General features: G+C 40.3%; 3 protein-coding genes across 3 annotated transcripts in view; 2 read left to right on the top strand and 1 right to left on the bottom strand.

The window, feature by feature from the left end:
• The window catches only part of LOC141338010 (uncharacterized), an 11842-nt gene extending 6936 nt beyond the window's left edge, over window positions 1–4906 (top strand). Inside the window, exons 5-6 of the mRNA XM_073843583.1 lie at window positions 3645–3764; window positions 4464–4906. Of these exons, the coding sequence (XP_073699684.1) occupies window positions 3645–3764; window positions 4464–4906 (563 nt within the window). The remainder of the gene's footprint in view (window positions 1–3644; window positions 3765–4463) is intronic.
• Window positions 4907–10950: 6044 nt separating this feature from the next.
• Window positions 10951–13646, top strand: LOC141338009 (uncharacterized). The gene is made up of 5 exons (XM_073843581.1): window positions 10951–10999; window positions 12323–12637; window positions 12952–13251; window positions 13392–13487; window positions 13609–13646. Exons 1-5 carry the CDS (start codon window positions 10951–10953, stop codon window positions 13644–13646), a joined length of 798 nt encoding a protein of 265 aa, XP_073699682.1.
• A 6935-nt stretch (window positions 13647–20581) lies between these two features.
• On the bottom strand, window positions 20582–65878 carry LOC141338008 (uncharacterized). The gene is made up of 33 exons (XM_073843580.1): window positions 65704–65878; window positions 62377–62449; window positions 61891–61995; window positions 61620–61704; window positions 61280–61475; window positions 59030–60860; window positions 57401–57571; window positions 54650–54823; window positions 53799–53969; window positions 52381–52551; window positions 51833–52006; window positions 51215–51388; window positions 50892–51062; window positions 46971–47144; window positions 46609–46779; window positions 46203–46367; window positions 45251–45424; window positions 44527–44700; window positions 44204–44374; window positions 35824–35997; window positions 34769–34942; window positions 34377–34547; window positions 33723–33896; window positions 33235–33408; window positions 32750–32923; window positions 32451–32621; window positions 30062–30232; window positions 28580–28753; window positions 26595–26686; window positions 25357–25450; window positions 22394–22567; window positions 21510–21683; window positions 20582–20747 (listed from the first exon to the last, which is right to left on the bottom strand). The coding sequence occupies exons 1-33, from the start codon at window positions 65876–65878 to the stop codon at window positions 20582–20584; spliced, it is 6957 nt and encodes a 2318-aa protein (XP_073699681.1).
• Between the last annotated feature and the right edge of the window lie 5322 nt (window positions 65879–71200).

Genomic DNA, 71200 nt, shown 5'->3' with positions numbered 1-71200 from the left:
CTCTTCCTCATGTAAACGCAATACTTCTATTATAATGAAGTGAATAACCTCATAATCACAGCAAGCATAATTGTATTAACATAGGTGGCACACGCCGACTTTAATCGAAAATATACCGAATATACCTTAATCGCAGTATTTCCGCTTTGGCCTGAGTGCGCATGTGCTAGTGATTTACACGAATGACGTGCCACTCACTTGCAGACAGGTACTGCTCTACAAAGGGATAAGGTCTATAGCCTCGTTAGAATTTTGAATATCTTAGTTTAGCTCCCCAACCAGCTGAGATTGAGGAGTGCTGCTGTCCCGTTCTGTTTGCACACATCTGTCACATTATTCTGCCACACGTGTCATGTGAGCGCAGTTTCGTGCATTAGGCTTCATTTAATCCATAACATAATCACTAAGATTGAGATGAGGTGTTCATTTAATGTTTAATTTGAGTGTAAAGTATGCACAGTTCTGATTACGGATTCACATGAATTGTGTTAATGTTGAGTGCACAACCCAGTCTCACGGAGAGCATGGTGCTGTCTAGTTTTGAACTTCTGAAAAATGCCAGCGATTACAAAGGGGATTACATTTTATTTTTTTCACACACTCACCCCCACTTTCAGATTAATTCAATATTATGTGGACAACTTATTAATTCTGTCAAGTTGTTTCATACAAACCGAGCTGCTGCAAATTTTTTTTTTTTTTTTTTTTTTACACTGTAATGGATTATAAGATAACTAACAAACTACTACTTCCTTAATTATTTATGTGGTGAAATGTTGTCTAATAAAACTGGTAAGACACACTGTATACATAAAATGTCTAATGAAATTGCCGTTTGCTAGCAACTGATTTCTTCATGGAAGCTTTGCGTTCAAATATTTCACTCAGATCAGTATTTCATGTTACCGCAAAGTAAAGATGTATAATCCCTTACTCAATTCCATGATGAAAGATTTTGAAAGTCATGAGAGTCATCAAGAAGATCCAAGGAATTACAGGAACCGAGGCTTGACAGCAGGGTGTATGGTCGCACAGCAAACACCCCTCACTTATACTGTACCTGTGACACATGCACACCGACACAACCAACACTCGTGAGAGAAACACCAACACCAGGTATTTGCCAGTGCTTTAGGCACTCAGCTATTGTAACAAATAAAAATCCGAGTACATACACGCACACTTGGAAGGACACAATCAGGTGAAACGGACTCAGATCAAATGGCATTAGACAAAAAGACATGAGACTAACTGCACTAACTGATTAACTTGGAACTGTATTTTGTACAGGAAGAATAGAATAATCATTGGGATAAGGTCAAAAGCCCTTAAGGTAACGGCAACAGTTCAAACTAGACATGTAGGTACAGTATAGTCGAACCTTTTGTGCAGCTGGAAACGCCAAATTTCACTTCAGTTAGGCAGACATGTGGGGGAACAAAAAACATTGAACCCAGTGTGCAGCCAGAAGCTCCAAAGAAAAAAAAAAAGTCATCTCAGCCAGGCAGACGCGCAGAAAACGTCAAAACCACATCCACGATATCCTCCATATAATCCTTTGTATCCTTGAACTGCAGGACCACCCAAGCAGATGATTGATAGCTGTCATGCCGTTGTGACATCAATGGAGCTCTCAATATGCATGATCTTTTGATTAGTCTTGGTTGGAATTCAGAGACTGTTTGCGTTGAATATCTCAGTCAGTGATATATCCGTACTTTCTCTTTTCTTTTTCCCAGGGGGACCTTTGCTGGGAGTTGCAAGCAAAGGATCATTATAAACCCTTTCATAATCATGTGTGACAAGTGAGGTATCTGCACATTCGAATTCATCCATATTTTGGCCTAATGATTCGCTCGATAAGTGCCTGTACAAGTTTCACGAATTCTACGCAGATTCCTATTAAAGCGTTTCTTGCCCATTAACTATCTGAAGGGGGTTCCAGCTCGTATTAACATCTGCAATCAAAAGAATATAACTAAAAAGACCACCAAAAGGGCATAACATGACCCGTTAGGTAAATTTTCTTCTTAAGCTGAAGAGGTACGAAAAACACGTCTTCTCAGGGTAAAGTCTAGAAGGGAGACAGCACTGACTACTAGGGATGCACACGTCAATCTAACGTTATTTTTATCACACTGTTTCACACTGTATCCTGTTTATCTATTTTTTTATATAAAGGGCTTGGTTTAGGGTTGGGGTATGTGTAGATGTGACGGACTGGAAATGCAATAGTGAAAGAAAAGACTATTATAATAACAGGCACCTCTGAATATATTAATGTTTTTGGTTGTTTCCTCAACTTCAGTTTTATTCTTTAAGAGACTCTTTGTAAATGTGTTCTAAAGTTTTATGAATCTAAGTGTGTTCTTCAAAATGCCTATAGGTGGCGTATTATGCTAGAGTGATAAGGAAATTACGTTTTGGCAAAAGATCAAGGCCATTAAAGAAAGTGCCAGAATGCTGCAGATTCTAATCTGTGTGTGTCTCATCATATCTTACAGCCGATGTGATTGCATCTTAAGTAAAAAAAAAAAAGAGTTTAGAATTCACGATACTGTTAAAAAAAGTGTATTATAAGTAAGATTTGTGAAACAATCTTAATAAATTCTTTGTGCAATCTTTATAGGTTTTTCCAGGTTAAGCTGGATGATGTGTTATATTGAGTTTACCCATTCCATGTTGTTTATGTGGAAACTTGAAACATAAAATGGTGGTTTTCCCTGTTTGAAACCGGTAACATTTACGTTAAAAAACTTGTCATTGCAACTTGTGACTACTGCTAGTACCACATGACCGCTGTTCCACCTGACCAATGTAGGCTCTGTTCAGGCGTTTATAGTGTTGTCATGGAAAGCATAATTTCTAGTCAGAGGACGTTAACAGATCCAAGTAGAACGTCACGAGATGTCATCTCGAAATTACGGTAATTACGATATGACGTGAACGCAGCATTAGATTACAGTCTGGTTTCTGCGCACTTCAATCTTACGGTTGGAGCACACACTACAACATTAATACTGTTTTTTTTTTTTTTTTTTTTTGTAAGGGCTAAGTTTAGGGTTGGGGTAGGTGTAGACATAAAAAAGTGATTTTTTAAAAAGACAAGTGATTTTTGTAATTTTACTATGTTTGCATTAAAGTAAAAATGGATGATAAATGTGCCTTTCGTATGGAATTAAATAGCAAGCACTTTGAGTGTCTTGTGCATTGTATTTATCTTCATACAAAAGTATCAGAACTGAAATTATATCATGTTTCTCAGAAACACAGCAGGTGAGTGTGAATAACGGAATATCCGCCTTTGATCTCGTAGGTATAGTTCCGCTTCCAGAGCTCAGAACTCTCTGCGTTAACTGCATTTATTTCACTCCTCCCCTCACTGCAGCTGCCTACTTTCGTCTACTTTTCAGGTGAGCGCATCTCAAATGTGCCTTGAGTTACATCCGACTTGCTCTGACATCATGCTGACAATTTTTGGTTCCTAGAACGTTCCCGGAACGTGTCCACGAACGTTACCTATTGGTTAGCCAGGAAAGTTTTCTTTACGTAACTAGACATTCCTTTTAGGTTAGGGTAACATTCTGGGAACCTTCCCGCAATGTTCTAAGAACATTCCACGAAAGTTTTTTGATGGTTACCAGAACGTTCTCCTAACCTCTTCACTCCAGTACCGCTTCTGCACGTCAGCACACCCGTGTCCCGGAGTAAGCGGCATGGAAGGCGGGCGGATGTGGATCTCAATAATCACTGCTACACACCAAGTCTTGTTTTAAACAATTGTTTAATCATTACAGATAATCAAAGCACATTTAACCATCATTACGAGCATTAAATTTGACTGAATTATGTTATACTATGAACCTGAAAAACGGTAGGCCGACGGAGTCTAGGTGAAGGCATTGGCAGAAGGAATGTCGGATTTTTATCCTCAGTAGAGGTTTCCAAGCTGGTGGGCGGAAGAACCATTCATGTGGTCAACGGCAAGCAGACCAGTTAGAGGTCACTGCGAGCGGTTTGGAGAGACTGCTTAAGTCTGTGAAGATCACTTCTTCCAGCACAAGGCATGTGTAAAAATATCCCTGGCCCTCCAAGTTGGAGGTTGGGCGAAGGGCCGATGACCCATCCCCATAAAAAAAAAATACTATTACAGAAACTAATACGAAAGCCCTCAGACACACCGGGCGTTCCTTTTGGAATGGAAGGTGGAAGATTAAACAAATACAATGGAAGGGAGAAGATTCAATTTATGAAGTCCACAACAACTCCGATGTTGCTGAATCGGAGTTCCTTCACAAAGATTGCAACATGGAACGTAAGAACCTTATACCAGACAGGAAAGCTCACCCAAGCACTGAGGGAAATGGATCGATTAAAGCTCGATATACTTGGAGTGAGTGAAACGAGATGGAACGGATCAGGAGAAGTATAAATGCAAAACGGAGAAATCATACTATTCTCAGGAAACTCAGACAAAGATGCCCCTCATGAAAAAGAGGTTGGCCTCATCCTTTCAAAGAAGGCATTTGGAAGCATACTGGAATGGGAACCTGTATCCGAAAGGATACCAGTCGCCTGGTTCCACTCAAGTTGTCAAAACCTTACCTTCATCCAAGTCTTCGCGTCAACTGAACAGGCCAAATTGGAAACCAAGGGAGATTTCAATGAGACATTACATCAAGCTCTGAACAAAACCAGCAGAAGAGACATTATCATGCTAATAGGCGACCTTAACGGCAAAGTGGGCGAAAGGTCAACAGACAGCGATGTGATGGGAAACGAAGGAACTGGAGAACAAAACGAAAATGGAGAAATGTTTGTAGATTTCTGTGCTACCAATGGACTTGTCGTTGGAGTAACTCTTTTCCCACACAGAGACATACACAAAACAACAGGAGATCGCTAGATGGCAAAACGGAGAAACAGATAGACCACGTCGCGATCAGCAAGAGATGGAGAAGGAACCTCCAAGACACCAGAGTCATGAGGAGTGCCGATATAGGATCAGATCACCATCTTTTTCTTTCAAAGGTAAAAATCAAACTAGCAGTACAGAAGAAAACAAAGAAAGAACAAAAAAAATACAACGTTGGCAGGCTAAGAAACGAAGACGCAATGCATCAGTTCCAACTTGTATTGGCAAACAAATATGACATCCTATACAATCGATCAGATACTGAATGAGAAGAAAACGAGAACAGTGTGGACAAATGATGGACAAGAATCAAGGACATGTTCCTGTCAACATGTGATGAAATCCTCGGGAAACCAGAAACGGGGAGGAAACCATGGATGACAGACCATACATGGAGGCTGGTGGAGGAAAGACGATCTATAAAAGACAAAATCGGTACAGCCAGAACAAGAAATCAGAAACTTTTAGAAATGGAAAAGTACAACAAGAAAGACAGAGAGATTAAGAAGAGCTGTAGGAAGGATAAGAGACATCAAATGGAGGAAATGGCAAGCGAGCTAGAAGCAGCAGCGGAAAGAAGAGACCTGGGGAAGCTATATGACATCACTAGATGCCTAAGTGGAAAGAAAAGCTTCCAAAAGAATAAACCCCTCAGAGGAAAGGATGACAAGATCATAAGTAAAACAGAGGGACAGTTAGAGAGATGGAGAGAACACTTTTAAGGAGTTCTCAATAGACCCTTTCCAGAAGACCCCCCAGAACTAACACCAGCAGCAATAGATCTTGAGATAAGTACAGGACCTATCTCAAAGACAGAAATTTGTGATGCATTGAACAAGATCAAAAATGGGAAAGCAGCCGGAGCAGATAATATACCACCTGAAGCACTGAAAGCCAGAGGTGAAGTGACAGTAAATGTCCTTCACTCACTACTACTCAAGATTTGGGTCACAGAATCAATTCCCAAAGAGTGGAATAAAGGACTGCTGGCGAAACTTCCTAAAAAGGGAGATCTCAGCCACTGCAAGAACTGGAGAGGAATCATGCTACTGGTGATTGCAAGCAAAATCATGATACGAGCAATCCTAGAGAGGATGAAACAAACAATATTGTAGACCTACAGCTAAGGGATGAGTAAGCAGGCTTTCGAGCCGAAAGATCATGTTGCGACCAAATAGCAACACTGAGAATAATAATAGAACAATCCCTCGAGTGGAATTCGCGACTCTACATGACCTTTGTGGACTTCGAAAAAACCTTTGACTCAGTGGACCAGGTCACACTTTGGAGCCTCCTAAGGCATAGGGAGTGCCAGACAAAATGGTCAGGATGATCAAAGTGATGTATAATGGTTTTGAAGCCAGCGTCATACATGATGGAACAACAACACTAGGATTTGAGGTCACGACAGGAGTAAAACAAGGCTGCCTGCTAAGCACTATGCTGTTTCTCGTCCTGCTGGACTGGGTCACACGCGAGACAGCTTGAAGAGAAATGCAGAGAGAGTGGGACTTAAAATAAATGTGGACAAAACCAAGGAAATGAGAGTTAAGACGCCTGCAAATACCGATGTGATCAAATGTGGAGAAAAGACCATTGAGAGAGTAGATCAGTTCCGTTACCTTGGTAGCATAGTTTCAAAATCTGGAGGGACAGAAGATGATGTAAAGGCACGGAAGAGAAATGCACAACAAATGTTTTCCACCCGAAATAAAGTCTGGAGATCTAGAGCCATTTCCTTGAAAACAAAGCTAAGGATTTTTAGTTCCAGTGTCAAAACCATCCTTTTGTATGGATGTGAAACATGGAAAATAAACAAGGGTGTTTTGGCCAAACTACAACCATTCATCAACAAGAAGCTAAGACATCTATGTGGCATCTGGTGGCCAGAGACAATTACCAATGAGGAGCTGTGGAGAAAAACAGAAAAGGAAGAACTGGAAACAACCATCAAAAAAAGAAAATGGAAATGGATTGGACCACTGATCTATATAATGACTGGATTGCTCATTGCGTTCTAAACTGCTGTTAGGCAGTGAAGCCACCGGAAGTGTTCGATCCGCCATCTTACTATTCCCTACCTGCAGAGAGTGCCATTGAGTCACATGTAAATTGCTGACCTAAAATCACCCAATTTGAAGCGTATCTTTCACACAGGATTAGTTTTTAGGATATGTGTATGTAAAAGAATTTTTACTTAAGATGTTTTCTGGAATGTTTATGGTCTTTTCGGGCTGGATAAGCGATATATTGAAATCGTTCAGGTGGGTGTGTCAGCTGCACACTTACAGAAACAGGTAACTGATCCAACACTAAATATATTTCTTTATGTACCTAATTATGCAGGAAATAATACACAGTACCATATATATGGTATTAGTATCTGAAATTGATTTGATTATACAGTAAATAATACAAGTCTCTGTTACTATATTGCTCGTTGTATTGAAATTCAAATCTTTGAAATAAAGCTTATGTCCTTAAGTCCGTACCATTTATAGTCAGTGATATATTCTCTAAGTCATGGTGTGTATTTTTAATGTGCCTGATTGAGCAACATCTATTTCAGACTCTTCAGATAAGCAAATTCTGTAATGATTTACTAACATTACCGTTTCCATCTGAGTAAAATGCTGTGTATGTTGAATTAATTATTAATTTAACGAACAAATCATTAACGTTACCTGCTTCGAAATGAATAACGCTACTGTTAAGTATTGTTGAAACATGCAGTTAGTCTACTGTACGAATATAAACAACAAAACGACATAAACCGTGAATAACTGTACTAAGATCGTCCGATGTTTATGTTTATCTCATGTACGTGACTGTAAAGTAGGCTATGAACGTACATTTTTAATAAGCAGAGGGAATTCCCAACAGTAAACAAATAACTGTTTACATGCTTAGGACGTTTGCATTGTGAAAATGTACAGTGAGACTTCAGATATAAAAACGTTGATTTGTTATGCGATGTTTTCTCAAAAAAATATTATAATTTCCTATTTACTCAATAGAATGTATGCGAATACTAGGGAATACTAATATGGCGGCGCGGTGGCTTCACTTTTATGGCGTCATGAGCAATCCAGTTCTCTATTATAGATCAGTGGATTGGACACACACTGAGAAAGCCAGAGTCAAACACCACAAGACACGAACTTGACTGGAACCCCCAAGGTGCAAGACCCAGAGGAAGGCCCAAAGACTCATGGCGAAGAACCACCAGAGACGAACTCCAGAAAATCAACATCACCTGGAATGAAGCCAAGAGGAAAAGCCAAGACCGCGTGGTCTGGAGGCAGAACATAGAAGCCCCATGCTCTGCCCGGAGCGAAGAGGAATAATAATAATAAGAAGAAGAAGAAGAAGAATGCTATACTATGTATGTTAGATTATGTATTAATGTAAGAAGTAGAAATACCATACCATAAAACAACCCAGATTTTGTTTATTAAAGCACCAAATAAGATGACTTCAACAAAATATTCGATTTTAAAAATGTGTGTTTTATTTTTTACAGACATTAAAAACGAATAACATTTATTTGACTTTGACTAGCATTAAATTAGTTTCTTAACGCTAAATTAAGGTGCTTCCCTCTTCTGGTCTCTAAACGGAAAATACATTTCAGCATTAGAAAAATCTCATCTGCAAAGTTTTAATTCGTTTAAATGGTAATGATTACTAAAAAAAAAAAAAAAACCTGCAGGGAACGTTCTGGGAAGGTTCTTTTTAGGTTATAAAATAAAAACTAAAAATAACCTGCATAGAACGTTCTGGGAATGTTCTCTGTATGTTATAAAATTAAAACCTAAAAATATCCTGCAAGGAACATTCTGGGAAGGTTCTTTTTAGGTTATTTAAAGTAAAAATGAAAATAACCTGCAGGGAACGTTCTGGCAAGGTTCTTTTTAGGTTATAAAATAAAAAATAAAAATAACCTGCAGGCAATGTTCTGAGAACGTTCTCTGTAGGTTAAAAAAATATAAAAATAACCTGCAGGGAACATTCTGGGAAGGTTCTTTTTAGTTTATACAATTTAAACAAAAAAATAAAATAATAATAAATAACCTGCGGGGAACGTTCTGAGAAACGTATAGGTTATTAAAAAGAGAACCTACAAGGACATTCACCAGATGGCGCCACTAGATAAAGTGAATGAAAGTGATGACACCAGCAAGGTGTACATTTGAGTCAAAGATATCGGAAAAATCGACTATCTGTCAATCTAAATGAATTAGAATATGCTATGTATTTATCAATACAGCTACAGGTCTGTCTTTAGTTCTAAAGGCAGGATCTTTTTTTTTTTTTTTTTGCTGGTTTATTTACTATTAACGTTATATAATAATTTATTATAATTTATAGTTGATTTACAATAACGTTATACGGTAAGTAGTTGATTCCAAGATTTAGTGTCCGAAAATGATATTTTAAAGGTGAGTAAATATGTATTTCTCAACAGTTTAAAACTAGACTAAACTTATTTCCTTACACGCTGCTGCTCCCTGCTGGTAAGAACAGTGGAAATGCAATGGCAACCCAAGCATGCATAAAAACACTTGCAAATGATTTAATAGTTGTAATATATGCAATGCAGTAAACAAATTTCAGTACCTTATTTTATGGCAACAAAATAATGTAATACATTACATTATTTAATACCATTAAATATGAAGTGTCTTACATGTTATTTTATTACATGACTTGTTTTACTAAGAATTTGGTTAATCAGACCAATACGATATTTTGATTATAAGGAAAAAAATTGTAATGGGAATAATTAAATGTCTAGGAATGTATAAAATTGATCCTAGATCAGGTGAAAACCACATATAGACTGCCTTGGTATTTAGCTACTGCACCCGACTGCTCAATCTGACACAGCAGCCTTGCCGTTGCAACAATTTTTTTGCCACATGAGCAAGTCTAACAAAAATACAGTTTCCTTAACTGTTTTTGGATATCAGACAAAACGCTACTGACCCAAGACTCCACCATGGTTCTTTCATCCTTCGGCTCCAAGGTGGACTTTCAGGCCTTTGGCTTGAGCCCTAAACCTCATTGACTCCAATAGCTGCTCCATCAATCTGGTTCCACTCTGGTTATTTGTTCTTCTGATTCTACCTTGGCCCCCCACCTTTGTTCAGTCTTCAGATTCACCAACTCTACTATTAACATCAGCTTCACAGACTCCACCTGTTTTGTGTATTCTATTGAGTTCAGGCCTGTTATGTTTAAGTTATTCAAGGATGTTAGTTTGCAATCTCTCTTCCTTTGTTTCTTCATGTTTACTCATTAAATTCACAAGTGTGTTGTTTAGCTCCTTCCTGTTTTTGAAGTAAAGAAAGCATTCTAAATTTTGATGAGTTGAATATGATCATAGTCTAAAAAGCTGCTCATAGTAGCAGGACAGGAAGAAGCTCTTTACCTACAAACTAAAACACATGCAATGCATGCCCACACTCACCTACAAGATGTTTGTCCACCCAACAGATCAAACCACATGTCTGTAGAAAACCGACCACAGCAGCTTTCAGTTTGACTCAAGCTGAACTTCAGTAACACTGGTACTGTGAGGTGGCAGACTTTTTTTTTTTTTTCTATTTTGGTTTTAACATTCACAAAAAAATAAAATCACTAGAGTTAGGCTTTACGACATTTCCAGAAAAGTCAGGACATTTTGTAAAATGCAAATAAATCAATTTGTTAATACTTATTCACCTTTATTTAACTGACAAAAGGACAAACAACAGACGTCCAATACATTCACTGACCAAATCAATTGTATTTTGTACATTAAACCATATTTTGATACAGTTTAGATAGTAAATGAGAAAAATAAAGGATATTTCACACATTATAAACAGTTAAAGTTCTAATAACAGCCAGATGAACTATAATATCATGCAAACGTAGGGTGTGAACGAGGAGGGTCAAACTCTGTCGTAGGAGGATTCACACACATTTACAGTTCTGCTGTTGGTTTAGCAGGTGGTATTATTTAATCAGACACAGGACGACTGAAGAAAATGTTTCACATGTTTGTTTTGTTCTGTTTGTGCTGTTGGAGTCGAACTGGTAAGTTATACAACATTTTTATGGATTATTTTTATTTATTTATTTGTTTCCATTTCATATTAATAAAGCTGCTGCTACTGTTCAAATTGAGATTATTTCATCGGAAGCTCTCTGTACCAGATAAATCATGATTATTGTGAAATATACTGACGTCCATGTCTTTTTAGAATTTTAAATTGAAATTTCCAGATCTAGAAATATCATGACAATAAAATGTCATGGAAACTAATCCATAAATAAATCATACAGTGAATGTGAATGCCTGCGAATGAAGGCAGATAAAAGCCAAACACTTTGCATTCAGATAACAGGCTTTTTTATGTATATGGAAACCCATTAGTCAAAATGCATTAACAACAACAACAACAACAAAAAGAAGTACTAAACATATCTGGCACAATTACACTTTTTGTAATAATTTGTAATAATTTGCATTCATTTGTTTCATAAATGTTGAACACTGATTTTCCTCTACAACAAATAAAAAATAAAATAAAGATGTTTTGTGAGTTTTATCTTGAATTAAGTTTAGCTGATAAATGTACCTTAACTTTAATCTTTGAAATGAGCAGACTTACATTTAAACCATCATTTACATGTGTATTTAAGATAGATTGACTTGACTTGACCATGTTACTTTAAACTCCTTAAGGAAGTCGCATACGTGCAAAAGTTGTTGCTGTTTTTGGAAACCTGTTTGCTTTGAGTTTATGTGAGGCTAATGCATTTAGGTTATTAGTGTATTAATTAGCTTGGAATATTTCGTATACAAATCCAATGTATTACTTGTGATGTATTATGTGCTTGCTTAAAATTGACATTTGTGAAAGTAACAATAAATACAGTAATAATAATTACTGCATAAGAGTAATGGCATTATGCTATAACCTCTCACTTATTCATAAATCCATGCTGCCATATTCATTAATTTATATTTTAAATGTATTTCCAGGCAATCCGTAAGCGCTTAAAAGTTTTCAGTTTCTCTGTAATGGTTGAGATTAACACTTTACAGCAGTTTATAAAGGCAGTTGATATTTTACACATTTATTTTTCTTTATCTTTCTCAAATTAATGTCCACATGGCAGTCATATACAGCATTAAAATAATATATTTATTGTAATCCTTTCTGGTGCAACTCACCCTAAATGTGTGGCTCTCACACATCCGTATATGAGTCCGTATATCTCACCTTTCATTTTATTTTGTGTCTCTGCTGGTTTTCTGGATGTTCTCAACTTCACATGTAAACAACACAGCTCATTTCATGCTTTGTAAAGCGTTAGAAGCCTTAATCTGTGTAAAATATCTTTGTTCATCAGGTGTGTTTGGGGAGTCAGTGTCAGTAACAGAGGGAGATTCTGTTACTCTACACACTGATGCTATTCAAATACGTGAAGACGACGATATACTGTGGAAATTTGGGGCTGAAAAGTCTCAAATAGCTAAAATGAAGAAAAAGAAGCAAATCTTCAACACATCAGATGTTCCTGATGGGAGATTCAGAAACAGACTGAAGATAGACAATCAAACTGGATCTCTGACCATCACAAACATCACAAAGGAGCATGCTGGAGTTTATCAACTAGAAATAGCTGGAGCGAAAAAATCATCAAAAACATTTTACGTTTCTGTTGGTGAGTATAGAGCAGGGATAGGAGTGACGCTGTCCTGCAGAGTTTAGTTCCAACCGTGAATAATAATAAATATATAATCTTCAAGACATTGGTTAGCTTGTTCAGCCAAAGTTGCCTATCCCTGGTATAAATACATAATTTATCCAAACATGCACATATTCTATATACATTAATTAATTTTATAGTTTGAGATGACAGACACATTCAGTGACTATCGACACACTAAACATCCACTCAACACAAAATCTTTTACACCGATTCACAGTAATTTACAACCTCCAAAGTAGACTGACTGTTGTGTTCATATTTTTCAGCTCGTCTACCTGTTCCTGTAATCAGTCATCACTCTTCAAACTGTTCTTCATCTTCATCATCATCACAGCAGAATTGTTCATTGTTGTGTTCAGTGGTGAATGTGAGTGATGTGACTCTCTCCTGGTACAAAGGAAACAGTTTATTGTCCAGCATCAGTGTGTCTGATCTCAGCATCAGTCTCTCTCTACCTCTGGAGGTGGACTATCAGGATAAAAACACCTACAGCTGTGTGCTCAACAATAGCATCAGAAACCAGACCAGACATCTAGACATCAGCAAACTCTGTCACTTATATTCAGGTACGGCACATGATAAATGTTTACTTACTGACTTCATCTCTGTCTTCTGTTTTAGACCAGACTGATTAAGTTAAATACGTTATTGACTGTCTTACTATTATACTTTCCTTCAGTTTCCCCAGTCTCAGTCTCTCTGAAAGTACTGATCTCTGCTGCTGTTGCTGGATCTCTGCTAATTGTCACTGCAGGCGTGATCTTCTGGATCTGCAGGAAATATAGAAAAACTGATCAAGAAGGCAAGTGTTACCTTCTGCTTTTAAATAATACTTTAAAATTATGCTCAAAATATCTGAGTCATCTGATGGCCTCAATTTATAATTTTCTATAAGTTTTCTCCATTTTAACATAATCCTACAGGTGTAAAGATGCAGCTGGCACTCAAATTAAAATCATAATGAATGAGGACTTTTATTGTGCTAGTTGGGCCTAAATGCTGATTAAATAGAAAGAATGTAATATACTTTTGTTGAAATATCCCAACAGGCTCGATTTATGTGTAAACAACGTCTCTCTAAATTTTATGACAAAAAACATGTTCCGTTGTGTTGCAACACGGTCTCACCCCAAGTCGTCACATATTGCCGTTTGGTCAGGACCCCTTGGCGTCGCATTTTGACGCACAGGGTATCCCTTCAACGTCATTTATGGACGTGAAGGGTCCTCCACTGCTTTAAATAAAAAACCCTTGGCGTCAATAAGCTGACGGGAAAGGCACTGTGAATTTTATTGTTTAGATTAATAGATATATTGGGTAATAATATTGCCATTATTGCATATGTATTGGGGTGTTATTTTTCAATGCAAACAGTCACAAGTTTTATTTATATTACACTATATTTACACATTTACGAGCACGTAACCCAACCCCTGCCCCTAAACCTAACCATTTGTCAATAAAACATAGATACAACAGGCAGATACAACTACAGTCACAATTTATTGAAAAAATATGAATATTCCAAGTCTTCCGTTCCGAGGCAAAACGATTGATTTTTGAGAGGATGAGACGCGATCGCCGTCTCTGTCCGCTGTAAAGAATTCAAAAAATGCCGCCAGACAGCAGAAGCATTACGTCAGCCTTGGTTGTGAAATTCTATTGGCTCTTGTGTGTCTCGTGACCGATTACGTCATGCTAATGCTCGGGCGTATCTTTTTGAATAAGAACGTTAACGAAGTGGGATAAATTTTAGCGATTAAAACCTTATGTTTTACTTTCTTCTTCGAATAAAGATATCGTATGGCTTCAGAAGACTTGGAATGCAACACGACTTGTTTGTAATGCTTTTTTACTGCTTGTTTATGGTCAGTTTTTGCAATTAATACATGTGACTGTACTTATATTTGCCTGTGCTTTGTATTGTTCAGAAGTTGGTAGGTTTAGGGTAGGGGTGGGTTTAGGTGCTCCAGTCAAAGTATAAATTTATATAAAATTGTTTACATTTTTACAAATGCATGCAAACCAGTAAGACAAAACAGTGGAGGACCCTTCACGTCAAAATACTACGCTAAAGGGGTACCTTAAGCGTCAAAATGCGACGCCAAGGGGTCCTGACCAAACGGCAATATGTGACGACTTGGGGTGAGACCGTGTTGTCCTTTAATAACCTTTTGTGTGTGGAAAAAATGTATTAATTTTATCAAATGTATTAAAATGTTACATTTGTTAATGCCATTTTTTTTAAAACTGCGGTGTTAAATATTTATTGCCTTTGAGTTTGAAAGGTTATAATGCATTTTATTGCTGAAACAGTTGAGACTTCTGAAGAAGAGATCACTTACACTGAGCCGACATACAACAAAAGAAACTCACAGGAATTGGTAAGAAATTGCATTGTTTACTTTTGAGTTTATTTCAATAATTTTAGCTGAGAGTCAGATGTTGATCCCAACACTAAGGAAATGCTCTAGTAAACCACAATAAAGACATAGAAATTTGATTGAAATGATGACATTTAAGTAATAATATTTTTTTTAATAATAATTGTTATATAAAAAGTGAAAAATACAACATACTATAAGTCAAAATGGTTAATAAGTGTGATTTTTAATTTAATTTTTTTTTTATTATGTGATTTTGTAATTTCATATATATATATATATATATATATATATGTGTGTGTGTGTGTGTGTGTGTGTGTGTGTGTGTGTGTGTGTGTGTGTGTGGGTGTGTTTGCGTGTGTATAATCACAGTGCATCACATTTATTTTTGTTAACATCGTATCATGTGTTCTGCATTTTTTTTTTTACAGAAAGTTAAAGAGGATGATCATGTAGATTATGCACCCATAATGACAAGACGATGATCAAACATCAATGTTTTTCTTAGTACAAGAGGATTGTGTAATCATGTTCACAAGGAACCTTGAGCAAAAACCAAGAGTCAGTGGTTGAGTTTTGAGTTCACCATGTTGCATCTGGTGTACTAAAACTTTCAAAAGACTTTACCTTGTAATATAAGGACTTTGTTTTAATATTTATTATTATGTAACACATTTTGTAAAACAATTTTATTTTATTTTTTTACAAATTATGTAAAGAATTATAGCCTATTGAAACATTTAATTATTATTATTTTATTTTCATTTTAAATCAAAAGGGCAAAAATGGTACGAACTACTCATCAAAAGGAATGGAGACCCCACTGTGGTATTGAATTTTTACATCTCTACAGAAATGCGGTTAGATCTGCTGGTACAAAAAAAAAAGCTAGTGCATGAGAATGTGCATACTGCTCACTGTTTGTGTTTGATGTTTGTTTGTGAGTGTTTGAGGTGTGAAAACTGTCTGTCAATCACGTGTGGTCGAAAGTTTTTTTTTTCCATTCTTGTTCACATGAAACCGTCGACTTCTGCTCTATAATAGAAAACACTTTACTACATAATACTGAACTTATCAATGCTTTACTCCTCAAAGTGGTCTCAATTCAAGCTGAGATATTACAGAAATAGGAAAATATCAAATACTTCGTGGGCAAATGCATCATGATTGTATATCATGCATAACACTCCAGTTAACCAGGTCATTTCCAGCTAAAGACTTCTTTCTGAACGGAACTATTATTCATACCTTTTTTTCTTATAAAGGCCATATTCTTTTTTTTCTTTAGGTCATTTAAAAAAAAATGCATGCAATGTGAAACTGATAATTTAATTTTGATGTATTTAGTTGTCAGTTTTGCGATATGATGTAATTTGACACTGGTGGGTGTGGCCACACGTCAATAGAGACAGAGCGCCACGCATCATAATCTAAAGGCCAGGCCCACCGAAGGGAAAACAACGCTTTCCATCGACTTTGTATTGAGTTAAGCTACCTCCTTGTCATTTCTGACTTATAACAAAAAAACAGAACAATTTCTAAAAGCTTATATGAGACAAGGTGTACTGTAAACAAGATAAAAAACCCACACAACTACGTTTTTATAAGCTGTCGACTATAAAGAAAAAAAAAAAACGAGAGTTATAAGTCTGAAATGACAAGGAGGCAGCTTCCCGCCAAACAAGGTCAATGGAGAGCACGCCCCGGTGTGGGTGTGGCCTAATGCGCTCTGTCTCTATTGAGATCTCGCTCGGGGTTAGATAGAATATCATTAACATTTATTGAAGACTATGCAAACACTACATATTATTGTGACAAATGGTGTTGCTACTTAATAAAAAACATGCAAAAAATAAAATGTTTAAAAATCCTGTAAATTGCATGACCCACTTGGAGCATGTTCATGTTTGACTCTTAATTCATTCCATGCGCAAAAAGCTCATTAAAGAGCCAAAGTGAACCCTGAAAAGCCTGACCTCCGTCAATTATCTGTCCACATCATAGTACACAAGTTTTTATATTCGTGTTTTTTTTTTTTGTTTTTTTTGTTTTTTTTTGCATTTAGAACATTTTCTCACCCTTATTTTTGGCACCTAAAATCTACGACTTTATTTATATACAATAGCTCTGTTATCACAACACAAAACACAGTAAGTATATATTTTGTCATTTCATTAAGTTTAGGCTTTGTAATCTGTTCTGTGACTGTGACAGATGGGTCTGGTTTACAAAAAAATCCTTCACAATTCAATAAAAATACTGCTTTAAGCTTCAGCCATATTAAGAGACTCTAAATCAAAATATGTAATTGTCACGTTGAAATAGGCATTCGCCATCCCCACACATAATTTAATAGAAAGTGTGTATAACCAGAGCACAGACAGCCATCTAGTGTTTAAAATAAGACTCACAGCTACTACCATCTTCAGGCGCTTTTTTTTTCTTAATTGTTACATTGTTACTTTGTAGAGTTAAGGTAAAGCTGTGAAGTGTGAAGAGCAGAGTGCTGCTTCAGCTGTTTTATTTTGTATATAACTTATTAAACTGGGAATAAAATGATGATAAATAAATAAAAATCATATTCATTAATATACTACATTTATGTCACAGCCACAACTTGGACTAGAATGAATTTATGAATGGCATCCAGTAGATCACTGCACGCATTTGTGAATTGTGCAATATTTTTAGCGTCAAGACATGCTGACAACCCACAAATACGTGGTCTCCACCCACCGTCTACTCTAGCCAATCAGATAACAGCCACATTTTGCTGACCAATCGTAGCTTACATCGTTAGGAGGATGTACTGACGACTTTGTGAGTTGGTAATTTGATGGTACTAAAATTAGGGGCATATGTTGTAGTTAAGTTGCCAGTAGGTCATGAAGTTACCAATATACTTTGTAGAAATGCAATGGGCCAAGGAGAGGCACATCTCTGCTGTAACTTTGCTTGCGGGTGTCACTGTTGGACAGTGTTACTTAAAACTAGTGACTTTTAAACTATTAATGTCATATTTAGTATTTATGTATGTATTTATTTATTTATGTCTCCATTGCCGTTTGAAAATGAAACATCACATGGAGCTTGTTGCAGTGTCTTCCGACGCGTCAATCAAATTTCAACAAATGTAGCAGGGAACCTGGGCTTTATACAGAAAAGTCCCTATTTACAGTAAACACACAGCATACTGCAATATAGTAGGAGTTGTATGGTAGTATGCTGTTCCGAACACAGCTTCTGCACTGATTTCAGTGTGCTTGAGTTATTTTAAATAGGCTATTTAGCAGATTCTGTAAACGGAACGTATTGCATGCATATTATGCACAGTATACTGGATACTGCAGAAATAGTAAGAGGAGTATGATAGAATAGCATTCTAAACACAGCAAGGCTGAAATTGTTGCTTGTACTTCTCATAATGCGATGTGTGTTGACCTCTAGTGGTGAGCTTGAGAAACGCAGGTGAGCTTTTTATTTTCAAGTCCACAACCCTACACAGAAAAATCTTGGCATCTACTACTGCTTTATCTCCAATTATACTAATAGCGGAAATAAATACTGGAAAAAATACTGAAATAATGAACTTGTCAAACAAATTAAAATGATCAAGTTCTTACAATGCAATGCAAGCAATACACAATTTAACACACTACAATACAATCAACAGAAGATTAAAACCACTAAACTTAAACCATATTCTAGAATTGGAATATTTTAACTGGTGACTGAATGCACATAATACATACATTCTCTTAACAGGTAAAGATTGGGCTGGGCTGGTGTGGGAGAACAGATTCATCCACACCTCATTCATCTGTCAAAGCTTTGTCTTATGTACAAAGACATTTGTCATAAGAAAGAACTTACAAATACAGGTTAATAAACATATTCTGTATATAAAATGTAAGAGAAATGTAATTTAAAACATACATGAATGTAAAAAAAAAAAAATCCTAACCTACATAAGCTACAGAAAACAACTTACTTTTGCATTGGAAAAATAAGATGGAAAAAAGAAATATAAATATAATGCAGGACCACTGATCTATATAAATGATTCTACTATAGATCAGTGCATAATCTTGATTTGAATTGTGCACATGTAGCCCACATCAATTTAATTTTCATTTTACACTTTAAGGTCATTCCATAAACAATATATTATCATTGTGCTAAATTACACTCACAGTCATGGTTAGCAAAATTTTAAATGCTTCATTACGGATGAGTTCAATCGAAACATCATGATTGAGGCCGTATCCTATGGATTTATATCTAGCCAATCCACCTTATTTGAGCACTCATTAGCCTCGTCTCCCTTCTCTGTTTCACCTGTAAAACATGCAAAATGTCATTTAAATAAATACAAAAGCAACATTACACCTCAACATTACATGTTTCTATTAATGCTGCATTATTTAATTTGAAGGTCTAATCCTTTTCCATCTGTATGCATTAGTGTTCATTTTTAAATAGTAATGTATAAGAGCTATAGCAACTTTAGATTTGAAGCTGTATTGGCTGCACGTATGCCATTGTTTGTATTTACTGCTTGCTGATTATTCCTCAACAAAATTACAATCACATATGCATTCATAACAATTCTATAGTGAGAAACTTCTGAGGATACCTCATCTGATGGTGACTTACCTTGTTCCATTGATTTCACAGGCTCCTCATAAGCTGCATTTCTAACAGCACTATAGTGAGAATCTTCTGAGGATTCCTCATCTGATGGTGACCTTTCTTGTTCCGTTGATTTCACAGGTTCCTCTTGAGCTGCATTTATAATGGTACTATAGTAAGAACCTTCTGAAGATTCCTCATCTGATGTTGACTCTGCTTGTTCCGTTAATTTTACAGGTTCCTCTTGAGCTGCACTTGTAACAGTACTATATTGAGAATCTTCTGAGGATTCCTCATCTGATGGTGACTCTCTTTGTTCTGTTGTTTTTACAGGTTCCTCTTGAGCTGATTTTATAACAGTACTATAGTGAGAACCTTCTGAGGATTCCTCATCTGATGGTGACTCTCCTTGTTCTGTTGTTTTTACAGGTTCCTCTTGAGCTGCATTTGTAACAGTACTATAGTGAGAACCTTCTGAGAATTCCTCATCTGATGGTGACTCTCCTTGTTCTGTTGATTTCACAGGTTTCTCTTGAGCTTTAGGACGAGTTAACCATCCACCAATACTACTAATGATATTAACATTGCTCCAGCTGAGCCAATATTCTTTCTCCAGGCTGTAAGGAGGAACCAGAAGAGAACAACAGTGGTCATTAGAAAAAGTTACAAATTTGCTGTAGTTACTATATTACAACTAATTTAAGTACAACGTGTAATAGACTATAACAAACATTGCATTTCCAAATCAAATTAGTTACTGATTTTGCATTGTTTGGCAGATACGCAATATTTGTGTTCACAGTCTAAAACGTTTTAAAACAAATTACATTTCCATCGTTGTCTGTTTGTGGATGTTTGACGGCAACATAAGGATGTTTACTCACCTCAGATTACAGTTTGAATCTCGTAGCACGTCAATGAGCTGCTTTTTGGTGTTTCCTATATTATTGTTACTCAGATCAAGTTCTTTTAAAAACTCCAATGCTTTTGTCTTGGCCAAAGACTGAGTTAAATGGTCAACATCTGTAATTCCACAGTCATTTAGACTAGAGAGAGAAGAAGAAATATCATTTTTATGTTTCATGTTTGACTTTTCTCAGCAAAATTTTGGAAGAAAAAAAATCACAGGCATCTCAGTGGGAATTTTTGTTGAGGAATTTCGCCTGATGGATTTCAAGTGGCATAGGATTTTCTACTGAATTTAGATTTGACAAGGAAAATTTGCATAATTGACCAACAGAATTTGCTTCAGTGAACTTTTTGTGGCTAAAGCCTTGTTTTGCTAATCCAATGGACGTCCATCAGTTGAAACTGCACTATACAATAAATGAGGCTATCATTCAAGCAGTGTATTCTCAGCCACTTCATAAAGTTCTAATTTGTTTAAGAATACAAAGCTGCAGAATAAAAAGCCGTTTGGAAAATGGTTCTTACTTTTTTATGTCTGCAGAATTTTGCCATGCAAAATACATCATAATGTGATTGCACCTTATTGCATGATAGATAAAATCCAGCCAATTCATAAAATACCCAAATATTTTAAATGCATAAAGTTGTGCTCTACATTGTCAAATGGTTTAAAATGTTAAGATAAAGGGCAGTTTAAAAATCATTAAATGCAAAATAAATAAAGGCACCATCGAAGTGTCTGCAGGAACACACATTGACTCTTCTTCAACTTAATATATATTCCTCCACTAGAAGGAATTATTTTCCACAAATATGGTAGAAATTGAGTAAAAGTTTCAGTTAAAATTGCAGTGTTGTGATTTTAAGCATTGTGATTTTTGCATGGGAATATTCCTCACCTCAACCGCTTTAGTTTACAGCGTGAATTACTCAGTATTTCGCACAAGATCTCCACTCCTTTGTTTTCTATTTTGTTCTGACTGAAGTTTAGCTCTCTCAGGTGTGAAAGGTTTAAAGACAGGGATGGAGACAGGATGACACACTGTTTCTCTGTAATTTTGCATCCACACAGACTGAAGACAGAACCAGAAAGAACAATTAATCAGATTCATGTTCATGTGTGAGTTAAATTCATCCTGACTAAGCACAATACATGCTGCAACCTTAATTATAGAAGCAAAAACCAATCTATAACAAAGATTTGAAGATACTAGTTACAATCCAAGTCTGGAGCATCTTTAATTGGACAAATAATGCTTGTGAATTGCAACTCAATGTCAGAGCTGCCTAACTTTTTAATGCTATTTTTGTTTTCAACTGTCAAACAACAGTGACACACTACAGTGTGACACTTTTTTAACCCCATTATTTTAAGTGGGGTTGAGTTTTGACATAATTAGTGATGTTTGTTCTGTTAAAATGAATGCCTGTAACCTATACACCAGTTGTCAACTCAAATTATCAATGCCTGAGGTTGGTTATGCAAAAAACACAAACACGTGTTTTCTTAGCTAACTTTATTAGCTAACCTCCAGAGACATACATTTCATGACCCCTCAGTGTTGCAGAAACCATGTACAGTAACTCAGATTTCAGATTTCAACCATTTAAATCTACTAACAAACATACTGAACCATTAGTACATCAGCTCATAGTACTTTTGAATCTTTCTTCAGACGGGGAAATGCTAGATGATACTGTGTTCCTGTTGTGTTCAAATAAAAAAAACTTAATAGTGCAATTTAATCACACTGTAACTGCTATAAAGTGTATTGTTACTAACTGTAGTTTTTCCAGCTTGCATTGTGAGCTGCCTATCAGAAGCCCAAGGTTTTCAACAACAGCGTCTCCTAGTTGATTCCCACTGAGGTTCAGTTCTCTCAGGTGTGATGGGTTTAATTTCAGAGCTGAAGTCAGGATAAAACACAGTTCCTCTGTAATTCTGCATCCATCCAGACTGAAGACAGAAAAAGAAAGTTCATGTATGAGTTATATTCATCATGAGTAAATGCCATACAATCACAAATCCAGCAGACCATGAAAACCTAATTATAGAACAATAAACCAATGCAGGAGGGTAACTTAACTAGGATTTGAGGATACTTACAACATAAAAAGTAAATTACAAAATCATATAATTAATTATAAATGTAGATTAAAATATATAATTAACATTTAGCTCACTGGAAAAAAAGTGGCATTTAAATTGACTATTTTCATGTTGTTAATTTGAGAAAATATTGTAAACAAATCACAATTTAAATTATTCTTTAGAGTGTGGTTTACTACACAAAATACACAATTTTACACAAGTTTAACTATTATTCTACTGATTGTCACAACCCTGTCTGTCATTGGTTTCACCCATTGTCTTCCCCTGCCATTCTGTTGTGATTTGGTTTAGCCCTATGATTAGTCTTCGTTAGTGTCATCTGTATCACCTGTGTTTTCTTGATTAGTTTGCCTTTATAAGTCTGTCTTTGAGTTTAGTCTTTTGTCGGTCTTTAACGTTTCCTGGATGTGTGTGAAAGCCCTCTGTGTTCCTGCCTGTTCCTGCCTTGTTCATCTTGGAGAATTCTATTAAATTTTTTGTTGATTGTTAATCTCGTCTATCGTCTCGTCTCGTCCTGCACACCCGCGTGACAGAAAGACCGACCCAAAAAAAATTCACGGCGTCTTCCCCTGCGTTTATTTTCCGTTTTTTTTGTATCAGTGTTTAGTTTATTTTTTTTTCCCCCGTCATGAATGATCCCGCCGTCCTCATCCTCCTCCTGAAGCAGGGGAACCGCTCTCTCGAGGACCACACCAGAGACTTTATATTCCTCGCCCCGTTTACGCACTACCCGGACAGTTGCCTATGCACGTTCTACCGCGTGGGACTTAATGATAACATCCAGAGGCAGCTGTCCGGGGAGGGTCCTCGAGAGAGCCTCGCCGACTACATCGAGTGGGTGCTGGTGTCCAGCAGAGCTTCGTTGACCGCGAAGGATGACACCAGCCCCACTCCAGACCCAGAACCCAGCCCAACATCACCCCGACAAGCGGAGTTGCAGCCCGAGCCCACCGACGATGGAGAGCCCGAGCCGAGAGCGACAGAGCCAGAGCCGGACCCATCGGACCAGGTGCGAGAGCCGACTGCTACATCCGCGACGGTGGAGTGTGACGTGGAGCAAGAGAGGGCTACAGAGAGCCCTGCCCACTGCACCACCGCTGGGGGTGAGAATGAGCAACACTCTGGGGACTTAATAGACTTTTCCACAGAACCACTGGCCTGCCTGAACTTCCCACCCACCCGCCCTCTTCTGCCTATGCCTGAGTCTCCGCTGGTCCCGTCCAGCCATCCTGAGTCTCCGCTGGTCCCGTCCAGCCATCCTGAATCTCCGCTGGTCCCGTCCAGCCATCCTGAGTCTCCGCTGGTCCCGTCCAGCCATCCTGAATCTCCGCTGGTCCCGTCCAGCCGTCCTGAATCTCCGCTGGTTCCGTCCAGTCGTCCAGAGTCATCGCTGATTTCGCCCAGCCTTCCAGAATCTCCGCTATCACCTGTCAGTCCCCCTGCTCACCCTCAGTCATCCACCTGTGCAGTGGGCTCGCCGCGGGACTGCCAGCTTCCATCGGCGTCTCGGCTGGAGGATTCCTCAGCTCCGCCTCCAGCCTCCGAGTCCTGGACTCCGCCTCGGCCCTTCGACCCCGCGGTTCCACCACGGCTCTCGACGCCCTCCTCTCCACCGTCGCCCGTCGATCCACCAGCTCCACCGGGCTCCATCGTCTTTCCGGCTCCGCCCTGGTCAGTCGTCACCCCATCGGCTCCTCAGGACTCTGCTCCTCCGGCTGTGCCTCGTCGCGCCGTCCCACCGGCTCCTTGGGACTCCTCCTTCCTGCGGGCACAGCCTCCATCCTCTGTCGCTCCGGCTCCGCCGCGGATCTCCGGGACTCCGCCTCCGCCTCGGGCGCCAGAGCCTGCTCCACCTTGGCCCTCCGGATCCTCGGCGTCACCCCGGATCATCGGCTCTCCGTCTCCGCCTCGGGCTCCTCCGCCATCTGCTCCGCCTCTGTCGGTCGGCCCCATGGAGTCGGCACGCCTTCCTCCACCATGGCTCCTCCCTCCGTCGGCTCCACCGTGGGCCGTCATCATGGCTGTGGTCTGGGTCAGTTCCTCCTGCTTCAGGTCCCTCCTGTTTCCTCCCTGGCTCCTCCCACCTTCGTCGCCCCCCTGGACTCTAATGACTTTGTTTGTTGTCCCCCTCCAGGGGTACCGTCCTCCGCCCAAGCCTCCTCCCTTATGTACTCTGTTTTTCCGCCCCTCTCGTTTCTTCCACGGCGCGAGGACGCGCCTTTCCGGAGGGGGGCGTGATGTCACAACCCTGTCTGTCATTGGTTTCACCCATTGTCTTCCCCTGCCATTCTGTTGTGATTTGGTTTAGCCCTATGATTAGTCTTCGTTAGTGTCATCTGTATCACCTGTGTTTTCTTGATTAGTTTGCCTTTATAAGTCTGTCTTTGAGTTTAGTCTTTTGTCGGTCTTTAACGTTTCCTGGATGTGTGTGAAAGCCCTCTGTGTTCCTGCCTGTTCCTGCCTTGTTCATCTTGGAGAATTCTATTAAATTTTTTGTTGATTGTTAATCTCGTCTATCGTCTCGTCTCGTCCTGCACACCCGCGTGACACTGATACACAATGAATCAGTCCAATAGCTAAAAGCATAATGAACTTTCATCACCCTGTAAGTGATACAGCATAATGATACTAACTCTAGTTTCTCCAGCTTGCATTGCGGATTCATCAGTACATCACTGAGGTTTGTTACTCCCAATTCTCCTAATTCATTCCCACTTAAGTCCAGCTCTCTCAGGTGTGATGGGTTTGATTTCAGAGCTAAAGCCAGAGCAGAACAACCTTCATCTGTCAGGTAACAGTGTTCTAACCTACATGGTGAGAAATGAGACAAACAAACTATTCCGTTTAATGCGATTACCAAAACATTTTTTTTAATCAATATTAAAACATCTATAGCTGCTGTGCCAAGTTGATAAGTGAAGCATGCAAAGTGGATTGATCGTGCAGCAGCACAGACATGCAAGCCTCTTGAGCACAATTCTCTTTCGCTCATATCAATGGAAAAATTGTAGTTTGGTTTGACATGTCACTAGCAAGGAAAGTAAAACAATGCGCTATCACTACTTGAGTAGGGAGAAAGAAAAAAAGAGAGTGAAAGAGAGAAAGAAAGAGAGTGCACACGTCTGCTGCATGTTCTATATTACTCATAACTTAGCACATACGCGTCATTTGGGTTAAAAACTAAATTGAATATGTAAGTAGAAACATAACAATTTATGCATGAGTGGTAATTCACATCATTACAGGAAAATGCCATGAATTCTGTACTGCTGCATTTGAGAAGCTCTAATTCAAGGGTCACCAAACTTGGTCCTAGACGGCCACTGTCCTGCAGAGTTTAGTTTCCACTTGCCTCAACACATCTGCCGTGAAGTTTCTACTATACTTAGTAAGACCTTGATTAGCTGGTTCAGGTGGGTTTAATTAGGGCTGGGGCTAAACTCTGCTGGACAGTGGCCCTCCAGTACTAATTTTGGTGGCTCCTGATCTAATTCCTGTGCTAGAATTAAATGAAAGACAAAATACGATAGAGCAATAGAAACAACAGTGAAAGAAGCCCATGCAAAACATTTTAACAGACATAATTAAGTATGAAAATAATTGAAGGAATCTTCTATTTGCTAATTAAAAAAAAAAAGTACAAATGAAATGAAAATATGGGTATTGGTAATAGTTATTTTTGGTGACCCAAAAATGTTTTTTGAAAAAGTGCAGTGCATCCATAATCCTTCACCAGATCACAAAATACTCGGGCTCATCATGAGATACTGAATATAAAGTTGCCCTCACCTCAATCTCTCCAGTTTACAGTAGAAATCATTCAGGAGAGTACATATGTGCCTTACTCCTGTGTTCTTTATTTTATTCCTACTGAGGTTTAGTTCTCTCAGGTGTGATGGGTTTGATTTCAGAGCTGAAGACAGGATGAGACACTGTTTCTCTGTAATACTGCATCTACACAGACTGAAGACAGAAAGAAAGAAAATCGTTCTGCAAAGTAAATTTTCACTCACAATTGTCACAATTAACTCTAGTGTGATAAATCAATGTTATTTTGGCTATACAATTTCAAGTCAGTATCAAAATGTTGTACCAAAAACAAGATTCTGTTATACACCGCAAATGTGCAGTATACATTTACTTAAGACAAGACACCATAGGCAATAACTTTGCTTTTTTTATGCACTGGTAAATTTGTATATTTTTTTTTTAAATAATTTTTATATTAAAACTTTGCTATATATATAGCTATATAGCTATTTTTTTTCTTTCCATGTGCTCGCCACCAGATGTCGCACTGTCATTATATTGAATCTCACACTACTCAGACTGTTGCATGTCACCCTGGACTGCATTTCCCATCATCTATTGCACTAATTACACATACACAGCTGCAACCAATCACACACTCCTTATAAGTCATGCACTTCCTCCTTCTGGTCGCCTAGTATTGTGTTGCGTCTACCCCTCTCCTAGTGGTAGGACGTTACGGAGCCATTCAGAGTTTCTTTATGTTGAGCATTTAGCACTCTCCTAGTGTTAGCCACATTACGGAGCCTCTCCTAGTATTTCCTAGCCTGTTCTATCGTTGTGTTTGTCAGCAGCTTGGATTTATCGCCTGTGGTAGATTTGCAAATGTAATACTGATTTTATACTGCAGTACAATAAATGTGTTACACATTACACAACACATTGTCAGTGTTGTTCCAGTTAAAGCCACAGCAGAACTGTTGTGCCTTACTGAAAACCACACAACAATGCATTGCCATTGAATTAATCCAAATATTTAAATTAATCAAGTAAGCCAATGATTCAGTGACCCATTCATGAAGATATCACTTGCTTTTCCGAATAAGGTAGCCATTTGAAAGAATTGTTTAATGAAAATCTGAATGGCTCAGTCATTAAGACAGTGACTTTCTGCTACCTACTGGCTGTTTTAGTGTTACAACCATGCACCTTGTAATTATTATTATTATTATTATTTTTTGTGAGAATTCCAGGGTAGAGACTCCTACTTGGTGGCCGGTGCTGCTTTAGTGAGAATGGGCACCCTATGTAAGAAGCTCCTGATTTTGTCTCTCTCTCATTTTATTTTATTTTTTTCTTTGGTTGAAGAGTGAGTTCATGGGTTATTTATTCCCATCTTGCTTCCACATCTCCATTTGAAAAACCCAATTTCCAACCATTCATTGATTTGTTCTTGTGTTGTTTGCCCTATACTTTTTATTATGTTTGACTCTAAATAAATGTATTGCCTTTAATGAAACCAGTTTTGCTAATTATTTTTCAGCTTGTTTATAACACATATTTAGAATATTGATAGATTTTTTTTCGACTTCACCTGTGGTGTCTTGCCTTAAGCAAAAAAATGTATTTCTTAAGCAGAAACAAACAGACGTTTTTGACAGAATAGTACTTTGATGTCATAGTCATGTTCGACCACATGGTGCAGTTGTGTTTCAGGTGAACTGAGGATCTGCCTCCTACCCTTAAATTGCTTTCTGCCAAGTTTTAATTGTCCTGTTTAAATACAGGCAATAAACATGTCCTATCCATATTTTTATTGTCCTACACATTAAAATTCAAAGACGCAATATTTATATTTTAAAACAATCTGGCATAATTATCTGAATTGCTGCATCTTTTATCTAAATCTCCAAAAATTGTGTAGAAAACAATTATTTTCTCTCTACGGTAACTGTTTAATTTTAATACTTCACATTATTGTTACTGTGGTGTTAAGAGAAAAAATGCCTCTGGTTGAAACCAATGAGAAAATATTATTGTCAAGTACAATTACATTGATATTAAAAGTAATATAACATTATAAAACAAGTTATGTCAAATACTCACTTCAATGTGTTGAGTGTACTATGTTTATCCTGCAGTAGAGCAGCGATCTGATTCACTTCTTTGTTTCCTAGTCCACGTTCACTCAGATTCAGCTCTCTCAGGAGTAGCGGGTTTTTACCCACAACTTCAGTCACAAACTGACAGGCTTCATCTGCTGCAGGACTTCTCAAAAATCTGCAAAAGTTGATGCATGGTTCAATTTAATTCTGAACTAAATGTCCATTGCCTTTTAAAATATGTAAGAAAAAAATTCATTGTCATTGTTCTTAATGACACTTACTTTCAGTACTTTTATTTTGAACAAATAAATACAAAAAATAATAATTTTGTCTTTTTGTCATTCAAATATGTATTATAGAACATGTAGATTTTCATTTTTTACTACAAATACAAACAATGAAGTTGGAGTTTTGAATGGTCTCAAGATCTTGCCGGACACCACACATTTGTAAAGACCTGAATACTCATACTAATTACTGTATTACTGAAATAATATTGTGTATAAATATTAAAGGAACCGTATGTAAGAAATTTATGTCAGTTAATCATAAAATGGCCCTGACATGTCACGAGACATTAAGAAATCATGTTCATATCAAATACCTATATCACTGACAACAGTGGTCCGGCCAGGATATTGTCATTTAAAAGTGATAGTTGCAGCCCTCAACTGACATTACTGTTGTAATTTTGTGTTTTGGCCTGAGGCTTCACTCTCCAGCTATCTACCAATCACAAAGTCAGTATAGTTTCGTGATCTGGTTTGCCAGCTCTGTTCCAGCTGCAGCTATACGAACGTGTCGGCTAAAACATGTATAACGTTACGAAACGTAAAAGACCTCGTTATGAATCCGAAATACGTTGTGACAAAGTCCGAAATAAAACAAGGATTTGTATAGCATATGCCTTTGAAAGATGGAGACGGCTGAAAACGGAGAAGAATTTGAAGATAGACACCATCGTTGGTCATTTTCTCCTGGACAGGTAAGATTCATCTATGTTTGGCTAACTTTGCTTCCGTACACAGTGGATTTCCCACATTTGGCCGTGCTAAATGCGTTCATAAAAAGCTTTATATCGCACCACGAGCAGGGTATGAAAACAATCTATGTTCCGACTGAAATGTGGTATTACAGTACATCTTTACGAAATATTTGGTTATTCGCCATCTGTACATTGTTGCGCTACAGAATTACTTCGCAAAACATCTCTTGTGAAGCATAAACATAATTAACAGAAGAAAAAAACAAATTTCTGTGTAGGACTCGTCACTTGCCAATGGAAAGTCCTTGTAGCAGCCTACTTCTGCAGCTTAGCTGGCAACCTCGAATCAGGGGGGAGCGGGAGGGGATACACCATTCTACAGTATTTTGAAAGTGTTTGCAGTACCAGTTTTGGCCACAGTCCTACATACGGTTCCTTTAAGCATGCATATAATTTATTTAATTTAATTTATTTTTGTTATGTTCCATCATGTCTCACCTCAGTTTTAGCTGACAGTATGGATCCTGTATTAAATCATTGAGCTCCTTCACTCCTGATTGTCCAGGATCATTTCCTGTGAGGTCCAGCTCTATCAGATGTGACGGGTTTGATCTCAGAGCTGAAGCCAGAGCTTTATAACCTTCTTCAGTGATGTTGCAGTTTGAAAGTCTACAGAAAATAAATCCATTAATTACAATTAACATTTACATTATGTAATCTACTCATGCAAATAATAACATTTAATCTTGGTGGACACAATCGGCTCGTATGAAACCCTAGTTCATCGAGGGATAGAGATGCTGTGTCGGAACGCTTTAGGAACGTCTACTGTGTTTCCTATGCTCTGAATAAGTGTGAAATCAGTCCAATAGAGAAGGGGCGTGTGAAGTCACGGGCACTGTCAGGAGATGTGTCAAGAGAGTTTCTACCTCTTGTTCTATAATCAGAGCCTGCTGGGGGGCCACGACAGTGGCGACAACCCCCTGAAAAGATGGTGACTGGGCGCCAAATTGTATTTTGAAACCTCTTTCTACAGTCTGTAGGACCCATTGAGACACACTCTGGAGGCTGACCTCTGATGGATTTTGAGATGGCGAATCCCTCTGCACCGCAACACAAATGGGCGGATGTTGAGAGTGAGATTCGCGAGAGACCGCTGCGCCCTGAAGCACAGAAGGTGGCAGGTTGGCAGAACGACCTCTCGAGGGCACTGGGGTGATGTCCTTCTTTTTACCGACTTCCCAGGAGGGCCTGCCCTCAGAAGCCCTGGGTCTAAACCGTCAGGGCTTCTTAGTCGGGGGCTTCTTCGCCTGAAGATCAGCCCTCAGGTCGATCTTAGGCTTGGAAGCACCCGACTTAGAGCACCTCCGGGGCTCCCCATGCTGCTGCTGGGGAGGAACCCGAGCAGCGATCTGCCAGAGGAGGTTGGAGAAAGGGGTTTGCCCGTCTCCACACTCGATAGCAGATCCATCTACGAACCCCACGGATGCAGGCGCCACTCTGCCTCAGCAGAAACGGGACCCAATCCTCGGGGAACGCTTATGAGGGCTCCTTCCTCAAAAAGAGCCCTCCGGGAGCAAAGCAAGCGGAGTGGCAACCGAAGACAATGCACACAATCAGCCTCCTCAAAGGCTGATTGGGAATGCCTTGTCCCCAAGCAAACAACACACAGCTTGTGTGTGTCCTCAGCCGAGATGTATCTTTGGCATGGAGGAACACAACGCTTGAATTGTTTGCTCTCACCCATTTTCTCTATACTATGTAAGCACTCAAATAAAAGTAGAGCAAACTGGCCCTGAAAAACAGTGCTGACGGACAAACATTCACACAGAGCGCAACTGAAAGTTAGAAGCTGCTGAACACGCTCACTGCACGTGCTTATATAGCTTCCTGGTTCCTGACGTCACACATGCTTCTCTATTGGACTAATTGCACACGTATTCAGAGCATAGGAAACACAGCAGGCGTTCCCGAAGGGGAACGTTTAATTTGAATATTTCAGAATCATTCAAAATATATATCAAGTCTAGCATTAGTTCTGGCAGTTCACGTTAGACAAGCTCATTTGAGCCACGTCTACCTATAGGAAAACGATGCCTTTCTCAGCTTCCTTCAGTATTAGCAGCAACTTTTGCATTGCTAGATAGCTAGTAACCCTCCTCCATCCTCAGCTCCTCCTCTCATCCAGTCAGGTTGCTGTTCTCCCTTCTCTTATCCATGCTAGGCTGCATGGATGCACATGGAGTTCTTGCCCAGAATGAAACCATACCGCCAATCCAAAGTGTATGCTAATTGTCATTCACCTTTGATGATAGTGGTTCTGACAGAAATGTATGTTTTGTGCTTGTAACCATTTTGTACTAATACATACGTATAACATACACTTGATTACATTTTGAAGAACAGATGTTCATTTGACTTATGCTCAAAAGCAGTCAAGAGCAAGAGTGCTTCTCACAACATACACAAAGTGTTTCTACTTTTTCTTAATGTGTCGGTGGTCTAAATATATATATATATATATATATATATATATATATATATATATATATATATATATATGTGTGTGTATGTGTGTGTATATATATATATATATATATATATATATATATATATATATATATATATATATATTTTTTTTTTTTTTTTTTTTTTTTTTTTTTTTGTAGATGTAAACACTGCAGATGTCTGCAGACCATCTCAGGAAGTGGCACTTTATGTCCACAATGCTGGTGGTTTAGTTGTTATAAGCTTTATATTTAAGAATGATTACAAAAAATGTATTATTCAAATGTTTCCACTGCTGGAGGTAAGCAGATCCAATAAATTTATAATATTCCAGTGTTTGCTATGGTGTTGAGTATAGCTGATGGGGAAATGTACTCACTTCAGTATCTTCAGCTCACACACAGGATTCTTCAGTCCCTCACAGATCTTTTTGACTCCTGAATCCAGCAGACGGCTGTTGTTCAGGTTCACCTCTTGCAGGATGGTTTTGGAGGAGAGAACAGTAGCTAAAACTGAACAGCTTTTCTCTGTCAGCTCACAATTATTCAGCCTAAACACAAAAACAGCATTATTTAATATTCAGCGCATATTTAACACCCATCAGATCAACAGGTTTTCATGTCTGATTATACATGTAACTGACAGACTTATAATGATAAATAGAGAAGTTATTCTCACATAATCTTCTCCACTTTGCTATGAGAGTCCGTCAAAAGAGCAGAGAGCTTCTCCCAATCCAGGTCTCCTAATTTAACTTCACTCAGATCCAGTTCTTTCAGTAATAATGGATTTTTACCCAGAACTTCAGTGAGATACTCACACACTTCCTCTGCAGCAGGACTTTTCAAAAACCTACAGGAAGAAGATGAGAATTTTAGATTAGATAATTATGTCACAATTCATGCAGCTCCAAACTTGCTTATGGGTCCAGTCTAAAGCTACACCAATATGATATTTCGGGGATGATACAACAACTGATGAATCTAAGCTCTTAGTGGCTAATATCGATACTTGATCATTTTAAATGATATGACGTGTGATGTGTGACCAAGTATTGTGTCCCATACTCGTGCTCTGCATTTATCACATTCTTTTTTTATATAACAATATGCAATTTTCATGTATCAGTGGCTTAATTTAAAATATTTAAAAGCAATTATCACCTGATGGTCTTCAATTTACAGCATCCTTCCTGTAGTAAATCACTGAGCTCCTTCACTCCTGATTGTCCAGGATCATTTTCTGTGAGATCCAGCTCTAACAGGTGTGAAGGGTTTGATCTCAGAGCTGAAGCCAGAGCTTTATAACCTTCTTCAGTGATGCTGCAGTTTGAAAGTCTGTATATTTTTAGAAAACATGTTAAGTACTGCATGTGCTATGCTAAATAAACACAATTGATTAATTAAGTCATTATTTATATCTTAGAAAAATTAAATTTTTGTTTCAATATTGACAGAATTCTCACCCCATAGATAAGCAACACATTTTTAAATGATATCATCCACTTAATTGGAATTTTTATTTTTTATATAATATTTAAAGATATCAATGGAAGCAGTCAAACAAAAAGTATGTCATAACAGTAAATCTAATCAAAGTGACATTTGCAAATGTATATTGTGTTGAAATGTAGATAAATAAAAACACATACTTCAGTGTCTCCAATCTGCACTGAGGATTTTTCAACAGAGGAAAGATCTTCTGTATTCCTGAGTTTCCTAGTTTATTCCCACTCAGATCCAGCTCTATCAGGTTTGAAGGATTTGAATTAAATGCTGAGATCAGAGCAGCACAACCTTTTGCTGTGATCCTGTTATTATTCAGCCTGTAGAGAAAGAAAACTGTTTGCATAAATCTGAAATCTTAATTAAAGGAACAAGTTCACCCAGTTGCTCTAAATAAAGGTGTCCACTAAATTAACAAATGCAAAATGTTAATTTAACCACATATTAAATGTAAAGTATATAAGAAATATTATATATTAAAAATACTTCAATGCAAAGTATAATTATGAAAATTTTCTGAAATATTCAATAGGGACAGTGAGGAAATTACCCCATCAGTTGATCAACGTTCCTTTTGTACGCTATCCTTTGCATTTAAATAGCTTGTAAAAACGGGGTATGCATTTTACTTTCACTTTCAAATTAGCGGCAATTCTGCGTAAAGCAATTGATTTTTATTGCTATAAAAATTTTAACTACGGTGGTGGGTGGTGCTGCCGAGGGCAAGAGACATAACTGGTCTTGCGGCTTAACACCGGGATCACCACCAACACGTCTATCGCAGCAAGGCTAATACTCACATCAGCTTCTTGAGTTTACAGTGTTTATCCTGCAGTAGAGCAGCAATCTGATTCATTAGCGTGCCTCCTAGTTCATGTTCACTTAGATTCAGCTTTCTCAGGAGTAATGGGTTTTTACCCACAATTTCAGTCACATATTGACAGGCGTCATATGCAGCAGGACCCAAAAACCTGCAGAAGAGAAAATAAGGCAGTATTCTCAGTTCTCAATTAAACCTTGTGTTACTGATAAAAATCATTTTACTTGATTCACATTTAGAAATTGCTTTGTTAGCTATGATTCTACAACACATTGTGCTGCTTAAAGTGTTTTACTGAAATTATATTTCTATAAATTATTCACCTGCATATATATTTGTATTATTATTTTGTATTATTTCATCATGTCTCACCTCAGTGTCTTCAGTTGACAGTTTGGATTCTGTAGTAAATCATCGAGCTCCTTCACTCCTGATTGTCCAGGTTCATTTCCTGTGAGATCCAGCTCTAACAGGTGTGAAGGGTTTGATCTCAGAGCTGAAGCCAGAGCTTTATAACCTTCTTCAGTGATACTGCAGTCCGAAAGTCTAAAGAAAAAGGGGTTTATAATAATCAAAATTAATTCTTAATATAAATAAAACAATTTGTATTATGAAAAACAGATTTCAAAATAAAAATAAATAACAAAACAAATTAAAAATATATATATCTGCATTTAAACAATGGGTTATTAAACTCACCTGAGTATCTTCAGTGTGCAGTTTGTATTTCCTAGTCCATGCTGGAGTTTCTTCACTCCTGAATCCTGCAAATTATTGTTGCTCATGTTAAGCACTTTCAGACTGGGGTTTGATCTCAGGACTGTAGCGAGAGCTGAACAGCTTTTTTCTGTTATACCACAATCACGCAGTCTAAAATGATGAACATGAGAAGAAGAATTTACAAACACAGTGCATGTTGTTTATATTTAGTGGCCATTGAGAATTGTTGTGTTTTGGCCCCTGTAAGATGACTTGTGCAGTGATAAATAAAAAATAAATAAATATTCACATCAGTGTGTTGAGTTTACAGTGTTTATCCTGTAGTAGAGCAGAGATCTGATTCACTTGTGTGTCTCCTAGTTTATGTTCACTCAGATTCAGCTTTCTTTGGAGTAAAGGGTTTTTGCCCACAACTCCAGTCACATACTGACAAGCTTCAACTGCAGAAGTATTCTGTAACAACCTGGAAAAGGAGAAATTACACTGACATTTCACAACTGTACATTGCAGAGCTGCCTTCTACAATAATGAAGATAATTTATGCTGTATTTGTATAAATGCTCATCATTACATTTTAACCCATGTATTTTTTTTTTTTTTTTTTTTTCACAAGATATTGATAAATATGCTGATCTATTTGTGTCTAAATAGCACAGACAGATAAAAGACAGTTTGGTGGTCCAATTTGTCAAAACTATTACACTCACCTCAGTGTCTTCAGTTGACAGTTTGGATCCTGTAGTAAATCATTGAGCTGCTTCACTCCTGATTTTCCAGGATCATTTCCTGTGAGATCCAGCTCTATCAGGTGTGAAGAGTTTGATGTCAGAGCTGAAGCCAGAGCTTCATAACCTCGTTCAGTAATGCTGCAGTTTGAAAGTCTACAGAAAATAAATCCACGAATTACAATTAACATTTACAGTTAATAATTAACATTGCAATTAATAATGCTGCTCAAAATGTCACACACGTGTATTTACATTTACTCATTTAGCAGATGCTTTTGAAGGAATACCTCAAGTGTTTCATCTTAAAGAGGCAAACAGACACAGGAAATGCTTGTAATACCAAGTTGTAAGCATAGTTTAAATATGTACAAACTAGACAGGGAAAGATTAAAGAACAAAGAAATTATTATTATGTTTTTAAATAAGAAGTCAAATAGTGACAAAAGAAATTAGTTTTCTTCTTGAACTTGATGCGAGCCGCAAACGGCAGCAATTGCAGGGAGATAAAGAGAGGTGTGACGTGGGCTTTTTTGAGCTCATTGAAGACCAGTCCTTCTGTTGCATTCTGATTGATTTGTAAAGGTTTGACTGTGCAAGAGCATCGCAGTAGTCCAGACTAGAAATGACAAGGGCCTGTACAAGAAGTTGTTCAGCAGGCTTTGTTTGGTAGGGCCTAATCTTTCTGATGTTGTGCAATGCAAACCTGCAAGTTTGAACACTTTTTTTTTTGCATTGTGGTCGTTGAAAGTCAGCTGGTCTTTAAAGATTACACCAAGATTTTGGAACGGATTTGATGGGGTAATTGTTGATTAACCCAACTGGATGGTAAAGTCATGCTGTAGAGTTGGTGTGGCAGGAAAGACAAGGATCTGAGTCAAATTAAGCAGGGTGATGTTCTTTCGGCCATGCCGAGATGTCCACCAAGCAGTCTAAGATTTTTGCATTTAGAATGTTCTCGATAGTGGCTTTGTAGAAGGTGTACATGATGGGGCCTGGGGCTCTGTCTCTTCTCAGTTTGATGAGGAAGAAAAGATGCCTTAAGAAGGAATTGTTGCATAGAATTGTGGTTTGAGTGTTTCTAAATGTCATCCTTAACCTAGAAAAAGGTAGTGTTAAGAAGTGATGCCGGTAACGCGTTACTTAGTAGTAACGACTAATCTAACGCGTTACTATTTCCATACCAGTAATCAAATTAAAGTTACTTGTCCAAGCCACTGTGCGTTACTATTTCTTATTTTTTTTAAAGCAAAACCTATTTGGTATCTTCTTGCGTATCGGGGAGTGACGTCACGTATGCGACAGGTCATATTTTCAGGACAACTCATCTACCAAGCCCCGTGGCTAGCGACAAACGAACAACAATGGAGGGAGGAGAGAGATATGCGTTTTCTAGCTGGAAATAGTGTCACTATTTTGAGTTTGTATCAGTCAAAGATGATAATATTAAGGTTCGTTGTACACTCTGTGCTTGCAACAAAGTGTTCCCCTTCAGTCGAATCACTTCGACGTTACATGGGAATTCGCTTAGAATCCAATCATATCTGAGCCTTATACAAAAGGCCAATGAAAATTGGTGAGTGGCATTTGCATGATGCGCCACGCCCCGTACATACGGGTATAAATAGCGACGTCATGCGCCAGTCAGACAGCTTCTTCGCTTCAGATCCGTCTGATGTTGAGCCTGCTATTTCTCCCTGCGAGACTTCTACAGCAAAACAAAAAAGAGTTCTTCCTAAAAAGAGTTCCTGCTCTCTCTCCTGACGTGCTGCCGAGACTAAAAGAGCTTTCTGTTTGGCAGCCGTCAGCGATCTCCTGCGGGCTGCCGTTTTCACGGCCATTACAGCCGCACTGCATTCCAGCGAGAAAGTCCCGTTGAGTGCACAGCCGCCCCGCGGCTTTTTCCCTGGGCAGACCGGGAGCTAAAAGAGCAATTTCTCACGGCTGAAAAAGACGTTCTTTTCAGAATGGCTTTTCGGCCGTGCGCTTCAGGATGCGGTAGTTTCCTCCCTCCTGCGGACGGACATGATCACTGCCTCACGTGTTTGGGGAGTGAGCACCCTGAGGCAGCGTTCATGGATGGTGAATGCATTCATTGCGAATGCATGACCATGAACACACTGAAGTCCCGCCGCTCGTTCGCGAGGCGGCTCCCCCCGTCTTCCTCTCGCGGTCCGTCGTTAAGCCGTCAATGCTTTTCGGCCACCGCGGCGAGACGCGGGGGGGACTTAACAGTCACCGTGCAGAACGCACCGCCGGCCCAGAAAGCCCTGCGGTCTTCTGTCACACAGCGTGGTCCCGTCGAGTTCCCGGAGCAGTACGCTTCCCCGCCCAGCGGGCTGAGCGTCTCCTTCGGTGCTCCTGCGGAGGATGAGATGTCGACCGCAGCATCAGAGGGAGAGTCGGGTTGGCGAGGCGGACGCTTCGGCGGCGCAGCCCCCTCCAGAGGTGGCCGCTCCGTCTGAGGTGGACGTTGAGCTATCGACTATGCTCCTCCGGGCCGCCAGGGGGATCGGTTTGGAGGTGCCCCAGGCGCCCCCGGCCGATCCTTCTAGGCTGGATGATTGGTTCCTGGGGAGGGCCCCCGCGGCTCCACCTCGCCCCCCCTCGGTCCCATTCTTCCCGGAGGTGCACGAGGAGCTGACGAGATCCTGGCGGGCCCCCTTCTCATCACGGCCCCGCCCCAGCTCCTCTCCCCTCACCACCCTCGATGGCGGGGCGGCCAGGGGGTATGCAGCGATTCCCCGGGTCGAGCGCGCTGTGGCGGTGCACTTGTGCCCACGCGGCGCTGCCACCTGGAGGGATCGTCCGCATCTCCCGTCCAGGGCGTGCGAGCGCTCGTCCGCCCTTGCGGGCCGCGTTTACCACGCCGCTGGACAGGCCGCTACCGCCCTGCATGCTATGGCGATCCTCCAAGTATATCAGGCCCAGGCCCTGAAACAGCTGCACGAGGGTGGTCCCGACCAGGGGGTTATGGAAGAACTCCGCGCCGCCACCGACTTCGCTCTACGGGCGACGAAGGTCACGGCGCGTTCCCTTGGTCAGGTGATGTCCACAGCCGTGGTCCAGGAGCGACACCTATGGCTCACTCTGGCCCAGATGGCAGACGTCGACAAGGCTCGCTTTCTTGACGCTCCTATCTCCCAGAGTGGCCTATTCGGCGACACTGTCGAGGACTTTGCCCAGCAGTTCTCGGCAGTCCAGAAGCAGAGGGAGGCCATCCAACACATCCTGCCCCGCCGCGAGTCCAAACCAATCCCGCCGCCGGTGGCTCAGCTTCCCCCCGCTCGTCGCCGAGGGCGCCCCCCCGCGGCCCCCACCAAACCTGCTCCGTCGCCTGCTGAACCCAAGAAGGAGACGGCCCGACGTCGAGCCGGCCGCGGGGGCGCGGCGCCGCCCGCCTCTCAGGGACCTGCAAAGAACACCCGCAAAAGAGCCGCGAAACGTCCCTGACGCGGGCAACCCGGAGGTGGAGAAGTTTGTTCTTCAGGGGACGAGAACATCTACGTCCCCGCTCCCGCTGGAGGGCCGGGGGTTGTTGTGCACTTTAACGCTGCCGCCGGCCCACGGGTCGGCGGTACCCACAACTTCAATAAAAGAGCAATTTCCTTCACCTCCGGGGCCTCGGCCCCGTGTTCCCGTTCCGGGCGGCACCAGGATGCCCTCTCGGAGCCGGATACGGAGCTGTCTGTCGCCAGCGCGGGAACCTGGGAAGAAGGTAGGCCCTGCTCAGAGCAGCTTGTCTCCCCTCCCTGTTCCCCCCTCAGGCTGCCCCACCACGGTCACGTCGGTCAACGTTCCCTTGACACCCCTGTCGAGGCGCTTGGGAGCCTGGCTTCAGCTTCCCAGCCCCTCGCGGTGGTTGATACGGACGGTACGTCTCGGCTATGCGATTCAGTTCGCCAAAGCTCCGCCCAGGTACAGAGGTGTCCTTCACACCCGTGTCCACTCAGACACCCACGCCGCTGTCCTGCGTGCAGAGGTCGCAGTCCTACTGGCGAAGGATGCGATCGAGCTTGTCCCTCCAGCCGAGATGAGGTCAGGGTTTTACAGTCCCTACTTCATCGTGCCCAAAAAGAGTGGTGGGTTAAGACCCATCCTGAATCGGTCCCTTCTCAGGCTGCCGTTCAAGATGCTTACGACGAAGCGCATGCTCTCATGCATTCGTCCCCAGGATTGGTTTGCAGCCATAGACCTGAAGGACGCGTACTTCCATGTCTCGATTCTTCCTCGCCACAGGCCCTTTCTTCGGTTTGCGTTCGAGGGTCGAGCATACCAGTACAAAGTTCTCCCATTCGGCCTGTCCCTCTCTCCTCGCGTTTTCACCAAGGTTGCGGAAGCGGCCCTGGCCCCTCTTTGGCTGTCAGGTTTCCGCATCCTCAACTATCTCGACGACTGGCTTCTGATAGCCCACTCTCGAGAGGTACTATGCGACCAGAGGGACCTGGTGCTTCAGCACCTCAGCCGCCTGGGCCTTCAGGTCAACCGAGAAAAGAGCAAACTCTCCCCAGTGCAGAGGATCTCTTTTCTCGGTGTGGAGCTGGACTCGGTCTCCATGACAGCCCGTCTCACCAACGAGCGCGCTCAGTCGGTGCTGAGATGTCTAGATTTATTCAGGCACAAGACAGCGGTTCCTCTAAAAACTTTTCAGAGGCTCCTGGGGCATATGGCAGCTGCGGCCGCGGTCACGCCGCTGGGCTTGCTTCATATGAGACCGCTTCAGCACTGGCTACACGACCGAGTCCCGAGACGGGCATGGCACCGTGGCACACTCCGGATTGGCGTTTCCCCGCAGTGTCGCCGCCTTTTCAGCCCGTGGTCAGAACCTGCCTTTCTCCAGGCCGGAGTACCCCTGGGGCAGGTGTCCAGGCACATCGTGGTTTACACGGATGCCTCCACCACGGGTTGGGGTGCTGTGTGCAACGGGCAAGCAGCTTCGGGCTCCTGGACAGGACCTCGACTGCAGTGGCACATCAATTGCCTCGAGTTGCTGGCTGTGCTTCTGGCCCTTCCTCGCTTCCGACCGACGTTGCGTCAGAAGCACGTACTTGTGCGTACCGACAGCACTGCGACTGTGGCTTATATCAACCGCCAGGGCGGCCTCCGCTCTCGTCGCATGTCACAACTCACCCGCCGTCTGCTCCTCTGGAGTCAAACGTGGCTGAAATCGCTACGAGCCATTCACATTCCGGGGGAACTCAACCGTGCAGCCGATCAGCTCTCACGGCAGTCCACCCTCCCTGGAGAATGGCGACTCCACCCCGAGACAGTCCAGCTGATTTGGAGGCATTTCGGGGAGGCCCAGATAGATCTGTTTGCCTCCCCCGAATCCTCCCACTGCCAGCAGTTCTTCTCCCTCAACGAGGTATCCCTCGGCAGGGACGCTCTGGCCCACAGCTGGCCTCCGGGGCCCAAGTACGCCTTTCCCCCAGTGAGCCTCCTTGCACAGACCCTGTGCAAGATCAGGGAGGACGAGGAGCAGGTTCTCCTGGTCGCCCCATACTGGCCTGCCAGGACCTGGTTCCCAGAACTCATTTCCCTCGCGGCAGCCCCTCCCTGGAAAATCCCCTTGAGGAAGGACCTTCTTTCTCAGGGGATGGGCACTATCTGGCACCCACGTCCCGATCTATGGAACTTGCACGTCTGGCTCCTGGACGGGACGCTTCAGACCTCGCCGGCCTTCCACAGGCCGTGGTAGAAACCATCACTCAGTCCCGAGCCCCCTCTACAAGGCAGGCGTACGCACTGAGGTGGGGTCTATTCGTCGACTGGTGTTCCTCACGAGAACAGGACCCACAGAGATGCACGATTGCAGTAGTGCTTTCCTTCCTGCAAGAGAAGTTGGAGCGCAGGCTGTCCCCTTCGACTCTCAAAGTGTATGTTGCCGCTATTGCCGCACATCACGATGCAGTGGATGGATCATCCCTAGGTAAGCACCCTCTGGTCGTGAGATTCCTCAGAGGCGCTAGGAGGATCAATCCTCCCAGACCGCGCCTCGTACCCTCTTGGGACCTCTCCGTCGCCCTCCAGGGCCTGCGGGGACCTCCCTTCGAGCCCCTCGCCTCAGTTGAGCTTAAGTTTCTGTCATTAAAGACAGCGCTCCTGACTGCGTTGGCCTCCATCAAGAGGGTGGGGGATCTGCAAGCTTTCTCTGTCGACGAAGCGTGCCTGGAGTTCGGGCCCGGCGATTCTCACGTCATCCTGAGACCCCGGCCCGGCTATGTGCCCAAGGTTCCCACCACGCCTTTCCGTGATCAGGTGGTGAGCCTGCAAGCTCTGCCCCTGGAGGAGGCAGACCCAGCTATTGCGTCCCTGTGCCCAGTCCGTGCTCTGCGCACTTACGTAGACCGCACTCGGCACTTCAGACGCACTGAGCAGCTCTTTGTCTGCTTCGGAGGTCAGCAGAAAGGGAATGCTGTCTCCAAACAGAGGTTGGCACATTGGGTGGTAGAAGCCATCTCCCTGTCTTACTTATATCAGGGAGAGCCTTGCCCCTTAGGCTTGCATGCCCACTCCACACGGAGTGTTGCATCTTCCTACGCATTGGCACATGGCGCCTCATTAGCGGACATCTGCAGAGCTGCCGGCTGGGCGACACCGAATACCTTTGCCAGGTTTTACAACCTTCGCTTAGAGGCCGTCTCCTCCCGAGTTCTGACAGGTGACCGGGAGGACGGCTAGTGTCGGCTTGCTGCGCCATTCCCACGTGGATCCGTGCGCTATCTCCCAGTTGTTCCCTCCGGCGAACCTGGGTCCTCCATGCCCCACAGTCCGGGCTAGACGCGGAGTAGTTCTTGACTGTGCTCCTGCCGGGTCTCCTTCGCCCCGCAGGTTGTGGCTTTTTTCTCTATATTTTTCCAAGGGTCAACCAGAAGGCCTCTGTTTCCCTCGTATATCCCTAAAACCCCTTATGGATATATTGAATTTCTTATTTTCACATGGACAGAATTCATGTCTCCGCCCCCCCAACCCCTGCTTCAGTTTCTGGCATCCCTGGGGACCCCCCTTCTCGGGCCCCAGGGCGTTGGGAAGGTTACGTTAACGTCCGCCTGTTGACACGTCCGCCTGCCGGCACGTGGTCGTTGCGTAACGCGGCGCAGGGACGTGGCTTGTTCCATAGGGTCAGTTCCCATGTAACGTCGAAGTGATTCGACTGAAGGGGAACGTCTAGGTTACGTAGGTAACCCTCGTTCCCTGAAGGAGGGAACGGAGACGTTACATCCCCTGCCATGTCCCTGTCGTCGCGCTGACGCCGGCTCAACCCGGCTCTTCAGCGAAGAACCTGTCTGACTGGCGCATGACGTCGCTATTTATACCCGTATGTACGGGGCGTGGCGCATCATGCAAATGCCACTCGCCAATTTTCATTGGCCTTTTGTATAAGGCTCAGATATGATTGGATTCTAAGCGAATTCCCATGTAACGTCTCCGTTCCCTCCTTCAGGGAACGAGGGTTACCTACGTAACCTAGACGTTATGTAGCTTTAAAAAACACTAAGTAGTATTCGATTTGCCGGGGGGGATTTCCCCCTCTCTGGTCTATGCATCCCTGCTTCTGCTGAATTAATTTTATCCACGGTGGGGATAAAACGGCCCGCGAAGCCGCTCCGATGTGCCGATCTAAATCAAGTTATTCCAGAGACACGCTTTAAAGTCTGAATCAAATGATTCGCGATCCGTTTGGAGCGCTTTGAATTTGAAGTGAATCTTTTTGTGACGCAGAGGTTTACTGATCCGGAGTTTCCAAAAAGCTCCGTTGATACTTTGCTCACCTTCACTATAAAATGTATTCGTTGTTTTGAATCATTACTTTTATTATTCATTACTATTAATAGGCCTAACTTACAATGTTTTATTAAATTGTGATCACATAAAACAGCTTCTGTCGTAAAACGTTAAAAACAATTCATGACCTGACACGCATTATCTGGTTCCTGCCTAAAAAGACGGTATAATGCGCGTTGTTAACAGATTACACTAACAGTTTGGTCAACCTCTGTCTATGGAGAGAAAAAAAAAAGTTTTCAAAAGCATCCCCCCTCTGTTTTTTTTTCATAAATTGCACCCTGTATGTTATATTTTTATACAAACATGTATTTCTGTCAGGAAATAGTTTTTAAGTTCAACTTGACATTACTGTTAAAATGCACCAACAATAAAGTAAATTGGCAAAACCGGTTGTTGTTTTTATGTTGGTGGGGGGGGGGGTTATTGGCAGCTGCTGAAAGTAACTAATAAAGTAACTTGTAATCTAACTTAGTTACTTTTAAAATAAAGTAATCAGTAAAGTGACCAAGTTACTTTTGAAAGGAGTAATCAGTAGTCAGTAATTTGATTACTATTTCAAAGTAACTGTACTCACTTCAGTCTCTTCAGCTCACACATAGGATTCTTCAGTCCCTCACAGAACTCTTTGACTCCTGAATCCAGCAGACGGCTGTTGTTCAGGTTCACCTCTTGCAGGATGGTTTTGGAGGAGATAACAGTAGCTAAAACTGAACAGCTTTTCTCTGTCAGCTCACAATTATTCAGTCTGAACACACACACAAACACAGCATTATTTACTATTCAACACATATTTAACACACATCAAATCATCATGTCTGCTCAAACATTTGATTGACAGTCCTTTATAATGAGTAATCAGAGAAGTAATAATGTACTGTAAAAATCATGTTAACTCACATAATTGTCTCCACTTTGCTATGAGAGTCCATCAAAAGAGCAGAGAGCTTCTCCCAGTCCAGTTCTCCTAATTTATTTTCACTCAGATCCAGTTCTTTCAGTAATAATGGACTTTGACCCATAACTTCAGTAAGATGATCACATGCTTCCTGGGCAGCAGTACTTTTCAAAAACCTAAAGCAAGCAGACAATAGATAATAGAATTAGATAATCATGTCACAATTCTTACAGCTCCCATCTTGCTTATGGGTCCAGTATATGAGTTGACCAATATGCGATTTCAGGCCAGATACGACAACTGATGATTCTCTGCTCTTGGTGGTTAATGTCAATACTTCATTCATTTTACAAAATTTCGCTGCTACCTAGTAAAATTAACCAGAGTGACTATATTACAGATATTTTGCTGCTTTCATGAGAAACTAATGATATTAACCCTTTCCCCACAAGTGCTTTTTTGGTGTTGCCAGTCAACACCGGCATTTTTTATCCTTTCCATGAAAGTCACAGGAAAAGCTGTAGGATAATCTGGCTGCAGATTCCAACATTGCCAAATTTCAAGAGTTTTTGAGCATATTTTAGGCAGTAGAATTTATTTCAATTACACTTCAGTAAAATCAGTGTAATTCAGTTCCACAATTGCACATTTCAGCCCTCTACCTAGTTTCACACAGCTAAAAACACGTTGATGGCGTATTATAAAATGTATGAAAACATTTATCACCTGATGGTCTTTAATGTACAGCATCCATCCAGTAGTACATCACTGAGCTCCTTTACTCCTGATTGTCCAGGATCATTTCCTGCGAGATCCAACTCTAACAGGTGTGAAGGGTTTGCTTTCAGAGCTGAAGCCAGAGCTTCATAACCTTCTTCAGTAATACCGCAGTTTGAAAGTCTGTAATATGGAAACAAAACAAAAAAGTTAAGTACTGTATGTTTTGTGCCAAATAAACCAAACTGATATATACTGTATGTGTGTGTATGTGTGTGCGTGTGTGTGTGTGTGTGTGTGTGTGTGTGTGCGTGTGCGTGTGCGTGTGCGTGTGCGTGTGTGTGTGTGTGTGTGTGTGTGTGTGTGAAATGCAATTACATTATTTAAATATTAAAACCTAATAATAAAAAGGCCATGGAAGCAGGAAACATAAATATTTTACATTAATATTGAAAAATCTCACCCCCCAAATAAGCAATGGTCCCACTGTATAGTAGATGTATCTATATAATATGTACTTCATAAATGGTTTGGTACAGTGTACCTATTGTGTCCTGAATTGGAAAACACTTTTGCTGCTATTGAGGTGGGATACACGTAAGGTTAGGGGCATATTTGGTGATATCTTTAGGTTTAAGGGGTAAAGGCTGGGTCAGCAGCGTAATTACAGCTGTAACTGCATAAATTAATTACAGATGTAATTACAGGAAGGTATTTGTATACAATAAATGCATATGTACACAATATCAAATTATTAATTTAAATGTACATAGTGGTACAGTTAATATAAAGTGAATCCTACACAATAAATGCCTTAATGATAACATTAAAATGTTTATTTTTCATAGCATTTTTAAGGATAAGCAAAGTAGTCAAACAAAAAGTATGTCATGACAGCCAATCTAATCAAATTGGCATTTACAAGTGTATATTATGTAGAAATGTAAATAAAGACACATGCCTCAGTTTCTCCAATCTGCACTGAGGGTTTTTCAACAGCAGACAGATTCCTGAGTTTCCTAGTTTATTCCCACTCAGATCCAGCTCTTTCAGGTTTGAAGGATTTGAATTAACTGCTGAAATCAGAGCAGCACAACCTTCTGCGGTGATCCTGTTATTATTCAGCCTGTAGAGACAGACAACTGTGTATAATCTGAAATCCTTCTTTAATGAACAACAACAGTCTTAGTTGCTTCTGCTTGTATTGTTGTCATTTGTAAGCTGCTCTGGATAAAAGTGTCTACTAAATTAACACGTTAAAATGTTGATGTAACCACTTATTTAATGTACAATATAAACGTTATATATTAAAGATACTTCAATGCAGCAATGCAAGTATAAATATGAACATTTTGTGAAATACTCACGTCAACGTTTCAAGTTTACAGTGTTTATCCTGTAGTAAAGCAGCAATCTGATTCACTCGTTTGTCTCCTAGTTTACGTTTATGCAGATTCAGATTTCTCAGGAGTAAAGGGTTTATACCCACAATCCCAGTCACATACTGACAAGCTTTATCTGCAGCAGGACCCAAAAACCTGCAGAAGAGAAGATGATGCAGAATTGAACTCAGTTCTTAAATAAATCTTTGCAATGGAGATAAAGAAAAACAGCAGTTGGTGCTGATTTTTGTTTAGCTTTTTGTGCAGCTTGTTGTTTTACTGAAATAATATTACATAAATTATTCACCTTCATATCATTTATGTTGTATTATTTCATCATGTCTCACCTCAATATCTTCAGTTGACAGTTTGGATCCTGCAGTAAATCATTGAGCTCTTTTACTCCTGATTGTCCAGGATCATTTCCTGTGAGATCCAGCTCTAACAGATGTGAAGGGTTTGATCTCAGAGCTGAAGCCAGAGCTTTATAACCTTCTTCTGTTATGCTACAGTTAGAGAGTCTAAAACAGGAATGAAAATGTATTTAAGAAAAGACCCATAAAAGATTAATCCTTAAAGGGGATATCAGATAATCCACCCAATGTTTTTTTTAAATCCCCACAAATCATAAGCACTTTCGTGATCCAGCTGCACCTCCAGATAAAGTAAGTCCACACTTAATATTTCTTATGATAATTTGCAAATCATCTGTCCTCTTCCAAGGAAGAGAGGTGTGGGGTAAGCAGAGCTCATTAAAGTGGACAATGGTACAAAATAAATACCAAATTATTGTTTTAAGTGTGAAAATATAGCAAAAGTAAAGTAGAAATTTAAAAACAATGAACTTATGAAAAGGCACCTGAAATAATTAGGTCTTCACTTTAAGCTTTCATTTAGTGATGAGTGAATTTTGGTAGAAAAAAAAGAGAGCAGGAGAAACACCAAGAAAATGTCTCAGAGTCGACAAAAGCTATAAAAAGAGTGTCACTTCTTTAATGTAGCCTGCAAAAGTAACATGCATGGTTGTTTATTTACACCATAACTACCTTAGCCAGAGCACAAAAAACTAATTTAGCTTTTCCGAGGCCCATATCTACAAAATATAGACTTCTGGGAATCTGTACTCTGTTCTCAAAAGACCATGTCAATCATTTTTGATCTAACAGCTTTCAAAATGTTATGGTGTTGGTAGAGGAGGAGTACAGTGAGAACAGTGCCTGGTTCCCACAGTGATGTTCAGTGGTAGTAAAGCTCTTACATTTGGATGTATTAGTGCTAAATGTGTGAGGGAGTTGTGCTTTATCCATGATGTCATGAATTCACACACCACTTTGTTGTCATGATCTGGGCTGTGGGGCTCCCCTCAGCCACCTGAGGTCGCTGTTTTCCCTTCCCTGCACACACATCCCTAATTGTACACTCCTGTCTAGTTGTTATCACTGATTACACGCACACCTGTTCACTATCACATCTGGTCTATAAGAACACTCATTTCCCACTACTCATCCTGGCTGCATTGTCTTCCGTATGGTTTGTTTCTTGTCACTGTCTGTCTGCTCTGTGTTCCTGAGATCCTGACCTTAGACTGTGTTCCCTGTTCTGTTTATTTAGTTTGTATTCAAGTTGTGTGTGCCGTGTTGACCTCCTTGTTTGAACGTGACAGAATGCAGCCAGCACAGATGGGTCCAGCGGGGAGTAATTTTTTTTCTGAGGAGGCGGAGGCGGCGTCGGCCACCCGCTTTGAGACCATCTACGCCTGTTTGGCGGCGATGGAGGCCATTAACGCTGAGGCGGAGCGGAAGCGCCCCTACTATAGGGCCAGGGCGGAGGCCTTTTTTCGGGAGAGGGCGTCCGCTCAATCTGTTCCTGATGCGGCGGTGACCGCTCTCTCTGTTCCGGACGCGGCGGTGACCGCTCTCTCTGTTCCTGACGCGGCGGTGACCGCTCTCTCTGTTCCTGATGCGGCGGTGACCGCTCTCTCTGCTCCTGACGCGGCGGTGACCGCTCTCTCTGCTCCTGACGCGGCGGTGACCGCTCTCTCTGCTCCGGACGCCGCGGTGACTGCTCTCTCTGCTCCTGACGCGGCGGTGACCGCTCTCTCTGCTCCTGACGCGGCGGTGACCGCTCTCTCTGCTCCGGACGCCGCGGTGACCGCTCTCTCTGTTCCGGACGCGGCGGTGACCGCTCTCTCTGCTCCGGACGCGGCGGTGACCGCTCTCTCTGTTCCGGACGCGGCGGTGACCGCTCTCTCTGCTCCTGACGCGGCGGTGACCGCTCTCTCTGTTCCGGACGCGGCGGTGACCGCTCTCTCTGCTCCTGACGCGGCGGTGACCGCTCTCTCTGCTCCTGACGCGGCGGTGACCGCTCTCTCTGCTCCGGACGCGGCGGTGACCGCTCTCTCTGTTCCGGACGCGGCGGTGACCGCTCTCTCTGCTCCTGACGCGGCGGTGACCGCTCTCTCTGCTCCTGACGCGGCGGTGACCGCTCTCTCTGCTCCTGACGCGGCGGTGACCGCTCTCTCTGCTCCTGACGCGGCTGTGACCGCTCTCTCTGCTCCGGACGCGGCGGTGACCGCGCTCTCTGTTCCGGACGCGGCGGTGACCGCTCTCTCTGTTCCGGACGCGGCGGTGACCGCTCTCTCTTTTCCGGACGCGGCGGTGACCGCTCTCTCTGGTACGGACGCGGCGGCGTCCGCTATCTCCGTGCCTGACGCGGCGACGTCCGCTATCTCCGTGCCTGACGCGGCGACGTCCGCTATCTCCGTGCCTGACGCGGCGACGTCCGCTATCTCCGTGCCTGACGCGGCGACGTCCGCTATCTCCGTGCCTGACGCGGCGACGTCCGCTATCTCCGTGCCTGACGCGGCGACGTCCGCTATCTCCGTGCCTGACGCGGCGGTGTCCGCTATTGGGCCTGACGCGCCGTTACACGGGCCTGGCCCGCCATCCCTCCCCCTGACTTGCCTTCCTCCGTGCCTCCTCCCTCCAGACTTAGGGAACGTCTGGGAGCCGTTCCGTGGGGAGGGGGTACTGTCATGATCTGGGCTGTGGGGCTCCCCTCAGCCACCTGAGGTCGCTGTTTTCCCTTCCCTGCACACACATCCCTAATTGTACACTCCTGTCTAGTTGTTATCACTGATTACACGCACACCTGTTCACTATCACATCTGGTCTATAAGAACACTCATTTCCCACTACTCATCCTGGCTGCATTGTCTTCCGTATGGTTTGTTTCTTGTCACTGTCTGTCTGCTCTGTGTTCCTGAGATCCTGACCTTAGACTGTGTTCCCTGTTCTGTTTATTTAGTTTGTATTCAAGTTGTGTGTGCCGTGTTGGCCTTTTGTTTGGTTTATGTTTATTTGTGTTTTGTTATATTAAAGTCAACTCCCTGCATTTGGACCCAGACCTCTTTACTCAACGTGACAGATGTGATGTAATACAAAAAAAAAAAAAAAATGAAACTGAAACTAAAGATGATACACTCTCCTCATTTTCTGCATCGGTGGGCATTTTTTTCAACTTGACAATGAAGATATTAATTCTCCCAAGGTGAAAATCCTACAGTGGACATGTATTTCATGCAGTCTTAACACTCTTAAGAACCTGTGAGGGATTCTGTAGAGACGAGCTGAGCAAAACTCCCCATTAAAGAGCAGGGCATTTAAGGAGGTCGTCCTCCAGGAGTTAAACAGGGCAGATGTGAAAATTTGTCATGAAGTTGAACACTCAGTGCTAAGAAGGGTCAGAGCAGTGTATTTAAAATTATGGAGGACATATTAAGTACTAGAATATAACACTTTGTTGAATTAAATCTAGGGTTTACTAATTTCTGCAATCCTGCATTTAAACAAAATTGGCTAAGTACTTATTGTTATGTTAGTGATCATTAAGAAAACTTCCTAGTATCAAGTCTTTTTGTTGAGTGAAGTGTTTAGCTGGATACAAGCCAGTACAATGGTTGTTATATAAATTATATACCTTCTATTCTAGGTGCATTGGTGTGAACTAGCAGGTTCAAATCTGTCTACACTGGAGGCAAACAGTGTAGCACATTGTGTTAAAAAAGCACATATAATAGATTATAATCATTGGATCTCTCTATACTGGATGCACGGTCTAAACTTCTGTGTTCTGACAGTAAACAGAAGTTCCATTCTTGCACACATTTACTCTACTTCCCACAACAGGACAAACAGATATGGAATTAAATGTTTGATTTGAAATGAGCTATACAAATAAATTTGAATTCAATGGTGAAATGTACTCACTTCAGTATCTTCAGCTCACACATAGAATTCTTCAGTCCCTCACTGATCTTGTTGACTCCAAAATCCAGCAGACAGCTGTTGTTCAGGTTCAATTCATGCAGGATGGTTTTGGAGGAGAGAACAGTAGCTAGAACTGAACAGCTTTTCTCTGTCAGCTCACAATTATTCACACTAAACACAAAAACAGCATTATTTTTTTATTTAGCATATATTCAACAGACATTAGTTCAACAGGTCTTCATATTTCCTCACACGTGACTAACAGGCGTTCATAATAATAATAATAATAAAAAGTTATGATGCATAAAATCATATTTACTTACTTAATTTTCTCCACTTTGCTATGAGAGTCCATCAAAAGCGCAGAGAGATTCTCCCCTTCCAGGGCTCCTAATATATCTCCACTCAGATCCAGATCTTTTAGTAATAACGGGCTTTTACCAAGAACATTAGTGAGATACTCACACGCTTTCTGTGCACCAGGACATTTCAGAAACCTAGAGGAAGATGATAAAAATTGTAGGTCAATGAGCCTTACATTATTTCCCTTTTTGCAGTTAAGACTAATGGCTCTAGTTTCAATTAACAAAATGCAAAGTAAAAAAAAAAGTAGTTTTAGTAGTTCTGTGGATAATATGCTAAACAAAGTGTTTTGAGAGCATAGCCTTTTTGGAGTTTCGTTATTCTAAGAGCAATTTAAAAAATATCTACAATTTATAATGTAATTAAATGTGTTTTCTATGAAAACTTGTGTTGGACAAACACAATTGCTGTGTGTGACAGTGATTTTGAACTGCAGTACATTTATCTTCTTGTTATTAAAATTAAAATTAAAATTGTACATCGGTCTATGTGACCACATTTCCCTAGTTTTTATTCATCTGATATCACATCTGCTGCTTATTTTAAAATATGCATGTATTTCAACATGATTTTATCACCTTATGGTCTGTAATTTACACTGTCCATCCTGTAGTAAATCATTGAGCACTTTCACTCCTGAATGTCCAGGATCATTTCCTGTGAGATCCAGCTCTATCAGGTGTGAATTGTTTGATCCCAGAGCTGAAGCCAGAGCTTTATAACCTTCTTTAGTGATACCGCAGTATGAAAATCTAGAAAATAAAAACAAATGAAACAATCAATTGATGAATCAATTATTCTACACAGTGTCTTAGTGTCCTAAACAACACAAATCCCTAAAAAGCAAGCCGCTTGTGAACTGTCTTCAATGTACAAATTAATTTTCAAAGAAAAACTGATGACTGAATATGGAGACAATCAAAGGCCAATAGACCATTAATCTAGCAGAAGCCAGAGCTTTATAACCTTCTTCTGTTACACTACAGTTAGAGAGTGTAGAACAGGATTGAAAATGTAAAATTCAAATGTACCAGATTAATCATTAAAAAGGAAACTTAAATTAAAACTGATGACTGAATATAGAGGCAAGTAAAGCCCCAGAAACTATTATTTTATTATAACTTACCTGAGTTTCTCGAGGTTACAGTTCTCTTTCAAGCCATCAGAGAGCAGCTTCACTCCTGAATCATGCAGATTGTTGTTGCTCAGGTCAAGATCCTTTAGACTGCTGGAGTCTGAACTGAGAACTGAAGCAAGATCTGAACAGCTTTTCTCTGTTAGATCACACTTTCTGAGCCTGGAAATAGAAACAAGATATGCAACTGAACCATTAAAGCTGCAAGATAGAGTATAGATTCTAAGTGAAGCAGCAACAGAAAAATAAGCAAGGCAAGTTTATTTATATAGCACATTTTGTAAATATCACATTTTTTGCACATTTGAGTAAACCCTTAGTATTTTTAACTGACTTTATCCTAATGATCTGAGTGATCTATTTACATTCAGTGAGCATGTCTGCAATGTATTGAGGTTCTAGGCCATTGAGTGATTTATAAACCAGTTATAATACTTTAGAATCAATCCTTAATGTATCTGGAAGCCAGCATAAAGACTCAAGGATTGGTGTGATATACGTCTGGTGATTCTGTAATTTTCTGGGTCTAGTCAGAATCTGGGCAGCAGCATTTTGTATAAGCTGCAGCTGTGTAATGGTCTTTTTGAGAAGGTCAGTTAGTAAAAGTTATATTCAACTGTTTTGCTAGAGGGAAACAATCATTAATTCTACTTTCAACGTTATTTGTTCTTCAGACTTTGCTCTTTAAAAACAATAAGTATCAGCTGTATGCAAAGTGACCAACATTTGGTTTTCAGCCATTGAAAATAGTAATATCCAACAGTGAGTCACATTGAGAACTCTAATATTTGGGACTGAACTATATAGGGCCTTGAAGATGAAGATTCAAAAAGAAATGTTTATTAGGGACCCAAATCTAAAATGATATTAAGATAAAATTTAATACTTATTGAGTTACAGACACACAAACTTTGAAAAAGTAAGATGCATGGCACTCAAGACAGGTTAAATGCAGCTTTTTTGATAGTGGGAAACAAGATACATCTCTACTTTCAACATTATTTGTTTGTCAGACATTCATTTTTTAAGGTAAAGGGTAAAATGTATCATCTGTACGCAATGTGATTCACATTTGGTTTTTGACAACTGAAAATGTTTAACAATTTATTCCTGGAGCCATATTGAAATTGCAATATTGCTGGAACTGAATCATGTAGGCTCTTAAAAAATGAAACTGCTAAAAGGAAAGTTTCTTTAAAAAAAATAAAAATAAAAAATGCAAATAAAAATAAATACTTCATGAAATACTTCATTTCTGAACAGTCACCACTGGCATATAATGCAATCTCTGTGTAAAAAAATATCATAATGATGCCACCATCTTTCTGGAATCATTTTTACAACCCTGTAATCTGCCACCAAATGAAAACTGTCATTTTGAAGTCAATGTCTGTTGTCACACAACTTACCTCAATATCTCCAATTTGCACTTCATATTTTTCAGTCCAGTACAGAGATGAATCACTCCTGAATTCTGCAGATTATTATTGTCCATGTTCAGCTCTTTCAGATTGGTTTCTGATTCAAGAACTGTAGCCAGAGCTGAACAGCTTTTGTCTGTTAAGTTACAATTATTTAGCCTACAAGAGAAATTACATCATGAAACTAAATGCATATAATACATTGGTTAAATACAAACAATAAATATGTTTACCATCTTTTACAGAAACAGTAATATATATTTATATTTTAATGTGAATTGTGCAAATTACATTTTAATGTGATATGCACCAAATTTGATTGACATAAATCAGATCTGCTGCATAAACAAACAAAATGATATTATATTGATACTGTGTTGACATACAATGCCCTCCAAGAGTTTGGATATCAGCATAGTGTGAATCATCTTTGGGCAATCCATTAGGAGGCTTAGAGTAATATATCAAGTCTGACAGCTCGGATGCCCAGATTATGCAGAGCTGTAATAGCTGATTATACATTGTACATAATGATAAACTGCATTTTTACCAAATTCTTTTGTCAGTTAAATACCTTAACCAAGTTCAGTTTTTTTTTATTCCCAAAATATTACTCATATTATCATATTGTCTTACTATTTTGTCTTAATATATTAATTTTTTATTTAATTTTAGAATTTGTTAATGCAATTCTATGCATTATGTCTTAAAACTTGTGTTGAACTAATGAACATTTTGAATTGCAGTAGATTTATTTTCCTGTCAATCGAACTGTACAAGTTTCAAATATCTGTAGCTATTTTTTTATATCTGTAGATATTTTTGAAGACATTTATCACCTGAGTATCTTTAATTTGCAGCATCCATTCTGTAGTACTTCAGTGAGCTGCTCCACTCCTGCTTGCCCTGGATCATTTCCTGAGAGATCTAGCTCTATCAGGTGTAAAGAATTCGATTTCAAAGCTGAAGCCAGAGCTTTGTAACCATCTTCTGTGATACTGCAGTTTGAAAGTCTAGGACAGAAATAAAAAATAATCACTGTTATTCTAAAACTTACCTTAATAATCCAAAAGGTTAATTAGATTTCATTCTTTTTTACAAATATATTGAACATTAGTTGCAAAAACTGATAAATAACTGTGGAGGCAAAACAAGGCACATAGAAATTTAATTTATTAGAAATCAACGGAAATGTTTAGTCAGTGCCAGGTGTAGGAAAAAACACAGGCTTTTAGCCAGTACTGCTGGAGCTGCATGTGGAGCAGGCCCATTGGTATCACAGGGGGTATGACAATGTTGCTGATTCAGATGTAGATTTAAAAAAATGTAAATAAATAAATAAATAATAGCTGTTTTAACTTGAGATGGCTACAATGCCCGCCTCAAGGGATGAAGCCATTGAAAGTGCCATTGACACTGCCTTAAATTGTTTAGTTTAGTCAACTAATATATTCCAGTTGTCACTTGAATTAAAATTTACTTTTAAAATTAACTTAAAATTTCAAGTTAACTAAAAATGTTAAGGCAGCGGGTTAACAAATTATATTAAGTTAAAAAAAACTTTTAGAAAATTATTTAATTAGTTATTATTAATTATTATAATTTTTTACAGTGTTGTTGCAGTCCTACTCTACAAGCAATCATCTCAAACTTTTGCTCTTTGCCCATTTTATACATGTAGCACTGTTGAAATTATATATCCTTACAAGATCCAGTCTGTTCTAATGACACTCTGAACATTATACTTTTTCTCTGTCATGATTATCGTCCTGTTTTGTTGTATTTCACCTCCCAACGTGCTCCGTGACCCAGATTCTCCTTTGATTGTGTTCATGTTATCCAGATGTGTCTTGTCTTTAAGCTTGTTACCCCATGTATTAAGTCCTAGTCTGTGCATTCTGTCTCTGTCGGTCTACATCGTCTATACGTGTGACTTTGCCGTTCCAAGTGTGGATTACTCTGTGAGCTGGATTATAATAAACTCTGTTCCTTTGAGCTATGTCTCATCGTTTCCTATGACACAGTGTGTTTTTTTCTATTTTTCCCTTTATAAATCCCTTCGACCCCTTTACACGTCCTGGTTACCTCCTCCTCCTGCTGGAGCAGGGGGAAAGATCGCTCATAGACCATACCAGATTGTTCCTTGCCCTCGCTTGTCTTATCAGCTATCCGGACAAAGCACTCTGCGCCGGATATTTATTTCTCCACTGTGAGAAGCATAAGCCCAAGCCCACCATCGACAGAGAGCCAGAGCTTGCCACAAATGGTGTGCCATCGCCGCATGGAGCGACAGAGCAGTGGATCACTGCGGACCAGGAGCTGCAAGTGACATCAGTCCAGGTGCATGAGCTGGCTACAATGCCCGCCTCAAGGGATGAAGCTGTTGACAGTGAGATTGGTGAGAGGAGCTCTGCCCACTGCACCATGGCTAAGGGTGAGCTATTAGTTTATCTGGGACAGTTGGATGTTAAAATAGTTTTGACTATGGACCTCTATGCTGATCTGCCCACTATTCTCCCTCCTTTGTTTCCAAGTCTAACGCAGAGAGAATCCAGCCTGGAGAGGGCTTCTGTTCCCAGGGTCAAATACCCACCCACTCCTGCCTCCGTCTCCGCTGTCATCTGGCAGCGCCTCTGCTCACCCTCAGCCCACCATCTGTGTTGTGGGCTCACTGTGGGTCTGCCAGTCTCCATCAGTGCCATGCCCGAGTCCAGTCCTCTCTGTTTCCGCCTCAGGCTCCCCCGCCACCTGCTCCGCTGCCATCAGTTGGTCCCCTGCAGTTGTCAGCCCATCCTCCTCCATGGCTCCTCCTTCCGTCGGCTCCACTATGGGTCGCCATTATGGCTGTGGCCTGGGTCCCGCCTGGCTCCTTCTGCTCCAAGTCCCTCTTGTCTCCGTCTGGTCCATCCTAGCTCCTCCCCCATTGTCTCCTCCATGGACTTCTGTGTGTCTGACCTCTTCCCAAGTTCCCTCCCATCTCTCCCTCAGTTGTTTCTATCGTGCGAGGATATGCCCTCCAAGAGGGGGCGATATGTCAGAAATATGGACCTGTTTTGTTTTTCCTCCCAGCGTGTTCTGTGACCCAGTTTCTACCTTGTTTGATTGTGTTCATGTTATCCAGGTGTGTCTTGTATTTAAGCTCGTTACCCCATGAATTTAAGTCCTAGTCTGTGATTCTGTTTCTGTCGTGTCTACATCATCTTATACATGTGTCATACATGTGATACGTGTCTTTTACGTGTGCTGGATTATAATAAACTCTGTTCCTTTGATCTACGTCTCCATCATTCCCTCCTACACAGTGTGTGAGATAGTCTGGTTTGAAATATGTAGTCTGGTTTTAATGGCTCTTTAATCATTGGTAGCTAGTTGCTGTTAGCAATTATTTAGAAATTGTGCTTTTTAACACCTTGATAATAAAAGTTAGAAAAAATCAGGCAAATTAAAAAATATTTAAATCCAGCATTTGCACACTGCCCATATTTTTTTTTAACAAAGGAAATGGTAAAACAGGAAATTAATCTGGTGTATTTAGTTATAGCCAAATAATATATAAATATACCTAAAAGATCTGTTGCCAGACAACTTACCTTAGTATCTCCAATTCACACTTTACCATCTTCAGTCCAGTACAGATTTTCTTCACTCCTGAATCCCGCAGATTATTATTGTTCATGTTTAGCTCTTTCAGGCTGGTATCTGATCCAAGAAGTGTAGCAAGAGCTGGGCAGCTTTTGTCAGTTAAATTGCAATCATTTAGTCTGCATGGGAAATAAATCACATCACAGTATTAGAAGGAACATATACAATACATTTTTAATATACAAATATTAAATATTGTCCTATTAATTTACATGAAAAGTAAATATACAGTAATAAGAGTGAGCTACACTAACATTCCTTGTTTGAATAAAAATTGTTTATTACAAACGATAGCTTTAATAACAATGAGTTGCTTGATAAGTGTTTAAAGAGGAGATTCTGAGGGTTTAATTATTTGAACATAGTAAGTTTTGTTTAAAGTTAGTGAAAATAACTATGAACTAATGTGTTGTATAATGTTGGCTGTTAACTGATTCATCCTCTGCTAACTTCACTCTATAAAGCAAAGTTTTCGTCAAACATTTTTTTTTCACTGATGAAAATGTTCTGTGTGACAAACATATGATGAAAATATTTTGACATATTCATGTACAAATAAAATACAATGTCAGGAATGACGATATAGGACAAACTCTGCATGGTTGGGAGCGCAGATGCACAGATTTGAACTGTAATGCACTTATCTACCCGCTGAGACACAAGTTTGCATACACTTGTGGAACATCTCATTAAGCATAAAAAAAAGTTGAGGTCTGGGAGTAAAAGCAGACATATGACAAATTTGAAAAAGTGTGACAACTTGTCACATGTCTGATTTTCTGAGCGCAAACATAGAAATTGCCTCTCAGAGAGTACACAAGTACTGAATTAATTCCTCGTTTGTATCTTATTGCACTTGAACTGACAAATACATACAAAAAGATGTCAAATTTTTCATTTTGGCGAGTATTCATGTAAACACACTTGGTTATGTCTTAGTGAAACAAACAGTTTGTAAAATATTGCAATGTGCATCAGTAAATTTGATCTGTCCATTCGGTCTTAAAGAGACAACAGCTAAATTATTGCTTTTATTTAATTTTAAGATAAATAAAGACATGCTGTGTTTCACAGCAGTTAAATCTGTGTCTATATTGCATAATGTCATATTATCATTCATATTAAGAGGTTTTCTCCAGCAATATATATTGGGAATTTGTAAATTTAGGATGCTTAATTAATGCATTAAAACCCATAAAATCTTAGTCAACTAAATCTACTATATATTTAGTCGACTAAAAACTTAAAACTACACTCAATCTACATTCAGATGACTAAAACATGACTTAAACTAAATGGCACTGTTGTCAAAAGACCATGACTAAAACTAAATCAAAATTTGCTGTCAAAATTAACACTGCTACATAAATGTAAAAGTGACACTATTAATAAGCCATAAACAATTAGCTTTAAACTTTAATTCCCATGTAATCATAAAAAAAGAAGAAAAGATAAGGATATAGGAAAAAAATGTAGCATTAATCATATATGTAAAGTATGTTAAAGAATCACTATAAAGCAATGAAGATAACCGCACATTTCAAATTAAAGCGAAACTTGTGTATTAAATGACTTACAGAGCTCTTTTGGAGGTTCTGATCACTGCTGACAGTCTAATTAGACACTCATCTGATTTCTTGAATTTCTGAAGCTCAAACTCCTCCAGCTCCTCCCCTGATGTCAGCAACACAAAAGCCAAAGCAGACCACTGGGCAGGTGAAAGGTCACCAGATGAGAGACTTCCTTTACTAAGGTGGTTCTGAATTTCTTTCACCAGAGTTTGGTCGTTCAGTTCATTCAGACAGTAGAACAGATTGATGGATCTCTCTGGAGACAGATTATCTCCTAATTTTTGCTTGATGTACTGAACTATTTCCTTGTTGCTCTGGTCATTGCAGTCATGCTGTGTCAACAGACCTCGTAAGAGTCGTCGATTGGACTGGAGTGACAGACCGAGAAGAAATCGAAGGAAAAGGTCCAGATGTCCATTGTCACTCTCAAGAGCCTTGTCCACTGCAGTCTTAAGCAAATCAATGATGGTTTCAGTTTTGTTTTCCTGTTCTGTAGAGTCATGAACAAATACACTTTTTTTGTTTTTGTCTAGAAAGAAATGTGCATAAAGGGCTGCAATAAACTCTTGAATGCTCAAGTGAACAAAACAGTACATGGAACCAATAATTATCCCTGTTTCCTCCTTAAAGATCTGGGTACACATGCCTGAATACACTGATGCCTTACAGACATCAATACCACAGGCTTCCAGGTCTGTGTCATAGAAGATCAGGTTGTTTTTTTCCAGCTCTTGAAATGCCAGTTTACCCAGTGAAAGGATGGCATCTTTATCCCAGGAAACATCTGGTGTGTATTCTCCACAATACTTTCGGCGAATCTGCTGGATCTGAAAGCGAAGGAAGTGTGTGTACATTTGTGTCAGGGTTTGGGGAGTGTCTTCAGTATTTGCTTCCTGCAGTGTTTTGGAGGAGTCATCAGCCTCATTGTTTTTCAGATCATTATTTCTTTTCTCCTCTAAAATGTTTTGGAAAACAGTAGCTGAAATCCAGCAGAAAACTGGGATGTGGCACATGATAAAGAGACTCTTTGATTTCTTAACATGATCAATGATTTCTTTGTCCTGATTCCCATCCGTGAATCTTTTTTTGAAGTACTCTTCCTTTTGTGCATCATTGAATCCTCGGATCTCTGTCAGCTGGTCGATACAGTCAGGAGGAATCTTACTGGCAGCTGCTGGTCTGGTGGTGATCCAGATGAGAGCCGAAGAAAGCAGATTTCCCTTGATGAGGTTTGTCAGGAGAACATCTAGAGAGACTAATGACGATACATCAGACCATGTCTCATTACCCTCAAAGTTTAGAGGAAGACGACATTCATCTAGTCCATCAAGGATGAACAGGACTTTAAAATTATTTCTTCTTGTAAGGTTAAGTCCTTTTGCTTCTGGGAAAAACTGAGTTATAAGGTCCATTAAACTTTGTTTATTTCCATCCATTAAGTTCATCTCTCTGAATGGAAGAGGAAAGATGAAGTTGATATCCTGATTTTCTTTTCCTTCAGCCCAATCCAGAATAAACTTTTGCACAGAGACTGATTTTCCGATGCCAGCAACTCCTTTTGTCAGTACAGTACGGATCTCCTTGTCTTGTTCAGGTGCTTCAAACAATTTTTTGCATTCAACCTGTATCTCCTGTGATTCACAACGTCTGGAAGCAACTTCGATCTGTCTTACCTCATGTTCAGTATTGACTTGTTCACTACAACCCTGAATAATATAGAGATCTGTGTAGATGTTATTCAGAAGTGTAGAGTCACCTTGCTTTGCAATTCCTTCAAACACACATTGATACTTCTTCTTTAGGCTACATTTTAGCTGATGAATGAAAATGAGATCATCTAAACAGGAGGGGAAAAAAAACAGTTTCAGTCCATTTTGTCTAATACATTCATAAGCAGGGCTCCAGAATTACTAGTAATAACACTTTCTGGTTTTCTCTGTCAGTGCTGTTTGATCTGTTTATAACAGAGAATTGTGTGCAGAATTTGAGTGCTTCTCACTAGATTTCTCTAGATCTATCAAATCTCTGTACACTAGAACATAAAACAGTTTTCCCCCATGCCCTCTCCAGTTTATACAGCTAACACAGGAATCATCACCAGTGTTCTGTAATTATTTTCTGTAATTCATTCTCCATCAATTATTGCCTCTTTCTCAACTATGATGTAAAAACATATGCATATGTTTTGTCCTATAAACATTTGGTTGCAGTCATGAGCCTAAGTGAGAATATGACAAATGGTTATTAGTCTCTTACCTTCTAGAGTATCAGCAGCTTCCTCTTGTTTTATCTCCCTCAGAAAGTAGAGTGTGAGATCAAGAGCTGCTTCTTTGATACTACACCTATTCTCATTAAAGTCCTTCACAAAGTATTGTGGGTTGTCTTTTTGTAATATTTTCCTGAACTTGTCAAGCTCATTCTTCAAGAATTTGATTATTTTGGTCTCTATATCCTGCAGCAAAAATAAAAAAAACTCAGGACTCAATTAAAGGATTTAATTTAAACCTAATTATACATCCATATTGTGTCAAAGCGATTTCTAAATTGCATTTATGTGTTCAATAACATATTTCTAAACATTAAACATTTTTCTTACCTCGAAGATCCCTAAGAGATTGTCTTTGAAATTCTTGTGGTTTCCCTGAGCCTGGTAGTCTAAATCAAATGTCTCATTTTGAATCCTGTTAGCAAATAAATAGAACAAAATACTGCATTTCCAGGTATGATGAACATATATTACAGAAATACCCTGACAAACATTCCAGAGTCTATGTAAATATTTGACCTAAAAAAGTTTCATAATAAGCATTCACTGATAAATTTTCTAACACAGTCTGTGTGACCAAAAATCCGAAACACAGAAATACCTTCTAGCAGATGGTGTTTTTTTGTCACTGAAGTTCAATGGTTCATTTTTTGACAGGTCACTCTTCACAGACACAGAGCTGGATACAGGTGAGCCTGATCTGACACTAATGACATAAAGAGCAGAAAGAGAGAGAGAAATAAATCTTTAACAGAGGAGTTACTTCAGTATAATTTAAAAAGGTTTAATGCAGCAAATGATAATTAGATACAGTATAGCTGTGCATTTCAACTTGCTATGACTATGGTCGGATGGATATATTCATGTTTGGTTATATGATCTTTATTTTCCATGCTGAATGTGCATGTATGCCTCTTAGTGATTGCCTGTGTAGTTGTTTTACTAAAAGAAGCTCCAGAAAAAGTTTTAATAATAGTCACCAAATATTGTGTAATGTATTTGAAATTTTATTCAGTAAAGTTCTATCACACACTACCCTTGTGTATAAATAATGCTTTAATGCCATATTGTAAAACAGATTAAATACCTTTTGGAAGATGACGTTTTTGTCTCACTGAAGTTTGACATCCGGTCACTCTTCACAGACACAGAGCTGGACACATATTATAAATTTAGACACCTTTTAATACATTGCAATAAAACATTAGATAATAAATAAAAATGCTTTAATGCTACAGTCCCTCTACTGTTATATTACCCAGAAAAACGGCTGAGGGAATGACTAAATTAGCATGTTTTTAAATGTGTATAACTTTGTAAATAATGTTTTTTTGCTTTTCAGATTTAAAATGTTTATTATCTACTGGCTATTTTTTAAAACCAAATTTGTAGTCATTTGTATTATCAGTTACTCAAGCAGTTAATTGCACTGATAAAATGATTAATTCATAGTCCCAAAACATCTATGTCCATGGTAGAAACACTCTATGTTAGTTATTTAGTTTAACTGTCTATAAAGCCCTGTTTACAATGTAAAGTTTAAAAGTATTTAAATGAATGAATAAATAATCTTACCTCTGATTCTCTGAGAGACTCATCTCAGACAGAGAATCTTTTCCACACTCCTTTTACACACTGCAGCTAAACAAGTTTTTTTTTTTTTTTTTTTTTTTTTTGCATACAGTCAGCTATTCAGTATGACCTAAAGATGATGACATATTACATAGATCAATAACATAGCAGTCATTCAGGAACATAATGAAGAAAAAACACTACATAAGTTAAAGTTAATTACAAACAAACAAAATATATGAAGAATAATAAATTAGTCTGATATGTGGTCATTAGAGCATAGTAATTTACACTGTGCTTAAAATTATGGGAAAACTGAACCCTGTTTGCTAATTTCTATACTAAAGTTTAATATCCTTTTACAATCATGTTTTTTTTCTCAGTTTGTGTTAGTTGTTGAATCATTTGTTTGTCATTGCTTCATATTTACACTAAAAGGTGTGCAAGGCACAAACTACAAGTTGTTGCACACATGGTTAAAACACTTATACACATGCTAGTATGACAAAACATATATTTGAAAAAAGTGCACAAATTCAAAAATCTTTTTGAGGATTTCACTGAACATTTATCCAAAATAAAGCCTGAAGTAAATGTTTCATACAAGTTTTTAGTGTTCATTTAAAATGAGACAAATCTGCTATTATCTAATCTTCTTTTTATTGAGCACAATAAAACATACATAGACAGCAACCTAATGACATAGGCTGAGACCATATATATATATATATATATATATATATATATATATATATATATATACACACACACATACACACACACACACGCAAAAGAGACACAGCCGGGGAGAAAACTAAATAAAACAAGACAAAACAAAGGGAAAAAAGAAAAAAAAAAAAAAAAAAAAAAAAAAAAAAAAGAGTACAAGAAGATGGAAACAAAAATGGGGAAAAAACAAAAAACAAGCTATAAATGTCAGGGTTGTGTGCAGGACGAGACGAAAGACAAGATTAACAATTAACAATCTATTTAATATAATACTTCAAAGGATCAATGCAGGAACAGGCAGGAACACACATCACAAAACTTTAAAGACCGACATGAACTGAAGATACAAACAGACTTTTAAAGGGTGACTAGATGATTAAACACAGGTGACACAGATGACTAATAATTAAACACAGGTGATGGGGATGACAGGCTGATGAGGGTGAAACCAAAAATGACAACATGACAGGGGGAGACCAGATGAACAGACAGGACTGTGACATTACACCCCCCTCCGAAAAGGCGCGTCCTCGCGCCGTGGGGAACAACAAAAAAAAAAAAAAAAAAAAAAAAAAAAAAAAAAAAAAAAGAGAAGGGGAGCGAAAAAACCATGTGGGAGGAGGCTTTGGCGGAGGACGGCACCCCTGGAGGGGGACAACAAACAAAGTCAACAGAGTCCAGGGGGGCGACGAAGGTGGGAGGAGCCAGGGAAGAAACAGGAGGGACCCGGAGCAGGAGGCACAGAGCAAGACCCAGGCCACAGCCATGAAGATCCATGGTGGAGCCGACGGAGGGAGGAGCCATGGTGGAGGATGGGCTGACGACTCCAGGGGTCCGACCGACAGAGGCAGAGCAGGTGAAGGATGAGCCCGAGGCGGAGACGGAGAGCCGAAGATCCTGGGCGACACCGAGGATCCGGAGGGCCAAGGCGGAGCCAGAGGCTCTGGCGACCAAGGCGGAGGCGGAGATCCAGAGGGCCGCGGTGGAGCCGGAGCGACAGAGGACTGAGGTGGAGCCGGGGGGAGGGAGGAGCCCAACGGAGCCGATGGGATGGAGCGACGAGGCGTAGCCAGAGGAGTAGAGTCCGTAGGCGATGGCGGGACGACAACCGACCAAGGCGGAGCCGGAGGGACGAGGAAGCCCGGTGGAGCTGGTGGGCCGACGGGCGACGCTGAAGATGAGGGAGCTGAGAGCCGTGGTGGAGCCGCAGGGTCGGAGGGCCGAGGCGGAGTTCTGGACTCTGAGGCTGGAGGTGGAGATGAGGGATCCTCCAGCCGAGACGCCGATGGAAGCTGGCAGACCTGCGGCGAGCCCACTGCACAGATGGAGGACTGAGGGTGAGCAGGGGGACTGACAGGTGACAGCGGGGTTTCTGGAAGGCTGGACGGAACCAGCGGAGATTCAGGATGACTGGACGGAACCAGCGGAGACTCAGGAGGGCTGGACGGAACCAGCGGAGATTCAGGACGGCTGGACGGAACCAGCGGAGATTCAGGACGGCTGGACGGGACCAGCGGAGATTCAGGACGGCTGGACGGGACCAGCAGAGATTCAGGACGGCTGGACGGGACCAGCAGAGATTCAGGACGGCTGGACGGGACCAGCAGAGATTCAGGACGGCTGGACGGGACCAGCGGAGATTCAGGATGGCTGGACGGAACCAGCGGGGATTCAGGATGGCTGGACGGAACCAGCGGGGATCCAGGATTAGGCAGAAGAGGGCGGGTGGGTGGGAAGTTCAGGCAGGCCAGTGTTTCTGAGAAGAAGTCTATTAAATCCCCAGAGTGTTGCTCAAGCTCACCCCCAGTGGTGGTGCAGTGGGCAGGGCTCTCTACCGCCCTCTCTTGCTCCACGCAGCACTCCACCGTCGCAGATGTAGAGGTCGGCTCACGCTCTTGGTCGGAGGTTTTGATCCCATCGGCAGTCCATACTGTGGCCGCTCCGGGCTCAGGCTCTCCGTCCGCGGTGAATGCGGGCTCATACTCTGCATGTCGGGGTGATGTTTGGCTGGGCTCTGGGTCTGAAGTGGGGCTGGTGTCATCCTTCGCGGTCAACGAAGCTCTGCTGGACACCAGCACCCACTCGATGTAACCGGCGAGGCTCTCTCGAGGACCCTCCCCGGACAGCTGCGCTTTAGTGGCGATGTTAAGTCCTGCACGGAAGAACGTGCACAGGCAGCGGTCCGGGTAATGCGTCATCGGCGCGAGGTACATAAAGTCACTTATGTGGTCCTCGAGAGAGCGGTTCCCCTGCTCCAGCAGGATGATGCGGACAGCAGGGATATTCATAAGGGAAAAAAAAAAAATAAAACAAACACTGATTCAAAAAACGGAAAAGAAACGCAGGGGAAGACGCCGTGAACTGTTTTGGGTCGGTCTTTCTGTCAGGGTTGTGTGCAGGACGAGACGAGACGAAAGACAAGATTAACAATTAACAATCTATTTAATATAATACTTCAAAGGATCAATGCAGGAACAGGCAGGTACAGGCAGGAACACACATCACAAAACTTTAAAGACCGACATGAACTGAAGATACAAACAGACTTTTAAAGGGTGACTAGATGATTAAACACAGGTGACACAGATGACTAATAATTAAACACAGGTGATGGGGATGACAGGCTGATGAGGGTGAAACCAAAAATGACAACATGACAGGGGGAGACCAGATGAACAGACAGGACTGTGACAATAAATGTATGGATGTGGTAGTTTAAATGGGTACAGGGATAAGTTAAATCATTAGATTTCTGTGTTATTTAGTGAAAAGATTTAACTGTAGACATAACTGTACTAAATATAGAACAGGAAGCAATACAATATACAATAGTAGTGATATTATAATACAATGTTAAACAACAATAGGAGCAGTAGATGTTAATCTCAATATAATGAGACAGATCCAGGATCCGATAATGGCTATGACAGATAATATCCTACTTTTAACATGACTGAACAGATAACTAACAGGAACCCTAGTAGAAAAATAATACTATAATGAAACCAGTAGTGGACACAGAGGTGGAAGCAGTGGTAGCATCGATGATTGTAATAGTAATAGTACAACAGTATGAAATAGACTAATTGGTAGAGTTATTGCTAATTATTGCCAATTGTGTCTCCCATCCCCTTAGGTCCAGCAGCCGCCCCATCCCCACCGGCGAGCGCATCCAACACACCCATCGGCACAGACCCCAGCAATGTCTCCATTCCACCCTGTCCCTCCACCTTGTTTCTCACCCTGCCAGTGACTAGACCCCACTCCTATACCAGTGAATGCCATTTTATTTAATGGTCCACCACACCATGCACCTCCAGAACAGGCTCCCCCAGTCTGTGCGTGACCCGATGGGTGACCGCTCATTATTAGTACTGTTTGTATCCACTGAACCCTTTTTATGTTGCAAACTGGCCGTAGTCCTGGTGTTCACCAGTCAGCTCCCCAACCAAAGACACCATTTACTTTTCAAAGTGTTTATTCAACAAACACCACACCACTGGCTTATTAATTGCTATGTCTCACACGCCAGTTAAGGAGTTAGTAATTGAGGCTTAGAATAAGATTAGTGCAGATATATTTTCACTCACCTACAATTGAACACATTGAGTGTTTTATGCTGATGATACATAGGGCAACTTTTTGAGTAATTTTTTTTTTTTTTAAATCATGTTGCTTTGGCACTTTTCCATTGAGAATGGGTAACAAATTTCTATTTGGATAATTTAGATCCATCGTGGGCCCTGTTTCTCACCTGGTTGTCCATTGACGGCAACACTGCCCAAAGTTGCCCAGCAACATTGCTCAAAAAGTTGCTCAGTGTATCATCAGCTTTAGAGTTTCTCTCTTTGTATCTTGACAATGCAATAAACACACTATTCCTATTTATACCAATGGATGTGCAGCATATTTACTGCACTGTAAATGCTAGTGTGTAAGTTGCATGATCTGTATAAAATGTTATTGTGGCTGTGATGTGTCAAGCGACAGGCATAATGCATTCCCCTGTAAACAATGGCTGCATTTACACTGCAAGCCTTATTGCACAGATCTGATTTTTTTGACCATATCCGATTTTTTGGCCCGCCTTTTTACATTCACTTTAGACATAACTGGTATCAAGTATCTCATTTTACATTAATTCCCACCCATCAGTGATCTCTTTACTATGCACATGGTCAGTGTTGGGGAGTAACTAGGCGTTACGTAATTTAATTACAAAATAAATGTAACAGTAATTCGTTACAGTTACTGAGAAAAATGTGTAATTGAATTACAGTTACTTCTGAAAATGTTAAAGATTACAAATGGGGTTACATTTAAAAAAAATCTTAAAAAATTTGGGATATGTTGAATAATATTAATCTATTACTTTGCCTGTTTTTGATATGCACGATGCCTTCTGCTAAGGCCATTTAATAAAGCGGTACTATTCTGATGCTTTTGATTGGTTTTCCGGTTTGAATTTGCGACGCACTACGTCTGCCAATTACGTTAATCCTCTTTGCCAGTGCGTTCATCCTCCCCTTTGTGTATTCGAGATCAATATTAAAAGCATTCATAACAAATTAGCTAGCCTGCTAGCTGCCTTTACCAGACACACTTGTATTTATAAACTAGTGATGGGTCGTTCTTGAACGATTTGTTCATTTTGAACGAATCTTTAATGTGACTCGGGAAGAAAGAGTCGTCTCGGGTAGTGATTCGTTCAGTCGTGCATGCACAATTGCGCAACTATGAACGAACGACTCAAACCCGATGACTCGAGAGATGAACTAATCAATTCTGTTTCCGGCTCAGGCAGCATAGGTAAAGTGTATGGGGCTGTCACATGATGAACGAACGACTCAAACCGGTACAGATAGAGGTGAGGGAGCTAATCATAGACTGAAGACCCAGGTAAACAATGAATTAACCTTTTCTTTTTCTAATAGTATTATAGTTTTGTCTTGTTTGTAGTGTAATCAACGTTTGTACAAGCAGTACATGTGTTATGAAAGTAACATGTAGCTTTTTAATTATATTTTGGTAAAATGAACGAAATGACTCGAAAAAAGATTCGTTCATTTTGCTGAACGAGACTCAAAGATCCGAGTCGGTAAAATGATTCGAACTTCCCATCACTATTATGAACCCTTTTACAAAAAAATTATCGCATTTTCAAACCATTTTAATTTTGAGTGTCATTTGTAAAATCAGTGTTTAGACTGCTGCGTGATTTTCAGCTGAAACGTGACTAATGATTTGAAGGATGAAAATCCGCTGCAGTTTTGTTTATTTTCGAAAAATATATAATTATTTTTTTCGAGGGCTTGAAACTTTTCTCTATAATGATCGATGTTGACCTAACGTGCCACTTAGTGGACAAATCTCTCAATTAGTTTGTCCCATTTTGTCCCAGTTGGTCATTGAATCTAAGCAGTGTTTTAGATGAAATGTAACTTTATTTAAAACAATAAAAAAAAAAAAAATACCATGGATTTTATGACACAGCTACAATGATGGAGTCTGTTTGGATTTGGCAGTATCTATTCTAGAATCTATTCTTGCTTCTGTTAGTGAGAAATAATTATTAGCCCTGTATGGTATAATGATTTCCCTTCACAAATAGTGGTAAAAAATTAATAGTATGCAGATTTTTACTTTTTTTTATTATATCAGTAAGCATTATTATAATCTAGAATTGTGTTTTCATCTTAAATATAACTAAAAATAATTATCTGCTTTTTTAGAGGAAACGTTCAAGAAATTTTTTCTTGAACAAGATTTAATTTTTTTTCAAGGCATTGTTACTTGCCAGTGTGTCCTGTCAAAGCTATGCAAAAATTTGATTTTGTAACAACAGTAAAACACTGACAAAACAGTCCATGAACCTGACAGTACCCTTCTGGTGGAATGACCTGCCCAACTCAATCCGAACAGCTGAGTCCTTAGCCATCTTTAAGAATTGGTTAAAAACACATCTCTTCAATCTGTATTTGACCCTCTTACTCTAGCACTCTCTATTCTAAAATAAAAAATAAAAAATGAGACTTGTCATAGCACTTTTTGCTCTTTTGTTGATTTTGATTGCTTCATTGTCCTCTTTTGTAAGTCGCTTGGGATAAAAGCATCTGCTAAATGTCTAAATGTAAATGTAAACTTACACAGCATGATGAGGCTTAAGGCGCCCTGGGGTAAAGGCGCCTTTGGTTTTATTTTCCTCTAAACCATTAGATGGCAGAAAAAAAACGGTGTAGCACTTTCCAAAACATCCACTTTTCAAGATGCATGTGCAAATTTGACTGATCCTTGACAGGATTGTGGGCAGCAGTGCAAAGTTGATTTTGTGCTTGCATTATCTAATATTTGATGTTTTTAAAAATCTTGTAGATTTAAGTATCAAATCAGAATTGCTAAAAATTATTTATATAAAGTTCTTTGTGATTTTCAGTTTTGTTTAAGTATGTTCATAAGTTCCATTGAACTCTATGGTAATGGTGGAGCCTGCATCAATAGCTGCTTTTGAGAAACGCACCCCAGAGGGCGTCTTGCCAGGGGCGGCATGAGGCGCCTGCACCAGAATAAAATAAATAAATGAAGCGGGTAATCAGGTTTTTACCACTCATAGGCATTGAATGTCAATACCTTGCGGGTGATTTAACCTGGTCAGGACTCAGAGAGTGTGTACCTGAAGAAGTACTCTCTCACTCAGATGTAATTTTATATCTATAACATATATAGCAGTTAAGCAACATGACATGGCCAAAAGAGTGCCATTTTACCTGAAAACCAGTGCGATTGCAAATTTGACATTGATTTTATACAACAGTTCAAATAAGTGATCATGTGACTTACATTTTAGACACAATATTACTGTTTTTGCTCAGTTTGGTTAATGAAAGTTCCAAACACAGCAAAACACTGTAGTGTTACATTACTGAATGATTTAGGATGAATTAGGTGAGTAAACGATTCAATAACTTTTTTTAAAGGGTCATATGACATTGCTAAAATCACTTTTTTTTATTTAGTGTAATGCTATGTGTTTACATGGTATAAGGTGGTTCTCCCAACTCCCAAGGCACCATACCAGCTAGAACTGCCACTGCTTATAAACCAACACAAAATCTCAATTTTACTGAGCTGCCTTCTGCTGATGCAACCATGAATTTGTGCATGTTGAATAATAATAACAATGAGTTTGAAAAATAAAATTGTAAAGCAGTTTTGACTCTGTAGTGTTTAAAACGATCATCTGAAAACAGACTCACTCTTACATTTGTTTACTCACTTTTACAAAGAGTCCTTTCCTCGGTCCTCTGACATAGGCCTAATGCATCTGAACACTCATTCCAAACAGCTCAACACAACATGGACAACACCAATGAAGTTTTTGAGAGGGGGCCCACCGAACATAAGTTCTCCCCTTTACCTGCAGAGGTGAATACAGTATATTGAGGAATATTGGTAACAAACAAAACTTCCTGTCTTGTAATTTTACATTAAATTACACTTATTTACTCAAGAGCCAAAGAACCATAGTCCTTTTGCATACATAATTTAATAATTACAACATGCTCAAATGTTAATGTAGGCTACTCATTTCAAATGCTGTTGACTATTTGAAT

The sequence above is a fragment of the Garra rufa genome, chromosome 7 (genome assembly GCF_049309525.1).
Source record: "Garra rufa chromosome 7, GarRuf1.0, whole genome shotgun sequence".
NCBI lineage: Eukaryota > Metazoa > Chordata > Actinopteri > Cypriniformes > Cyprinidae > Garra > Garra rufa.
Note: the sequence above shows the minus strand (reverse complement) of the source record. Positions and strands in the feature narration are given on the sequence as shown.

What these genes read in the sequence shown, in the direction of transcription:
- LOC141338009 (XM_073843581.1), top strand. Translation starts at nt 10,951, where the DNA reads ATGTTTCACATGTTTGTTTTGTTCTGTTTGTGCTGTTGGAGTCGAACT. An exon ending in AACATTTTACGTTTCTGTTG is followed by an intron (nt 12,638 to 12,951) that starts GTGAGTATAGAG and finishes CATATTTTTCAG; the next exon opens with CTCGTCTACCTGTTCCTGTA. An exon ending in TAGAAAAACTGATCAAGAAG is followed by an intron (nt 13,488 to 13,608) that starts GCAAGTGTTACC and finishes ATAATCCTACAG; the next exon opens with GTGTAAAGATGCAGCTGGCA.
- LOC141338008 (XM_073843580.1), bottom strand. Translation starts at nt 65,878, where the DNA reads ATGAATATCCCTGCTGTCCGCATCATCCTGCTGGAGCAGGGGAACCGC. An exon ending in AGCGCAGCTGTCCGGGGAGG is followed by an intron (nt 62,450 to 65,703) that starts GTCCTCGAGAGA and finishes ATTTATAATATG; the next exon opens with TGTCCAGCTCTGTGTCTGTG. An exon ending in CCTGAGAGAACTAAACCTCA is followed by an intron (nt 25,451 to 26,594) that starts GTAGGAATAAAA and finishes CACACCTGAGAG; the next exon opens with AGCTGGACTTAAGTGGGAAT.